Source organism: Sprattus sprattus (genome assembly GCF_963457725.1).
Source record: "Sprattus sprattus genome assembly, chromosome: 18".
Lineage (NCBI taxonomy): Eukaryota > Metazoa > Chordata > Actinopteri > Clupeiformes > Clupeidae > Sprattus > Sprattus sprattus.
In genome coordinates, this window is record NC_137916.1 from 18950718 (window position 1) to 19022806 (window position 72089).

The window sequence follows — 72089 nt, forward strand, 5'->3', positions numbered from 1 at the left end:
TTCTGCGTGGATGCTGCTGAAAGTGTTAGCTGAGTCCACGCCCCCCACACTTCTGCCCTGCCACAACAGCATACACTCAGCACCTCCTCACACTGTTAACCAGCCAACGCACACGTGACACTCCGGAAGGAGCACACCAACCATGGCGCAAAGCAGACACACCCTGAATGTTCTGTGTAAAGTGTGTGTGTGTAAGTGTGTTTAAGGCAAATCAGTCACGCCCTGAAATGCGTACAGTGTCTGTGTGTGAAGTGATGTGAAATTAATATAACTTGTGTTTGTATTGCCATTGTGCAGATGGATCACAGAGTAGCAGTGCTTTTGTGTAGACTTGGGTGTGAAAATATCCCCTCCACGATGACTTGAGCCCCACTGAGGATGAAGACTGGGCCCTTCCAGTGAGCCAGTTAAAAGCTGACGGTTCATTTCATAAACACATAATGGATGTCTCTCCATTGACCCACTGCACTATTTATGAAGCCCAGGCAATCCCCAACTCAATTTTCTCAATGCAGCAAATATGCAAATGAAAGTGTGACAGAAGGTTGTGCGCTTCACTCCCCATGGCTAATCAATTTACAAAGATTTATGGCTCCGGCAAATCGCTGTCATAAAAACGTCCCTTTTCAAGTATCCCACAAATAATTATATCCTTTATAAACAGACCTTTTATATGTCTAATCTCAATGCACACTAATACTTTTGTGTGTGTGTATAAGTTATTGTATGCGTCCACCATTCTGTGCGGTACTTCAGCGCAGTAGCTCCTGTCTGCCAGCAAGTCAGAGTGAAGATGAATGAACATGGATTAAATGTCAGCACCCAGAAGACAGACCCTCGACCAGGGCAGTGGAATGCATCATCACCTGCCGTAATCTCCATGGAGCAGAGTAGAGAGGCCGCTCACCGCCCAGAATAACGCAGAGAGAAATACTCTGAGATGTCTGAGGCACTAATCGTGGTTAGCCTCAGTATCAGTACTCTTTTTTTTTTTAAAGGAGATTTAAATAGCGCTCTTCTCTTGTCTTGGAAGCTGCTGCCCTGTGAGCAAGCCTTTGTTGCAGCATCTGGCTAGTGTATAGTGCTCGAGCCAAAACAGATGTCGGGAGGTTGTTCAGAGATGCACTCATTTTGTCGTTTGTTAACTGATTTTGCTTATGCTGTATTATGTTTGTGCTTCCATGTACAAATGTTAGAGGAAATTCAAAATGATGACGGTCAAACACGCACACACAAACACGTACACATACAAGCATTCAAAATGGCTTATTTTGTTATTTCTGTTATTTCTGTGACAGATGGAAATTCTGCTCTTGATAAAAGATGAACTGACATTCCAGCATTACAATAATTCCCTCCATGCACAGCCAGAAGTGTAGAACAAATCAGAACAAATCTGTTTGTTTGTCTCCTGCTCCATTCAAGGAACATCCCTCTTTCCTTGCTCTTTCTTTTACATGCCCGGAGGTGAGCCGTGTGTCCTCTGGGACGATGACCAATCAAACGAATCTCCCTGGTGGGGAGATGAAACATAAAGGATTTGCTCTAAGGGCTGAAGTCAAGCCTGGCTTCATGTGTCTGCAGGCTAGCGGCTGTCTCAGGAGGCACCACTCTCACTAGACTCACTTCTTGATCCTTCTGAGCTCTTCACTGGCTCAGATCCCTCCCCCACCCACCCCCCCAAACCCCAACTACCCCTGGTGCGATATGACTCCATTCCCTCTTTGGTCGTCATTGGCAGACCCTTGTAGATCATTACAAAGGCTTCACCATGAGGCCCAAGCCCCACTTCATTTGAATTCACATCATGCGCAGCCTATATGTTTAGATAAAGTTTATCTGAATTTAAGTTACCGTGAGGAGGCCTCCAGCTACCCTTCATTTGCACACCCCTAGACGGTGTGCTTAGCTCACTGCAGTAGCTTCGAGCTATTGGTTCCGAATGGGAGCCGACTGCAATATAACATATTTATACTTATTTATTCATCTGGCTGATGCTTTCATCCAAAGCAACTTGCAGTGACTTGACTTGCATAGTAAAACTGTGTCTTTCGTCAGCATGTGTGCTCATTGGGAAGGGAACCTGTGGTGTTGTTGTTGTTAGTTGTTCTTAGTACGCCGGTTTAGCGGTTGAGCTACAGGAACGATGGGACCAATGTGTCCATGTTACGCCTCCATTCCATCAGTTCCAGTTTTCCACTAGCATGTTCACTCCTGTCCTTGGATGAGTGCACAGATGTGTGCTTGGTGTGCTTGTTGCCCATGGTCACATGCGCCATGCATGCGAGAAGATCATCAGCAGGCTTCCGTTGTCAGGAACGACTGCTGCTCTCCCTGCGGAAATAATAACAGTGTCTCTCTCTGTCTCCTCTTCCTCTCTTAAACGCCTGTGAGGGAAAGCCATCCATCATTAAAGTGACGCACAATCTCCAAATATTTTCGCATCTATTCAAACCATATGGTTAATATCTCTAGACAAGCCCTTGTCTGAGGGGTTGCTGCAGTGACAAATTTGCTTTATGCAGATGCAGCTGGCAGCTGTGCAGTGGGACGGAAAAGAGGACACACACACACTCTAACTCTGAGCGGTTTCAGATGCAATTGCTGGCCTGGAGAAGGCAGGCAGGCAGGCCAGTGTTCACCTAGGGGATCGTCAGTGTGTCACACAGCAGAGTGGGGAAGGTGAGGCCAGGCAGAGGATGGATGATTACTGGAGTGCTGAGAGAGAGAGAGAGAGAGAGAAAGAGAGAGATATGTGTGTGTGTGTGTGTGTGTGTGTGTGTGTGTGTGTGTGTGTGTGTGTGTGTGTGTGTGTGTGTGTGTGTGTGTGTGTGTGTGTGTGTGTGTGTGTGTGTGTCCGAGACATTGAATGAATTAAGGGCAGCTCAGCTCTCTGCTGCTTGAAGGGGAAAGTGCAGTAGGAGTGTTGGGCTGCCGTTTCAAAACGTATGGGACCATTTACATTGATATGTTTTTAATGAACACAGAGGAACCATAGGAGAGCCCACGCTTGGCGCACTGTATTAACAGCCTCACTTTCACACATGGCTGTGGCTGCTCATTTACTTGCTACAAATTGGCTGTATCAGTCATATTCCACGCATGCATAAGAGGGCTTTTCAGCTTTAGTTCCTCATTGCACACTGGCATAACATGCACACAAAATACTACTGGGATTCTTTACATGCCATGACAGGCAATATAAAGTGCATGGATTCTATGATAATTATGGTGATTGCTACCATGTACCAGCAGATTAAAGATTCTAAATTAAGGACCCCTTTATAGACACAAGAGTGTTGAGAGTTGCATGGTTTCTTAAAATATTACGATGAACATAAAGGGAATATGATAATGCATAATGTTCAATGTTTGGATGATGTTTTTCCTAATGCAGAGCACTTTGTCTTTTTTTCCCCTGCAAGTAGATAATGAAGAATTTAGAGGAGTTTCCTCCTAGCAAGCATAGAGTGTGACCAGCCAGTGCACTCATCGTCTCAGTATTTCTCTCAATCTCCTCAAATTCTCTCAAAGCAGCCCTCGTTAATGCACAATAGCCAGAAATGGATTAAATTGGTGGGCCTGCGCTAATGGGCATCACAAAGTGGGTAGCATAGTGACACACCACTATCATTTTTATTTTGGAGTAGGAGAGAAAGAGAGGTCTGAAGAGAGCTGAACATAGTGTGCTTTTGTCTCTCAGGGTCAAACTCCATCTGAGATATGGAGCCTCTAAAGTGAAAATACTTGCTGTAAAGACGAGCAGTGGCAGGAAGATGCCTCAGCACTAGTTTTAGATACTGTAGATTGTGAAGGAATGCTTCTCTGAAATGTACCACCTAAGAAATATTTGAGGAATAGTAGTTAATATACTGCAATTGGTCTGGAGTGGACTGACACAACTGAAGAAGACCGGAGAAACTCTTACGTCAGACAGAGAGGAAAAGTCGAGAGAGAAAGAGAGAAAGAGGAATGCGCATGTTTTGTGTTTTCTGGCTCAAAGTTGGTTGTTTCCTAGGCCTGGGAAGGGGGCGCTGGAGAAGGATTGGGGATAGTTGCAGCTTGAGTTCCCATAAGCTTGGTGGAAGGGAAGGGTCCCATGTGTGCTGTTATATATAAACATGTATAAATATTCATCTCCGCTCTGCTCGCCGCGGCGTCAGCCTCTCAAACACTTTCATCTCGGTAACGAGAAAAATGTTCAGAAAATAGTCTTAGCCGCTGTTGGGTGCACGGCGCAGATTGGGTGCTGTGCCTCAGAAATGTGATTCATGTGTGAACACTACCATAAGGTTGCTACCCCCTCCTGCTGGCGTGACTCATATATACATGTTCATCACTGGGGTCTCCAAGGGCATGGTCTTGCCCTAAGGGCTGGAGGATGTGTGTGTGTGTGTGTGTGTGTGTGTGTGTGTGTGTGTGTGTGTTGGCTCGGGGCAAATTGAAACGTGAGAAGATGCTAAGAGAACCTGCACAAAGTTGTGACCATCACTATGGTTCTACTTTATGCGGAAGGAAGTGGTGTAAGGACCTCAGTGTATACAGGTGCCTTGAAAGGTGTGTGTGTGCATGTGTGTAAAAAGGGACTAGGGGTCAGGAAAGGAGACTGAGTTCATGATCATATTCAGATCTGTGTTTTACCCTTTCTCTCTCGCTCGCTCACTTAATCTACTGAGTTTGGTTGTTCTAACTCACCCCCAGAGTTTGTGGAGTATAAATTCAAGGTTATTTGTTCTTTCGTTATGATTTGTGACAAATAAGTGTGTACAGGCTGTTTTGCGCCAGAGGCTGGCGGTTGAATTATAGGTCTACAGTTGCAGTGTTTGTCTAGAGAGCTCTTGCGCTTGATGAAAAGCCTTTTTTCGCCTCCCATCCACATGGTGTGTTCAATTTTCTGTTATTGCGGGGAAATTAAACATGGCTGTCAGTTTGCCTTTCCAATGAGGTCCATCACATATTGAGCGGAGAGAGCTGGAGAGGAGAGATGCATGCAGGGGCACGCCTGTGCAGAAAGACGTATACACACACACACACACACACACACACACAAGCACACACACACACACACACACACACACACACAAGCACACACACACACACGCACCTTCACACACACAAACACATACCTTCACAAACACACACACAAACACACTCAGGCTTTGTCTCTTTGCATAAGCATTTCCTGTCCATTCCTCAGCTCTCTTTACTTCCTGTCTCCATCAGTCAATAAAATGAATCAGCCTTTCTATGGAATAGCCAGAGAAAAACAAGACTTGCTGAAAAAGGGGTTTTGTACTTGAGATACCAGTTATGAAAACACTTACTCACGCACACACACACACACACACACACACACACACACACACACACACACACACACACACACATGCATGCTGCAAACAAGGTATATTGACCCTGCTAGTAATGGCATTGCCACTGTTTGAATTACAACATGCATTGGATAGGCAGTTTGTGTGTATTAACTAAGGGTGCTAGTAGTTGGAATCTTTTGTCCTCAGGCTTCTGCAGTCTTCTTATACTCCATCTGAAGCGTAATCACCTCTGGAATGCCTGCGCCTCATCCCAAAATTTCTGCTGGATTAATGAGGTAATCTCTGATGCAAGTAATTACTTGCGCTGGCAGAGCAAAATGACACAGACATGAATTAGTGGCATGCTTCTTATTAGCTGCATAGGGAAAACATGAATATTGCATTTCCTTACGTACTGTAATGGCAGAGATTTTTTAGCACTCATCACAATTCAAAAGAAAATGTCTTTGACTTTCTGGCATTTATAATTCAAACCACGGTTGGACCATCGTTTCCTCCTCAAGACTCTCTCCCTCCTAAGGCTTCCATTCTCTGCTTTTTATTTAGTTTTTCATCTCATTCATGGCCTCAAAACCTGCTCTTTCCCACACCCCCACACACATGCACTCACACGCTCACTTGATGGAAATCTTTGGTTTCATCTCTATCTGTACCCTTGGGTGGCAAATGTACCATATATTATTATTAATATTATTATTAATGTCACAGAAAGAGCAGGGAATTACCTGGTATTTAATGAAAATAGCCAGCCTTTTCTTCAGGCTAAAATCCCTCAAAATGGGTATCTTTCTTATCAAAATATGAACTTGTCAATAGGATATTGGTGTTGCATTTAAATGCATCTCCAGACGAAAAAGAATGCGAGTACAGCCGTCCACAATATCACTCTATTTTGAAACCCCTCTGAACTGCAAGCAGTGTGCAGAGCCTCTGTGGCCTCGCTGCTGGCTAGGCGGTTGACAGGGACACTCGTGCTCATGCGTCTGTGCCATGCCTGTAGGGGACTTAGATGGTGCACTAATGTTTGTTTTGAAAGCTGTTGTCTATTTCCAGCCCCCAGTTCGCCACCCAATTAGGGCAGAGGCCCTGTTTGTGAATTTGAGTGGGACGCTAATGAGGTCTGCTGATGCGTTCTGGCGCTGCGTCTCTCTCTTGCAGCCCCCCCCCCCCCCCCCAAGTGCAGACTCGAAGAAGTCACACAGGGGCTGATGGGAACGATGATGGGAGCGATAGAATGGTGTGACGAGCGAGTGGAAACGTATTCGTCCCAATGCAAGCATCGACTGCCCATTGTGGTGTGATGTGAATTCTAACGTGCTTCTTTTTCTTGGGCCAGGCTTTTAGTGCCTCAAGTTTTTTTTTTTAAATGAATAGAAAAACTTCCTACAAATCTCCTTTTCTGCAGACAAAGCACAGTGCCCCTGAAGCAGAAATGAGTTTTGGGTTAAGGCTTTGTCACATTCAACAGATTAGGCCAGCCCGTGCTTTTGAATTACTGCGCCTTTGCACGCTTATCTACATCCTTGCTAGCATCTCGTGCAGTGTAGCCCAATTTCGCTGCAAGATTCACAGCTTGGCGTCTGTAAATTGGAAATTGGTGTTTTACCTCAGGTTCAGCCTTGTCGGGAGAGGTAATCAGTGTAGGCAAATAAATAACTCCTTCCTCCTGCTGCTCAGGCGGCGGACTGAGCCATCTTTCACACCCTTAGCACTCACACACACTGTCTCGGACTGAGGCGTGTTATTTCATCTCACAGCATGTCTCCTGTGCCTCTGTACGATCCCTGGGATGATTTCTGTTTGAGGTTCAGCAAATACTGAAATAGAATTGTCCATAAGCTAAAATTATTCTATAATAGTCCTGACATATCTAATTTATGTTGAATTTAAATTTGCTGTATATTGTTATACTTTTTGACATACAGCGGTTCCTTATGCGGCTGTTTTATGCAATTATGTTTTATGCAATATTTTCATGGCCTTTCCTGACAATTAAAGACAACATTTAAATTGCACTGTGATGCCAATGTATAGAGACGTGCCTCGTCACACTTATAACACTTTTCCAAAAATGTGCAGTGTGAGGGCACCTTCTGCTCTGGAAACACCAGCAAAGACTTCATTTGGGCAGCAAATGTGCCTCGTCACCAAACTAATTTCGGTGTCTCCGCCATTCTGTTTGCACTGGGCCAGTCTACATTTCTTAAAACGCTTGATGTGACAAATTGCTGTGAGGAGCTCAAACAGCGGCCCAGTCTCTTGGCGCACAGGCAGTCTGAGGGTGTAATTGGGCTCCGGCGCTTTTCATGAGTCAGCACTTATTTTCTTGCAACTCTTTTTGCTTCCTTACCACCCAACACTGCTACCCACACACATGCATGCAGGCTCGATAACTGGGGTAGGCATGGGCATATTAAATTGAGTGCAGATGTGAATGGGATTTGCTGAAGGAGTAAGTATATGTGGGTTAGGGTCCTATGGGCATTTTAGTCATGCGCAGTGAAAAAGTATGTTGATTTGTCAAATCAAAACAGGACTTTTAAGCTCAACCAATATTCTTCCAGAATAGTATTTTGCTGTTCCAAGGGTAATTAGTTAAAGGCAGGTAGATCAGTTGTAGTATTTATCTTTGAGATACCATGGTCAAACGTACCTGACCCACTGGTTCAACCTATTCATGCAATAAGACAAGCCAAAAGCACAGCAGTCTAAATACTTATTATAACCAAATGTATGATAATATTTAATGAGGAACCCCTTGAAATATTTGAGAACAGTAAATTCATAAAGCATTCTGCATTGATGAGATCTCACACCTTATAGTACATCCATAATCCACCTACATGTTTACTCAAAACAAAACAAAAACATCTTGTGGTACACAAACACACACACACAAAATAGGCTATATTGCATGCTCGCCTTAGTAATAGCACTTAATTCAATCCTATTTCGTCTTAGTGTGCCTGTTTAATGCCGTGATATAAAAATAACCAAATCAATACTTTTGCTGGCACGTCCTTGTTCTCACCAAAGTAAACAGTTAGAGAATAATTGAATGAGTGCCTTGCAGACTGAGACAAATGACTCTCATCTGTGACTGATTGTGCTTGCCAGTGCCTTTTCTCTCGCTCTCACTCTCTTTACCTTTCTCTCTCTCTCTCTCTCCCCCCTGCCCTCCTTCCTATTTCCTTTCCTGTTCAAATGAGTTGTATTGGCAGGACAATAAACAGCACAGTGTTGCCATTTTTGAGACAAGAAACAGAGTTGTAAACCATTTAATTGCACAACATCATTACCACCATTCACTGACGATGCAGTCGTCCCTCCAGTGTACCTTACGAATGCTCCCTCTTTCTCCTCCTGCAAGAGCGCTCAGATTAAACCCTATTTTCCCGTTTCCGTTTAGGTGGTGGGTAGAGGTGGAAAGTAGTTACAGGTAATGCATTATAAATACCACGAGAGCTGTGCAGACTCAGGGGGAATAACTGCATGTTCAACCCAGGCTTCCTGTGCATGCACTGTATATATAGTATACATGGTTTTGTCATTTGGGGGGGTCTCGAATAATTTTGTTCATGATGTACCCAAATGACTTGGCAGGCTGAGTGAATTCTCATCACCAAGGTAAATTAAGTTTTGCTTTTACAATGCACAGCCTTTTTTGCAAGGACGCTGGTTTCCATGCTATTCATGTGTCCTCCATCTCTGTCTCTCTCTCTGTTTACCTTTTTATCACAAGCAGACATTTGCTGTGCTCCTTCTGTTATTGATGGCCTCATCTTTTCCATACACTTTAACTGCATTCAAATACAAGACAGAAACTAGCAGCATTAAACGGCGGGATCCCATCCATAATTTATGACCCCCTGTAATTAGAGTGTAACTTGCCTGTGTGCAAGCACACTGTAAACGCAACCCAAAATAAAACAGAAAAATGGGGACCATCAATAACAGGTTGGTGATTGAGGAGAGTGGTTATACGGCCTGATAGTCTCCACTGAGATTGCTTTAGCTTCTGATGTTGGTGTTTTGTCGTATGCTCCATGCCTCCATATGCTGGCTGTTTTTCATCCCCCTCTGTTCCTTTTCGTCCGAAAGTAAGAATGCGCACCTTTCTACTTTTTGAAAAAAATTCTCAGGTACTTTTTTATGGCACAAGATTCATGGCAAGGTGCTGGGGAGAGGTGGTGTCCACAATGAGAAAGCCCAGGATGGATGCTGCTTTTATTTATTGCAGTTTTGAACAGTTTATTTCACTATATGCGTTATCAGCAGCTGAGAAGAATAGTATATGAGAGGCATAAAGATTATTTGTGTGCTTGTCATGTGTGGCAGCTTCGTGCTTTGGATCAGGAGGGTATGTTTGTGTGTGTGTGTGTGTGTGTGTGTGTGTGTGTGTGTGTGTGTGTGTGTGCGTGCGTGTGTGGGGGTGTTTGTGTGTTTTATTATGTTCGTATGCTGATGTGCGAGTGGAGAACCAGCCAGCTGGGAAGGTAATTAGTCACTGTAATTTCTGCGGGAGAGGAATCGCTCACACCTGGCCCGTGACCATGTGCTCTGGTGTGTTGGCATTTTAATGTGTATGTGTTTGTTCAGATAGCGCAGGCAGGCAGGCTAGTAAATGTTTATTTACACCCCCTGTAGCCCATCACCCTGCCTTCACACACAAACACAGGTCCACACGTTTGATGATATAATTTCAGTTATACACAGAAAAATATGTTAAATTCCTTGTGCCATTGTTGGACTTCCATTAGCAACCAAACCTCTCACTGTCAAGGAGGCCCCTGATACAGTTTTGCTCTATGTATTTATTTCACACCACAAGACAGCTCAGAATGTAGCTGAGCCCTCTCTCTCACAACATCAACTATCACCAATGGAAGTGGCCAAACTCCAGTCAAAAAGGGACTCGATTGCTCTTGGAAACCAAACTTGGTTTGTTTGTTTTTCGTGTCAGATGGCATGGACACTAAAGTGAGTAACATTAACTTTGTAGTAAAATAAAGCTCAACTTTGGCACCAGCAACAGGTCTGATTAGCTAACTGTTAGCTAGCAATGCTAACATGGTTTGCTCGCCAACTCCAGTCACAAGACAATTACCCTACATGCAAAGATATCGTTATGATTGTGGAACAAATATTTAGTTTTGTCCAGTGCACTTGAAGTGGTGTAGTGCTAACATAATATCTGCGGACAAAAGGAAAGCAATCTTGTGCTTTGTCTATTGCAAATTCTGTCAGTGATTAGGTGATGGGTGTTTGATGGTAGATTATAATCACACAGGGTTATGATTACATAGATTGTCCATGGTATAGGCCTACTAAATCACTGTCCAGTGGAACTGTAAGAGATTTCCTTTTTTTTCTCATGAGCGCCCTATTTGTGCCTAATTTGATATGTGCCTGAATGATCATTTATTATATGAAGAATTTATAGAGGCTTTATGCCATCTTCTTTCTTATAGATACATAGGACTTTTATTTTGGTAAGGTAAAAGGTATAGCAAATGTGTTTAATGTGCCATGGGCTGAATGTGAACCTGTCAGTACGCTACGGATCTCGTTAAAGACGGATGCATAAGATTGAGAAATGTTATAGTTTAATGGACCCGTATGAGATCATAGCTCTTACGGTGGTGTTTTGCCAGTTTATTGAATATATTGTTACTACAGGAAGAAAATAAAGAGAGTAATATCACCAGCAGTAAAAGTTTCATTGCCACTACCTACACTGGGATCCATTAAAATGTTTTCCCCAAGAACAGATTGTTCATGTTGTACATATAACTTAAATGCTTAAAATAGGTCCATTATTTTATAGAAAACATAATGTGAAATAATGTTCAGAAAATAATGTGAAATAATTACAAGCACAAGTTTGCACCCCCCCTATGAGGAGAATTTCACTGAATTCCCCCCAAAGTGTAATGGATTATAATCAAGGACCCCATCTTGAATAAGTGCTGTTATTACAGTGTAATTACATCAGTAGTAAATTATACTATGTAGTTGTCGCAAGTCATTACATGTTACTAACCTCAAACCCAATGAACTAAGTTATTAGTTATGTCAAAAGTACATTGTACTTCTTAAATAAATGCATTCATTATATAATACCTGAGGAAACTTAATCTCTCAAGTGTTGCGGTTGATCCTGTCTGTGCCATAGGTCTGGCACACAGAAAAGGTTTCAGAGGGACTTATGGACAGAGAGGGCTGTGCAGCTGGAACTCCAGAAGGCAGATACAAGTGAGGGTAGCTCAGGCATTAGTCAGATTTATAGCCAAACACACACACACACACACACACACACACACACACACACACACACACACACACACACACACACTCACCCCTCTTAACTCTCTCAGAGGCCTGGCAGGCGTATCGCACCTTAATCTAATTTCCACCTTTGACCGCAGTGGCTGGAGCTGAGGCTAGCACTGGGTCTAGGCCAGAGGTCCAAATTCAGATTGAAAAGTGTACACACACACCAAAATGGCAGAGTGTGTGTGTGTGTGTGTGTGTGTGTGTGTGTGTGTGTGTGTGTGTGTGTGTGTGTGTGCACGTGCGTGCGTGTGTGTGTGTGTCTGTGGTGGTGGTGAGACACACGGCATATTTGTGTTCCCCCTGCATCATCTGCCGCCTTGTCAATTCCGTCATCCTCATGGCAATTGATCGGAAACAGGGGAAATGTACATTACTTTGAAGCAACAATAACTCCGCATCCAGTGAGATGATCGGATGGTCCACCAGCTTTGATTTAGATTTATTACTTGCCTTCCAATCCAACGTTGAAGCTGGCATAAAAAATTGTCTTATAACTGAAAAAGTGGTGGGAGATTGCATTTTGGCAGCTTGGCGAAAAGTTGCACTGACTGATTTTTGGCACCTCAATACTTAATGAAGATGTGGAGGAGGATGACCTCAATCTATCACTCATGTTCTCTGCAGTGATACTGTGAGATTCCCATTCTTGTAATCTGGCTTTGAAGGCCGTCTCCACTCCCCCCCCCCCCCCCCCCCCCTTCTCCCCAACAGAAATTCACAAGGTGTGCAAATTCCCAATCAGTCATTTCAGAGTGGATGATTATGTTCATGCACATATATTTGTGTGTATGTGTTTGTGCAAGTGCATGTGTGTGTGTGTGTGTGTGTGCTTGTGCTCTGTCTTTGCACGCTTGTGTGTGTAGGTGTTCATGGAGCGCTTCAGAGCAGTAGAGCAGGAAGTCTTGCTGTGCTTGTGTGTATATGTGAGTGCCTGGGTCTGTGTGTGTGTGTGTGTGTGTGTGTGTGTGTGTGTGTGTGTGTGTGTGTGTGTGTGTGTCCTGCTGTGCGTGCTCTGCATCTGACTCAAGTGGGAGGCTCCCCTGACCCCACCATGCCAGCCCTATTTTCTCCCCTCTTTCCTCCTTCGGGGCCTATAGAAGAGTCTCACACTCTTTCATACCCTGTACTTCCCGTTCTCTCTTGCACTCTCTCTCTTTCTCTCTTTCTCTCTCTCTCTCACTCTCTCTCTCTCTCTCTCTCTCTCTGTTTCTTTCGCTCCCTCCGTTCTTGCCATGGCTGACAGGAGAGATGATAGCTGGCGGTGGTGGAAGTTCTGACCCTCACCAGGGTACCAGCAGAGCTGTCAACACTAGAAAAGCACAGAGATGAACGCGAGGGGAGAGAAAGACAGTATGATTGAAGCGGAGAGTATGAAGAGCTGGAGGTAGAAAGGCCTGGATGAAACACAGGACTGCTGCTGCTGCTGCCGCCTCATCTGTCTGGCAGTTGAAGTTCCAAAAAGGGATTGAGCTGAGCAATGACGACTAAGCCTGGGGCGCATGGACGCTGAGGAGCATGGGTGTCGAGGTGCATGGGTGCTTAGGTACATGGGTGCTGAGTTGCATGGGTGCTGGGGTGAGCCACCTCCTCTGGCTCCTCCCTGGACCCTAGCGACCCTCACCTCCTCACCACCAGGCACCCTTCTCATTATGTCTGATGTACACACACACACACACACACACACACACACACACACACACACACACACACACACACACACACACACACACACACACAAAGAGCTCAACTGGCTCATAAATTCTCTGAGACAAACACACACACAAAAGTACCATGCTCATAAATACACACACATACCATGTATTAATTTGTGCTCATGAGTCCACACACACACAGGCACGAACACACACAAAGACGCAGCTACATCTCTATAAATACACAGACGCACGCATCATCCTTATGTTTACACATCATAAGTACAAATACACACTGGTGACCTGTGCGACATGCTCTGGGTGAGAAATGACAGCAGGCTGATGAGAAATATAATAAAGCGTGACCTTTCATCCCGGAGCCTGCTGCTCTTCCCTGAATCTGGAGATCGCCATAGAAACAGGAGGCCTCTGCAGTCCTCCCACTCTTCAGTTGGATGTTGTGTTGTGTGCGCCTGCCGACCAACATGAGAAGGCCCTTAATGATTCTTAGCAGACTGCAGGGGAATGTCTTTTCCTGTGTGTGTTTGAATCTGTTCGTGTTTGTGAATATGGGATTGCACTGTTAATTTGTGGTATTTTGAAATAACAAGCTCTTGTTTCTTCTGTGAGTGTGTGCATGAGTGTTTGTGTTACTGTTGTGTGTGTTGTCTGTTTGTGCGTGTGCTATCTGTCTGTGTCTGTTGTGCGTTTCTGTGTGGGTCTGCTTGACTGTGTGTGTGTGTGTGTGTGTGTGTGTGTGTGTGTGTGTGTGTGTGAGTGTATGTGTGAGAGGAGTGTGTGCATCTATTCTGTCGGGGTAATTCAGGCCGCAGGCAGCACGTCCCGTTGTGAATAGCAGGAAATGAGAGGAGATGATTGTGACTCGAGGTCTCTTCAGAGGGCTGCTACTACAGCCCCTCTTACTCTCTCTCTCTCCTTTCTCTTTCTCTCTCCTCTCTCTGTCTATCGCTTTTCCTCGCCCGCTCTCTATTCCCTCTCCTCCCTCCCCCACTCTCTCCATCTCCTTTCCTCTTTTCCCTCTCTCACTGCACTCTCTCTCTCTGTCCATCTCCCCCCTCTCATCCTCTTTCGCTCTCCCTCTATCCCCCCCCCCCCCTTGCCTCCCTTGCCTGCAATCATTTCATCAGCCTCTCTTCTCTTCGGCAGCACCCCTTCATGACTACACTTCATCCTGCTTTCATCCGGTGTTCTCTGGAGCCACAGCAGCAACTATATAGGAGATGCTCTCTACCCCTTCCACCTCCCACCGCATCTCTCTGCACTCCCCACCCCACCCCCCGTCCACATTTAAGGCTTCATTTGTACTGCCTTATTGAATGAATTGTCTGTCTGTGTGCGGCTCTCACTGTATTGATTACTCCAGTACAGCTGTGTGCATATTATTCCCTCATCTACAACAGGCTGTTAAATAAAGCTGTCACTCCTTCTATGTCTCAGTAACGCCCCCCCCCACCCCCCCCCCCCCCCCCCCCCCTCCCCCCTCAAATAAAAACTTGTGACAGTTGTGAGAGCACTTCTGGATTGAGGAGTGGAGTGTTTGTCATTGCAGCAGAACAGGCTGCTGCTCCCTTAGTATATCGCTGTCTGTCTCTCACTGTCTTCATCTGCCTCTCTCTCTCTCTCTCTCTCTCTCTCTCTATCCATCCGTCTTCTTCCCACTGTCTCACTTCCACCATCTCTCTCATTCTGACACCCGCACAAAACATAAAGGAACCATTTCAACTTCTCTATGACAAAACAGCAGCCTAACACATACATGTATGCACACATGCAAACAAACACACTCATTCACACACACACACACACACACACACACACACACACACACACACACACACACAACTTTTTTGTACCTGGCTTTGAAATCTTACAACTCCAACATAGCATTTCCTGTGTTGCCCCTGGATGAGCTTAGTAGCTTTGACAAGATTCTTGGTATCTCACTGCATAGAACCCTACATCATAAACACAGCAGCAAGTAAATAATTCATCAGAGGCTCAGCTACCCGCTTGACATTGTCCATTAGGACAGATTTATAACATCCTGTCAATTCTGCAGTGTTGAGCAGTGGATTTCTACCTTAACAAGATTATAATCCCAGCCTATGTGTGTGTGTGAGAGAGAGAGAGAGACTGGAGGGCGGTTGGGATGGTGTGAGAAGTGGACAAGAGGCAGAATTTCTTCACTGTGACCATATTGCTACATTAAAAATTGAAGGGCGAGATGTTAAAATAACAAGGAAAAGATCTGCCCTTGTGGCTGCGTGTCGCCAGTAAGTAGGCCAGGATGTTGAATCTTTCATTTTGTTCCTGGTTGACGTAAAGCCACTGGGGTCGCCTCTGGGCCCGGCAGCGGGAGCCCCCTCTGATCCGGAATATTCCATCCCCAAAGCAATGGTGCTGTCACCAGCTCTTAAAGTACAAAGGAAATGTTTATACATATAGTAAGACCGAATGACCGAACTGAATTATTGATAGGAGTTTTCCTCATATTTACATTTTTAGCCATTTTAATCCTCTTTCAGACTGATTTTACCTTGTGGTAATTTTCCTCATCTAGATGGCCTCTGTCATAGCACAATGTCATTGTGTTGCTCCTGGTATGACATACGCCATACAAATCAAGTTTGATTTGATTTGATTTGATTTGAATGTCGCCCGTCAGTCTGAAAACTGAGGCCAGAAAACTGGCTAATTGCTCCTGTTATGCAAACAACACAGAAATACTCTTTTCCTGTCTATTAGCCTTAACAGTGGATGCTGATTCCAACATAATGTGGACAAGCTTATTCAACTTCCATCACACAACACCACCACTCTCAGTCAGTGGTGAATGGGAGCTTGGCAAGCAGCCTTTTCCATAGCACTCTAAGCACTCATAGAGCAGCCAATCATCTTTTGGAACAGGGTAGTGTAGTCATTGTTTAGACTTAAAGCTGATAGACAGACAGTATGACTGGAGAGGGCCGTATGTGAGCGTAGATCCAGATAGGTGTTTGTGTGTGAAAGTTGAATAGGTGTTTGTATGTGATCAGTAGGGGTTCTAGCTTGTGGCATCCTGGGCCAACTGCTCCTTCAGTGTCCGATGGACCAGAGCCACACCTGTTCAAATCCTTGAAGCCATAATTGATCCCCCTGTTTTAAAGCAAAAGAATGATACTGTTCTTATCAACACCCCAGAGGTGATTCCACAATGCATATGGTTCTCAGATGGAGGGATAGCCATGAAGTAAACAACCCACACTGTCTTGTGCCTTAGATTAGGGTTCCATGAATCACCAATGTATCTGAGTAGCCATCATTAATCTCTGTCTTCCTCACGACCCTGATTTATGCTGACTCATGCTGACTTCACTAGCTACCTGGTGGGGATGCACTGTTACCGATACCAGTATCATGAATCAGCCCGACACTGTGCTCATATAGGCGTACTCATTACAAATTCTCTGGTACCATCCAGTCACGTTATCCAGGAATGGCTGGAGAAGCTGTTGTATTCCATTATCTACAATAGAGAGAATTTTATGTCCATCTTTGAGAATCTCAGCGATTGATTTGGACAAATATGACACTTTGAAAAAAGGCTTTACACCAGGATGACTCACGAATACAGCTTTTAACAACTTTAACTGAGTGCTATCAAACATAAACATTAGCCTAATGACAATGTTAACTAATATAAACTAACATTAGCAAGCAACAAAATTAGCTAGCAAGCTGCAGATACATCGTCATTCAATCATTTCACAAGGTGCTAAATAAAAAAAGTCAAAAGTCAATACAAACCTTTATTTCAAGATTCAACACCATCAACCCAGCATTTGTGTAAGTATGAGTTAGTAATTATAATAGTAGGCTATGCATATTTAAATAATTTGTCATTATTCAACACAGGCCAGTTTGGTAGAGGCATTCGGTGGAGGCTGTTTATTTAGTCAGGCAGTTTTATGTTTATTTGGGTTGGAAATAGCCTACTGTTATACATTTTATTTAATATTTATATTAATATTTTATTTTGTAACAACCTGAGTGCATCTGATGAAAAAGTCCTTGTGTTCGTACTCAGTCTGAAAAAAGTGGTATAAGTGCATCCCTACTGCCTGGTATAAATGTTGTGCCTTTTACACGGCCAGAGTCACTTCCTGAGCTTAGGCATGGGGTTGCTCCCTGTGCAGGCTGCATGCTGAAATAAAGATCCTTTTGTTGGTGTTTCCCTCAGAATCCATCATAACCCACACAGAGACATGATATCATTGCAGTGACATGCAAATGAGCGATAGAAAACCGATTGTGCAAATGTCACCATTCAGATTCTTTTTTGTGCGGGCGCCCCGTGCCACCCCCCAGCAAGATGCTGCCCCGGACGGCTGCTCATGTCGCCCTAGATTCCTAGATCCACCCCTGGTGTTTAAACTCATAAAGGTGTTTGTGTGTGAGTGCACGGCACGCCCTCCATCCTGATGTGGTCTTATTGCTTCTCCTGCAAAGGGTTTGCAGGATGCATGATCTGGTTTGGACATGCCTCCTGCTGCTGCAGGCTTGAGCAGGGAGCCCTCTCACTCAGCCTACCCCCCTCCACTGAGGTTCTGCGTGGGCGCCAACACTGGGCCGAGAGGCACACAAACATGGCTAAATGGGTGAATAATGAGCCATGAAACAACTGGGGAAGTTTGAAGCTTTCTGTCTCTGGCTTCCTTCCCGTTCTCTCTTTCCTCCTGTCTTGTTATGACTTTATCTCAGTATTTTTTTCTTCCTCTCTTTCTCTCATTTATTCTCTCTACCCCTTGCTCCCATACCTTTCTTCCTTAATCAGTCTCTCCCCTCTCATTCTCCTGTGCTCTGAACCCTCATGTCTCTGTGGTGTTTGTTTGCTTTCCTCGAGCGATGCCGTACTCGGCGCTGCCATCGCTCTGTGACGCACGCTTCCGTCTCTCGAAGGAGCCGCAGGGGTGTAATCAGAACCCCCTATCGTCTCAGACAGGATATTAAGATTTTCCAACAGGCTACCAACACCCCCACTCCCACCCAAACCTCGACCGCTTCCCCTCCTGCCACAGCCAACTGTCTTCTCTAATACCCCCCTCTGCCTCCCAGCAGCCACCTCTCCTCCACCGCTCCCATCCACCAGCCCCCTCTTCATGCCCCCTCACTCTCTGCTTCCCCCTACAGCTTTTCTGTTGACATTCTCAGGATTGAAAGGGCAAAAATGGGAGTGGGGAGGGGGACGGGGGGGGGACGGGGGTGTTGTGATATGAGAGAATCTGATCTCCCAATCCAACCCAACCCCCCCCCCCTTCCTGAGGTGTTGGCAATGACCTGCTGTTTGTGGCCATGAGACAAGCGCCGATGACCTTTTTCCCCCTCTGGATCACCTGCTCCTCCTCCTCCTCCTTCTGAGAAGGAGGCCACAAGACCTAGTTGTGCACCGGCACACCACAAGATGATGAAGGTACCTGAAGCAGGGGCAAAATCCCTTTCCAGTTCATGCCTTGGTGGAGATGGAAATACGATCGCCGCAGAGCTAAGTTATTATTGTGTGTGGAGAGCACATATTAGATGACACCCTCACCTGCTCCGCAAAGCCACCCTTCCATACACACATTCTCCATCTTCTGCTTTGCTACACCCCCCGCCCCCCATCTGATTTATTTAACAAACAAAAAGACATACGGAGGACAGTTTGAATTTGCCTTAAGACTTTGAGTACAGTACACCTTGATGGGATGCAGTTTTATATACAGTTTTAGTTAAATTTTTTAAATAGTTTCGTACATTGTGTAAGGCGAGAGTGATGGGGGGGGGGGGGGGGGGGGGGGGGTAATCATCCCTCTAGAGTTTCACCTCTGTGTTTATCTGCTCCTCTCTGTTATTCCTCCTCTCTGTAGTCATTGCTCCTCCCTGCACCCTTTGATTTGGCCACACACAAACCTTCACTTTACAGTCTCTTCTCTAATTATGACCCATTTAAAACTGCCTCTCTCCTCTCTGTCCCTTCTTTTTTGTGAGTCGACGTAAATGTGAGTTGCGCTTGCCCATTTGATGACATTTAGCCACAGCCCCTTTACGGTACTGCTTATTGACATAAGGGCTCAAATCAAACACGTGGTTGAGAGGGCAAACAATGTTGAAATATCAGCTCCTGCATAAGATGTGAGGCAGTTGATCACCGCTTAAATAGCCTAGGTTACACCAGCGAAAAATCACACTTGTTTTTCTTACTGCAGTCGTTCCTTTCACCCTTGATTTTATAGCCGGGCCAAGTTAAACTTTCATTTTATTTTAAGGATTTCACTGTACGATCCTCGATACGGAAGGATTGCAGACTTCTGAATTATGATCGACTAATTTAGAAGAAGTAGTTGTTCAAGATGGCGGACCATTCACACCCTTCCCCATGTTTCCTCACATCGGTCAGCCACATCAGCTTCTTTGCTGTTTTAGGGCCTCCAGCACAGACTTGTAAACACAGGGCATATAATTGCTCCCCCAAGCTTTTGTTTCCTATGTAACTGCTCTAACGATTGCTAACTGCATTTTTTTCTTTTGTGATGTCCCCACACACCCAGGTATGCTCAAGGTCATCAGGAGGCAAACAAAGCAGACGGAGGTAAAATAAAGAGGTTTACACACACTCTCACACACACACCGAGGCAGACACACACGGAGACACAGGTCTGAGAAAAGGTCACCTCAGTTCATTACCGATCTACTATCAGAGCAGAGTGGTGAATGAAAAGAGCTGGGTGCTAGCATATCAAACATTTCTTTTTCACTTAAGGGACGTGCATAGAGGACATGCATGCTGTCACTTTATTTTAACTAGTCAGTTTCCTGCCATGCGCTTAACAAAGTTCTCTAACGTTGTTCTCCACCTTATTGTCAGGCATTGTTATACTCACAGTGAAATGGACAGTGACAGCCAAAGATTACAAATTACTTTTGAATTGGTATGCTGATTTACATGAGGTCTGAAAGCCGGTGTATAGTGACCGACAGTGTGAACTGCCACCTGGAGAAAGCTTGCAGTAAGGAGCAATTCGTGGTGGCACATGCACCCCAGAACCCCCCCTCCCAACCCTTTCACCACCCCCTCTCCTCCCTGCTTTGCCTCTTCTCTGTGCTCCCCAGGAGGACAGGACAGCTGAAGTGGCAGAAGCCCCCCGCCCCCGCCTCCAAACCCACGGCTGTCAGGGACCTACTCCGTAATTTCCTTTAGCGGTTGTTTGGCTGCGGCTCGGCCCCTCTCTGTCCCTGGTGGCCGCCCCTCAGACGTGAGTGGACTGAGCAGTGAGGTGCGGTCTGAGCAGTAGCAGCAGCACTAGCGGTTGCAGTACCGTTAGCGACAGCAGCAGAGTCGGCGACCCAGCACTTGCGCTGGGTCCCAAGTGGGTCTCCAGGCTTTCAGCGGGGATGAATGGTTGTGAGTTTAGCGCAGCCGGTGGCCTGGTGACAAGACCAGGGGGGGTGGGGGTGGGGGCATCTGCAGTGGCTCACGGGAGGAGGAGCAGCAACAGCCCCACACCGCACCAACAGAAGCAGAAGCGGGCGGCAGCAGTGGCAGAAGTGCCTGCTGCTCCCTTCTGGCTCAGCCCTCGTCCCCGTGATGAATGTAAAATTGATAAGGGCTCATTGCTATGCGCAGGTGGCCCGCAGAAGCCACTGACTGACCAGCTCGGCAGCCCCTGACGCTCCTGTTTATGGGGAAATTAATTTACAAAGAGGGGGAAAGGTGCACTGGTCGCGGCCTAGACCCATTTAGCATATTAATGGATACGGTGATGCTGGCTGTGCTGTTTAAGGGCACCGGAGGTGGCTTTAATTACCTTTGCTCTGTAGGGGAGTGCGCCAGCCAGAGAGAGCAGGGCATTGTGTTATGTTTAGAGGAAATAGAATAAAACTTCATTTCCCAGGTCACCCCTGCAATGGCAGATGCTTTTGCATACATCAGATCCAGCAGCTTGGGGCCTCTCTCCCCGCCTTTGAGAACTGCCCTAATTTTCATCCGAGCGGACGTGCACAGACATGGCTGTCTCCTCTTCTCCACTTCTGAAGGGAGAGTCCAGTGTTTCCTCATTTGTAAGCTCATGTCTATGAATCAGTGATGGAAGACGCATAAACATGTGGGAAGAAAACGCTTGGCTGCATTGGTTTGGACGCAGCAACTGCATATTTGAAAGCTTGAGCATAGACTTTGGAGTTATTTTAAGGGATTCCATACTCGGTTTGGGGTGGGGTGGTGGTGGGGGGCTGAATTAAACATTAGTTATTTGTGTGAGAAATGTTCATTCACTGACCCGAAACATCAACTTCATACAGGGATGTTGTGCAGCAGCAAGTGTGCAGCTGTGTGTGTGTGAGATGGTGTGTATGTAAATGTGTGTGACTGTATGTGTGTAAGTGTGAGTGTGCTCATTGTGTGTCCTGTATGTGCGGGTGAGTGTGATTGTGTGCACGCATGCATGTGGGTGTGTGTGTGTGTGTGTGTGTGCATGTTGGCTGTGTGAGGGTATTTTTGAGTGCCCACTTGAATAAGTCAGGCGGCAGTCTCCTCAGAGGCTTAGCCCTTCAGTCTCACTGCAATTAGTTCTGTTTTTCACTCTCTCCCTCTCTCATTCCCTCTGTTCTGCTCTCAAACCCTTCCCCCTCTCTTCCCCTTTTCCACCATCCGTCTCCCTTAATATTTTCCCTCGCTCTCTCCCTCTCCCACTCCAGTCTACTCCCTCCTTCCCCTGCTCCCCCCCCTGTCTCCCATATTCTTATTAGACCAAGCCCTCTCCTGCTCCGTTGCCTACAGCTATCAGATGCAGCCAGTTGGCTTCTTTTTCCATTTTTCTTCTCAGGAAAGCTCTGTGTTGGTCATGGAAGTAGGGAGGGTGATGGAGATAGACATAGAGAGCGAGAGAGGGAGAAACAGAGAAAGAGAGAGAGAGACAAAGAGAGGGAGACAGAGAGAGAGAGAGAGAGAGAGCGAGAGAGAGAGAGAGATTCTCACGCAGTCCACACAGCCAAATGACAAACAAATCAATCTCGCACAGACGTGACTTCAGGAAGCATGCCTGAGCTTTGGACCGCTGTAGCTGAAGTGTAGCAGAGTGTAGCTCAGAATCAATAGTGCGCTGTTGTTCCTGCTTTGTTGTTGTTTAATGTTAGTCTGACTGAAGCCAGTTATGAGGCTGTCTCGCTAAACAGTTTGTGCAGGACAGCGTTGCACCTCCTCTTCCACCCACGTTGGACCACCCACCCACCTGCCCACCCGCTCACTCCCACGCCCTGTTTACTTACCCAGATGGAGCTTTAGAGAACCTCCATGTGTGGAGGCAGCGCGTCCGTTAGGCTGTGAGGCTCAAGCTGCTCCACGATAGGAGGATGGGAGAGAGGGAAGAGAAAAAGAAGAGGAAAAAGGAGATGAGAGAGGATGGATAGTTGGAGGGAAGGATAGTAGGGAGAGGAGAAGTGGGGTCCAGTTGTTGATATTAAGGAAGATTATTGAATGGTGACCCAATATCTGTCACGCTATGCATCTGGATCTCTGGGTACTTATCCCCAGTCCACAAGGCCATGGGCCCTGGTCCTGAGAAAACCTCAGGGACCCCTACAAACTGGAAATGGGGGTGTGTAGATGCAAATATTTTGGGCTGGGGGTACCCAAAAGCCTGGTCCAAGATGCTACAGGCCCATACGGGAATCCATCCCTGGGTTCCATCTTTGAGGTGTTACTATTCGGCCTATGCCTGTCCAGGCTTCTCAAGCCACTTACATATTTCGTTTCTGTCCCTTCCATCTCCTTGTGGAGCTCTTCCGTGTTGCAAACTCTCTGTTATGTAAAGTTAACGTCCCGATGCATTTCTCCCACTGACCAGTTCGTTAATTACTGGGTCGCCAGGGGAGACGTGGGGGCCTCTGCGGCCGGAGGGTTTATGGCCCGGATGAAAAGCGCCGTGTTGGAGCATCAAGGTTATAAAAGTAAATGACCCGTGGCTTTGGACCAGAGGGGGTATCCGTTTTACTGTCCTTCACAAATCAGAGGCTAATGAGATTAGGTCTGGGAGTGCTGAATCAATGGGAGTTAAAAAACACAATTAAGGAGCCAATTACACTGCAGCATTTCCGCTGAGATAAAATTATAAAACTTCCTCAGCTCCCCTCCATGGCCTCTCTCCCCCCGTACACCTTTATCTCTGCTTGTCTGGAGAGAAAGGGAGGAAGAAAGTGAGAGAAAGAAAGGAAAGAACTCGCTCCCTGAAGGTAAGTGGTGGGGACATACTGTATTTGAGTACACAGCACAGTGTGACACAAAATAGTTTTTAACTAACTCACTCAAAGCCAAAAGCAATGAGCCAGTGCATTAAGGTGGAAAAAAAGGAGTGCACTGTGGAGGTAAGCAGATGAGAAGATATGATAAGGAGATACCATAAAAGACGAACGAGTGCAGGGGTCTCTCAATGCAAGTTTGGAGCAGATTGCCCACACAGGAGGGTGGCAGAGAAGGGCATATTACAGTAATAGATGGAGGATGAGATGAGCACGGGAGGGCCAGCGGATGTTTTAATTGGCCGGGTATAAACCAGCTGTCAGGCTCGGCGATGGGGCTGTAAGTTTTAATTAAACAGGCAGTGCATGCTGGGACAGTAGCAGACAGGGATGGGGAGGGAAGGGGAGAGGGCACAAACCATCTTAGTTTGTTAAGTTATTTATTTATTAGTTAGTTAGTTAGTTTGTTTGTTTTTGAAAATGTGGATGGAGGTTTTATTTCTCCCGACGGCTCATTGATGAATCTGGCCCTGTGGAATGCGGTCATTGGAAGATGCAGGGTGGGTGACTGCTTCGCCCTGCTCCCCCCTCTTCCTCATCTCACTACAGCAGTGCGCTGTCACCTCTGCAACTCAATCAGCATGTGTGCACATAGACCTGCATCTTCACAGATGAGGCAGCTGGCAGAGGGAACAGGAGAATGAAGGAGAGAAGGGATGAAGGAGTGTGTGAGGGAGAGAAAGAGTGAACGAAGTTTGGACAGAGAAGCAATGCCAGAAAGAATGTGAGAATGAGTGAGGGTGAGAAGAAAGTGAACGAATGAGAGAATGAGTGAGGGTGAGAAGAAAGTGAACGAATGAGAGAATGAATGAGAGTGAGAAGAAAGTGAACGAATGAGAGAATGAATGAGAGTGAAGAGGGAGTGAGATTGTGAACGAATGTGAGAATGAGTGAGGGTGAGAAGAAAGTGAACGAATGAGAGAATGACTGAGGGTGAGAAGAAAGTGAACGAATGAGAGAATGAATGAGAGTGAAGAGGGAGTGAGATTGTGAACGAATGTGAGAATGAGTGAGGGTGAGAAGAAAGTGAACGATTGAGAGAATGAGTGAGGGTGAGAAGAAAGTGAACGAATGAAAGAATGACTGAGGGTGAGAAGAAAGTGAACGAATGAGAGAATGAATGAGAGTGAGAAGAAAGTGAACGAATGAGAGAATGACTGAGGGTGAGAAGAAAGTGAACGAATGAGAGAATGAATGAGAGTGAAGAGGGAGTGAGATTGTGAACGAATGTGAGAATGAGTGAGGGTGAGAAGAAAGTGAACGATTGAGAGAATGAGTGAGGGTGAGAAGAAAGTGAACGAATGAAAGAATGACTGAGGGTGAGAAGAAAGTGAACGAATGAGAGAATGAATGAGAGTGAGAAGAAAGTGAACGAATGCGAGAATGACTGAGGGTGAGAAGAAAGTGAACGAATGAGAGTGAAGAGGGAGTGAGATTGTGAACGAATGTGAGAATGAGTGAGGAAGAGAGGGAGTGCAGGAGTGAGTGCGAGGAATGGATGTGTAAAAGAATGTGTGATGAGGAAAATGAACAAGGGAGAGGAAGGTGGAAGGGGGTGAAGGAGAGAGGGCAAGGGAGAGAGTGACTGAGTACTGTGGGTGGTGAAAGAGAGAGTGAGTCAGTGAGAGAAGTGAAAGTGAGTGATAGAATGGAAGAAGGAGTGTGTAAGAGAGTGAGCGAGGAAGGAAGTGAGTGAACGAGAGAGGGTAAGTGAGTGAGTGATGGAGAGAGTGAAAGAGAGCTGGGCCTGTGAGAACGGCTCTGCTCGTGTCCTTCCAGCCCCCCCTTCTCTATCTTTCCCTCTCCCTCTCTTTGTCTCTTTCTCTCTCTCCCTCTCTCTCTTTTCTCTCTCTCTCTATCGCTTTCTCCTAGGTGACTGCTCCCCTGTCTCTCTTTCTCTCTCTCTCTCTCCCTCTCTCTCTATTTCTCTCCTAGGTGACTGCTCATCTCTCTCTCTCTCTCTCCCTCTCTCTTGCACTCCCTCTCTCTATTTCTCTCTTTCTCTCTCTCCTAGGTGACTGCTCTGCATGAGCACCGCCGCTGATTGACAGAGTTCTGCCAAAGCATTACTTTGGATGTGGAGATAAGTGCGCTGATTGGTAACGCAGTGGTGCTGAGAGCGCGGGATAAGCGGGGACTTATCACACCTGCCATCCATGGAACAATCACGCTCACTGGGACCATGAGACGCATGTGCTATCAGCGTCTGTCAGACGTGCTGTAAAGTTAGTGTGTATGAGTTTGTTTGTGTGTGTTGTTCAGATGCATTCTGCCACGTCGCTTCATTTAGAAACACCTATATACATTTTCCGCCTGCTGCAATCTCCATCTCATTTCGCACAGAATTATTTCCTCCATCGAATCAAACTCGTCATGTTATCACGCTCGGCGTGGTGAACTAATGGGTCTTTTCCTAATCGTGTTTTTGGGAGCAACAGCATGTAATATGACAGTGATGTTTTATTAAAATGGAAAACACAGAATAAAACGAGTAAATCTAGTGCAAGTCACTAGTCTGGGAAGTCCCGCCCCACTTCTTCCGGCCAAATTGATTTTGCCTCAGAACTGGGTCTGGCCAAGTATGGATACCCGTTCATTTCAAGAGTTCCACAATCCTTGGAGCCAATCACAAACTGGCTTTTGGCTACCTGGCGCGCCATTGGCGGATTTAAACTTACCACGGCTACGTTACAAATTCTACTGCACGGAGAGTTTTTAAACATTGGACATGGTGGCCGCCGAAGCACCGCAAAACTTCGATAAGGCAAGTTTTCTTTGAAAACAGAACAGAAACTTGCCCTGGAACAATTCATACAGAAAAAATATGTGTTTGCTTTATTACCGATCGTTGTATCGTTGTATAGTATCGTTGGTCTGATTGGTTAAAGGCGTGTCCAATTACGTGAGTGAAGTGGATCGCTGATGATAGTTGGCCAGACTAACTGAGCAAATGCAATGCAGTGAAGGGGCAGGGAATTCCCAGACAAGCAAGTCACAGTTTCTGCAAGTCAAATGTGTAGATGAAGGATGTTGTAAAAAATGAAAAAACTAAAGGTGTAGTATTCTACTATTGTAAACGATAGGATGAACAGTCTAAAGGTGAAGTATTCTACTATTGTAAACGATAGGATGAACAGACTAAAGGTGTAGTATTCTTCTATTGTAAACGATAGGATGAATAGACTAAAGGTGTAGTATTCTACTATTGTAAACAATAGGATGAACAGATTAAAGGGTTAAAATTCTACTATTGTAAATGATAGGATGAACAGACTAAAGGTGTAAAATTCTACTATTGTAAACGATAGGATGAACAGACTAAAGGTGTAGTATTCTACTATTGTAAACGATAGGATGAACAGTATGTTTGATGTTCATGTTTTTCATTTTATTTTCCATTAACATTCATTATGTTTGATCAAAGCGGGTGATTTACATCATACTGTGATACAATCTTCAGGTAATAAGATTCCAGTGTGTGGAAACATTAGTGTCAGTCTCACATAGAGTGAAAGACAGTGCTGTCCTTTTCTCTTCAGAGGAAGTTTTAGATGGAACACCCTTGGGGGGCCTGAGAAATGTGATTTTGTGTGTCAGCGCTGAGAGTGTCGGATGAGGTGACATTCTCAACTAATAGCTAACCAGAAAATGCATTTAACAGGACTAAATGGATTTACTCAATAAACACATATTAACACTTTACTTCAATCCTGCATCATGAGACTAAGATAGCCATGCCATAATCATGTCATGGCAGATATCATATGCTGTAATAAGTTACTGTTCAGTGAAGTATAACAGTATGATATTATGTTTTGATTACCAATACTGCTAAAATGACACTGTCAGCCCATGTTAACTAATGACAGCATCTTCAATAACATGCTTCCCACTTACATTGGTTTTCGTATCTGTATCCATACTATGACATTGGCTGCGTCAAATATTTAATATTTTCTCTTACTGTTAATCTTTACAAATAAATAAAGAAAAAACTTTTTTCACAAAAAGTCAAATTGTTTATTTTTGTTTCTAATAAGGTTTCATCCATCTGTGGCCGAGCATGCAACGCATGTTGCCTGCTGAGGCGTTTTGCTGCAGAAATGGAAACAGATTGCCGCTCGCCAAAACGCAAACAACAACAACAGCAGCTGCAGCAAATGCCTGGGGCCTCATTTCCCCGTGCGAATGTTAATGCCTGTACATCCTTTCCATTTGTCTGTCCGCACATGTTTCATCGCTCTCCATCCTACTCTACCCCCTCCCGCTCCATCCATTCATCCTTCCCTCTATCTGTAGACCTCCCCTCATCAAGCCAGCCTTCTCCTCCTCCTCCTCCTCCTCCACCTTTTCCTCTCCTGACAGATCACCTTTGAAAGTCCTGATGTCTGACTGGGCTCAGGTTCAGGCGGGTGTCAGGGTGCCCACCCCTGAGTGGCAGGAACTGCTGAATAAGGGTGGATGTCACCTTCCTCTAAGCTGTTGTGGTGGCAAAATCAGTTTTAAAAGCTTACTGTATAGAGGTGATATCCACAGAGGAAAGATGGACTACTGCCTTTGAGGGCGAAGTAAGATAAGCACGGAAATCTTGCGGGAAGAGACAGAAAGTATAATGACAGACACTTTCAAATGTTAAAGTTCAATATTTATTTTTTCTTTTCCACAGATAAAAAGAACTTACTCATGCTTACTCATCACAGAAAAAAATGAAAAGCTCAGTCTGTTTCTCTTTCCCAACCCTGCTGTCAGAGCCATGTTGTTTTTAATACCCTTCCCCAATCCTTGAATGTGGATGATAGCACTCTATGCAGATCGAAATGCTTAAAAAAAAGTCCAAAGCTCAGGTACAGGTATGTTTGGCCCCTCCTCGCAGGTGTGTGTTAATGATATGTTCACATGAATCTCTTTGTGTGTAACTGTATATATTTGCATGTGTGTATATGTGCAGAAACTCTGTGTGTGTGTGTGTGTGTGTGTGTGTGTGTGTGTGTGTGTGTGTGTGTGTGTTGAATGACACTGCATGTGCGTGTGTGAGTATATGCGTGCGTGCACACAGTCACTGGAACGACCAAACTCAGTCGTCAGAGGTCTTGATGACCTGGAACAGGGTGACGTTGTACATAACCTGGTGTCCATTGTTCCAGGTGTAGAGCACCCTGTCGCGGGGGTTGTAGTCCATCATGGAGATGTGCGAGTACTGGTTGTGGAAGGGGATGTCCGTGTACTCGTACGTGGACGTGTTGGTGTAGTAGGCGAAGTAGATCTTGGCGCCGGCCAGGTGCGAGTTGGTGACGTAGAGCGTTCCGCAGATCATGAAGGCCTCCCCGGCGCTGCGCTTGGGGAAGCCCGTGTCCCACGTCTGCAGCACCTCCAGGCTCTGGGGGTCCATGCGGCTGATGACGATGTTGCCCGCGTTGGGGATGGTCGTGTAGACGGCCCACAGCCCGTTCTCGTCCGCCATCAGGTCGATGTCCGACCAGCCGCCCCACGAGTAAGGGAAGGTGTTGTTGTAGCCGGCGCCGCTCAGGCTGCGCTGGACCAGCACGCTGCGGGAGCGGAAGTGGTACTTGATGATGATGTTGCTCTGGTACTTGTTGTAGAAGAGCGAGCCGTTGTACACCACGTGGCCCGTGCCAGCCCACGGGTGCGGCAGCAGGTGCTGCACGAAGTTCAGGCCGATCTTGAAGTCCGCCATGGTGCGGAACTCCAGCACGCGCCGCCCCTTGAAGTAGCCGTCCATCGACCAGACCTGCAGGGAGGAAGGGAGAGAGAGAGAGGGAGAGAGAGAGGGAGAGGGATAGAGAGAGAGACTTCACTTTTGTTGGCACATTTTTCTGTTACAGCAGTCATACAAAGGTCATGGAGATCCTGTATGAATAGGTAGATGAAAGAAGTAAAAGAAACAACAGAGACAGAGAACGCTTTGAGAAGCGACTAGAGATGGAAAGGGTGAGGGTGCAAGAAACAAGACAAGACGAGACCAAGAGCACCAAAAACGTCACGCTGCGACTCGACAGTGCGAGAGTGACAGCAGGCTCTTTCTTCCCCTGTCACCTGTGGCGATATGCACTTGCAGAGAGGCAGCCAAAGCCTCAGTTTGCTTGCTCTACACAGCATGTCAGCGCCACTGTGTGCACACAAATGTATATGTACATGTGTGTGTATGGATGTGCTACTGTGTGTCTTTGTGTCCCTCTCTCTTCTTCCGTATGTGGTTGTGTGGTTGTGTGTGTGTGTGTGTGTGTGTGTGTGTGTGTGTGTGTGTATGTGTGTTTATGTGTTTATGTGTGTGTGCGTGTTTGTGTTAGCACAGGCATTGATCTCCTCTCTGCGTGGAGGTGAAGACGTTAGCTGGTGCTCGGTGCTGGGCTCCTGTGTGTGCTCCCTGCCCTTTTCAGTTCTCATCTACAGAAAATCAATCCTGTTAGCAGCTCTCTGCCTCCTCCCTCTTCCTCTCTCACTCCATCGCTCTCTGTTTCTCTCCCCTCTCTCTCTCTCTCTCCCTCTCTCTTCCCATCTCTCTTTTTACTTGCCCCCCCCCCCCCCCAGTGTTGCCTGCTTCACTGCACCCTGATATTGACAGAGTTGCCTTTCCACCGACCTCGATCTCCATCAAGCCATAACTTCTGCTATTAATTGATTTAATAAGCCACAGTTAGTGGTGCTCTGCCTCCTTCTCCCCCAATGTAGAATGCAGGCACTGGATGAATAAATCCCTCTCAACCCCCCAACTCCTCCTCTGCCTTCCCTTCTACACAGTCAGTCTGTCTCTCTCTCGCTCTCTCTCTCTCTCTCTCTTTCTCTCTCGCTTTCTGTCTCTCACTTACATTCTCCAGTCTCTCTCTTTCCTTCTTTCTGTCCTTCTGTATCCTTTTAGCTTTATATCTCCCTTGCCTTCTCCACAGTCTTTTGTACAACTCTTTTGTTCTCTCTCGATCGCTCTGTCGTTCTTTTTTCACTCTATGTTACCTTTTCCACTATACCTGTGTTTTACTCTTTCTTTTCTCTCCTTCACCTTCTGTATAATCTCTCTCTCATTGTGTGTCTCTGGCTTCTGCTTTATCTTTCCCTCTCCGTAAACTGTCTCACTCTCTTTCTCTCTGTGACTTCCTCCTTTCTTTTCTCTCTGCCTTACATCTGTTTCTTCAATTCCCCCCTCTTTCTCTCTGTGTATGTCTCTTTGCCCTTATGTCTCCACTATTTCTCTGCCTTTCTCTCCCGGTCTCTGTCTCTGTCTATCTCTCTCTCATTCCCTTTCTTTGGTTGTCTTGTTATGGAAGGGAGCAGGCAGGTTATTTTTAGCCTCTTCCACGGGGAGCGTGCTGCTGGGTGTGAGCCTGGCTGCCTGGCTGGGTGAAGGGGGGGAAACACAGGTGAATTATGGAAGAGAAGGATTATGGGGCATTAAGAGTGCCTCTTGCTCTTCCTGCTCAAATGAGTCCCTGGAGCAGCAGGAGAGGAATGCTTACACACAAACACTCACACCACTGTGGCTGCTATCGCCATGGGGCCACTAATATTGTATTACTCCTGGCCAAATGTGATCAGAATGATTGATATGAGCGTTCATTGCTTAATGGCTATTAGTGTGATCGGTCATTGATAGGATAGCTGGTGTGGTCAGAGTGAGTGAAGATGTGACAGTGGCAGACTTGAGGACTTGCTTTTGGAGGTTGACCTTTGCCGCCGGTTTATAGAGCGACAGGAGGCTTAATCCTCTTCTGTCCTCCCCTCCTCCTCCTCCTTTTATCTCCCAGTCCTTTACTCACCTCTGCTCCCCTCTCCAGTTCTACATCCCCTCTTCCTCCCTCCTCTCCAGCTCCCCCTTTTCTTTAAATATCATCTACACTCTACTTCACATGTAATCTATTCTACCTTTTCTTGCTTTCTTTTTTTTTCTCGGACCTCCACACCTCTGCTTTCCTTTTTTCCTCCACTCACCTCTCCTTTCATCTTTTCCTCTCTCTTCTTCTCCTTTCCTCCCCTCTGTCAAAATGTCATGCACACTCCTCTATTCCACCTTTCCCTCTGTTCCCCTCTGTTCCCCTCTCCTTGTTTTTGCATTGTATCGTTCTCACCTCCCCTTTCATCTTCTGACTTATCCTCTACACTCCTATCCCCTACTTCTTCCTGCTTTCTCCTCTCCTAAACCCTCCTCGCCTGGCCTCTCTCCTCTTCTTTCCTCTCCTCTTCTGACCTCTGTTCTTCTCTTTTCTCCCCTTTTTTCACCCCTCCTCACTTCTGGCCACCTGTCAAACTCAGGGGATGCTTGCTCATATCATCTCTCTGCTGTGTCTGTCATTGAGGATAATTAAGGGGAAACTTAAGGCTGAGCAAGCTGTTAATATCCACGGACGCGACGGACATTGAGATTAATAAGAGGCTGGCGATGCCGTGACAGGAGCACCAGGGTAAGCCGGCTATCCATCAGTGACTCAGCCCTACCACACACCAGCGTCACCCGCCAGCCTGCCAGTGCAGCAGCTCCAATTAGTCATGGGTGCGTTATCTGGCACGGCTGCAACCATACCTCCACTCGGAGGGAGGGTGCTGCATGTTATTTTAACGGTGACTATGAGCTGCACAGTGAGCAAACCTCGCTTCCACAATGCCAAGACTTGTGCTAACTACAGACCCTATTCCACTTATGTTAACTACAGACCCTATTCCACCTGTGTTAACTACAGACCCTATTCCACCTGTGCTAACTACTGACCCTATTACACTTTTGCTAACTACAGACACTATTACACTTGTGCTAACTACAGACCCTATTCCACTTATGTTAACTACAGACCCTATTCCACCTGTGCTAACTACTGACCTTATTACACTCTTGCTAACTACAGACACTATTCCACTTGTGCTTACTACAGACAGTATTACACTCTTGCTAACTACAGACACTATTCCACTTGTGCTTACTACAGACCGTATTACACTTGTGCTAACTACAGACCCTATTCCCCTTGTGCTAACTACATACCCTATTACACTTGGGTTTTAGTCTCTTTGCTAGCACGCCCACCACTTCTCTCCCAACTTTCAGGTTTTAGTCCACTGTGTTCTCACAGCACAGGCTACATTCACACAAGACACACACACACACGACAGCGTGGGGAAAAGGGGGCCTCACCCGGTTGTCTGAGCTGGGGATCATGGTGTCAGTCATCCAGGAGCCAAACCTTGAGCCTGACGCGCGGACGGTGATGGGGTTGCTCACTCCTGTTAGCTTACCACAGCCTGCAGACAAACACAATGGTAACAGTAACAGTGGTTGGAATGGAGTACCTAACCCTTTTTGTAAGGTAAGAATGCCTTTATTGTATGAGAATGACATTCATTGCAATATATCAGTTAATATATAAATTTGTTTAATTGGGCACACTTGTTGGTGATACAACTGGAGTTTACTGTTAAAGCAGAATATAGAATATTAAAATGAATAACGCAGGGAAAGTAAGATAGCATATTAAAAGGGCTCTTAACAATAAGAGAAGCACTAGACACTAATTAAATGGACGTGAAGGAGCTGCAGTGTCCCCTTCTTGCAGTTATGCAGTTATTAAAGCGTAACTTTATGTGTGGGTTTCCACACAAGCAGGTCCTAAAATATTCAACAGCCAAAAGCCACATTTAGTTCCACTGCAAATTCGGTTTTTCTGTTAAATCATCACTTTGGCTTTCCCTATTCTATGAGGATTTTTTTTGTTAAATCCTCAACTTATCAGCCACTGATATGTGAGATACTGCACCCAGTTTTTCAGGGACTTATAGGTTTTCCTTATCAGCTATAGCATAATCTCAGCTTGTGGGATATGTCTGAGATGGGGGAAACAAATAGCAATTTTTCAAATTCAAATTGCCTTAATGAGATACTCTCTCTACTATAGTTAAACTAAATGTATGCTTTGAAGCGGGAACTAAAATGACCCACATCGCTACAATGCTCCCCCACATACAGTAAGGGGCCATTAAAGCATAAACTGTATGCTAATGAATGATATTACAGAATGAAGAAACATATTACACCAGTATGGGTAAATGTATGTTTTCCTGTGCAATATAAATGGAATTGACCTGATTTGTCTTGTGCAATATTTCATACTGAAAAATGGAGTTGTCTATAACTAAATGGTCTAATACCACATAAGAGCTTGAAGCCAATTGAAGCAATGGACCTCCCCGTGTGTGAGTGTGGTTTTTTCTGGTTCGCCTCAAATGCATTCGCCATCAATGTCAGATTCACACAAATGATTCTGTCATGGCTTGTCAACCTCAGGCTGGAAAAGAGTGAGAGTAGCTACAAATCCAAACTACCTGAGGTCACTTTCATGTCTCTTTCATTTTGTTAATGGTCTGCTCAGTGAGTGGCCTCGCTTTGGCATTTTACGACACCAATAAAGCAACTCCCAGATCCATTCCGTACTGGTCCACTCCACCTCAAACAGGCCACCATCCCTCCATTTATACTATTTCCATTTCCATTTATTCATCAAGCAGACGCTTTTATCCAAAGTGACTTACAGTACAGTACTGATACACATTTGCATCAGTATGTGAGTGACTGTGATGAGAGTGAGAACCATGGACTTTATTGTTGGTAGCACATTCCTTTACCAGTTGAGCTACAGGACCACTCTCTCTCTCCCTTCCTCTCTATCTTCCTACCTTCCTTCCTCCACTCACTCCTCCCTCCCTGTTTCTCCCCCTCCCTCCTTACCCAAATTGCATGGTTTCCAGCAAGACCTCTAGCAGTTGATCTACAGGAGTACCCCCCCTCTCTGTCTTTCCCTCTGTCATTCCATTCGTCCCTCTCCCTCGTTCTCCTCCTCCCTCCATCCCTGCCTCCTCCATGTCCTCACCCAGCTTCTGCATGCAGGAGTGCAGCCTGGTCTCGAGCAGGAGAACCCTCTGGCGGAGTTCCTCGTAGTCATAGGCGCCCATCTCCTCCTGAATGGCCATGAGCACCAGGGACAGGTTGCGCACCTCATCCCTCAGCCGCAGGATCATCCCTGCGTCCGCCTTGTACTGCTCCAGCACTGGCAGCAGGGGGAGCAGCTGAGTCATCTTGTCCTTAAGCTCCTGCAGGTGGATAGAGAGAGGGATGGAGATATATATATATATATATATATATATATATATATATAGAGAGAGAGAGAGAGAGAGAGAGAGCAGGATGGAGATGGAGAGAGAGAGAGAGAGAGAGAGAGAGAGAGAGAAATGGATGGTCTTTCATAAATTGCAGATTCCTCTCACAACAGTTGAGATATGTAAAGGGTTGACGTCTCCCCTGTCTCCCACTGTCCCCCATTGTCTCCCACTGTCTCCTCACACTGTCACACACACTCAGGAGCTCAGTGGAGCCATCAATCCCACATCCGCCCGGCCCCACCATTTAAAACACTCCTCATCTGAAAATGAAAAAACAATAAAAAAAAACAGAAAAAAGAAAAAAAAAATGCGCCTTGTTTTCACCGTCATGAAGTCTTCCATATGTGTCTTTTCAGCTCGGCTCTGCTTCACAGCACAGGCAGCCTGCACAGGTGGAGCCAGCCGTGCCCGTCTGAAGAAGCGCTCGCATGATAGTGAGCGTCAGCTCCTCTGACAGCCGTCAGCGCCAGTGTGGAGAGTGAGCGCGGGGAGAGTGAAAGATTGATCCCCTCCGCTCGGCAGGAGCCATCAATTAAAGGACAGCAGTCAGTCAGAGGCTGAGCTCATCCGCGGCAAAGGTGTACCAATAAAGCCTGCCATCAGCAGCAGGTGTATCCATAAAGTATTCACGCCGCGGGAGGGGTCCGTTTCCTCCCATGTTAAGGTTTTATCGTAAATCTGGTGATGGAGCAGCTCTCTGGGCCCACGGCGCCACATCATAAATCTCATTTCGCCCCCGTTTCGCGCCGTGAAAATTTGGTCTCGTTAATCTCACTGCTTTGCCACCGGCGACTTTGAGGCCTCCGCATTCATCAGTCGTCCTGCTGAAATAAAGTCTGCTGCTTTAAGCTCGCTAGAAAGACTAGCTCTGCACTTCAGACTCTCTCAGACTCCGTGGCTGGAGTGACACTAGGCTTTTAAAAGTGTTTCTGTGTGGATGAATAAGATACTAAGATAGTATTTAGCAGACACTTTTATCCAAAGCGGCATCATAGGCATCATGCGGTGGCCGGGGAAAAAAGCTGGGCCAACCAATTAGAGAGTGGCTACGCTAGCCACTGTACCACCAACACCCCATAGAAATCCTAATGTTGGAATAATTCTCTCAAATCCTATTTTTATGTACCCCATGTTGACTTAAATTCAATTGGTAATACCCCTGAATATGTCCTTGAATAAATCTATGCAAACGGATATAACATACCAGCTGATACACTGAAAGCATTACCACCAGCTTTGATGTTAAGCAGGGCATAAATGTTAATGTTGGTGGCAGTGGAGCATAAAAAATACAAAATACAGACACACATACACACACAGCTGCAGACACACACACGCACACACACACACACACACACACACACACACACACACACACACACACACACACACACACACACACACACACACACACACACACACACACACACACACACACACACAAACACACACACACACAAACACACACACACACAAACACACACACACACACACACACACACACACACACACACACACAAACACACACACACACACACACACACACACACACACACACACAGACACACAGACACACAGACACACACACACACACACACACACACACACAGACACACACACACACACACACAGCTGCACACACTCACTCTGGGAGACACAAACACAGAAAAATGCAACTCTTGCTCCAGGTCTCTAGGTTAAATAATTTAGGTGCCTCTGAATGATCTCAATGGCCCTGCCCGGGCATGACTCCATGAAGTTAAAATGTTTGTGTGCATCTTGGCAGTGTGTGTTTATCTAAGGGCCAAGTGTAAGAAACCATTTGTGAAACTGGGTGTAAGAAAAAAGTGGCATACTTTTTGCGCAGTACCTCAGCCACTCTAGCCAAACAATTTTTTGTTGGGATGGACAGAGCCAAACTATGGTTACACTACACCACTGCAGAGAGAGAGAGAGAGAGAGAGAGAGAGAGAGAGAGAGAGAGAGAGAGAGAGAGAGAGAGAGAAAGCTTGCCAACAGTGGGGTTAGGTGTCTTCCAAACTACCTGAAAGCTCTTGGGGTTCAGGCTGCGGGGGTTGTCCGAGGCTGTCTTCAGTTTGCCGTCCACTGTCTTCATGAGGTTCTCCGTGTCCCTGACGTACTGCAGGTCTCTGTAGGTCCTCAGGTCTAACACCTCCATGGACTGGGTGATGTTCTGGACCTGCAAGGCAGACACAGCAGTTTTAAACCCACCAGAGTTTGAAATCACAGAGTCATTTTTAGAGGATAATACTTTCAGCCTTAAGGGTTTGTGCACAAATCCAACATGACAACCAGGATGTAATGTGCTTCAAATCTGCAGCAGTGAGTGTTGCGGCTTGAATTGAAGTGCAGGGTTTAGTTAGAGATAAATCCTATGAATCCTATTCTGCCAGGAAAATCTTCAAATGAATGAGACGAACTCAAGCAAGCTCCACTTTCACTTACAAAGTTTCACTTTCCTTGCCTATCTTCGGTGTTGGGTACTGTAACCCCCACAGTCTGGAAGAGACACTGCCTTCAAGCTCCAAGGGCCTTTTTTTTTGGCTCTGGTAAATGGAGGCTGTTCCAGCCCCATCCTGGAAGAATGTACTTGTTGGAAGTATGCCCCATCAAGAACCCTTCGACTGGACCATCTCCTGTCCGTCACAGCCGCTGGTCCCCCACCTCCCTTGCATTGCAACACAACCTCGCCTACTCACACCCACACACCGCCTGTTAGCCGCACTCACCGCCTCACACACACGAACGCTCAAACAGACACCCACTACGCTCACTCATTACGAGGCGCACAGAACAGATGCGTGCTGTCACGTTGCTCGTTGCTCATTCTCATTTGGCCGCCCTCCTAGATGGCTGCTTTAACCAGCATGTTTTTTTGAAACGCGGTCAGAACAGTTTGTCGCTCAAAATCCCCCAGTGAATTCTCGCTCGCTTCCTGAAATGCTATTTCGAAGAGGTCTGGGACTAGCATGGCCTAATGCTTTTTCAGGCCAAAGTGGGCGCAAAGGTTGTTAGCATGGTGGCCATGCATGTCATGTCATGTCTGCCATGTTGTGCCAGGTCTGTCAGTAAAGCAGGCAGGATCATGTCAGGCGGTCCGGCTTGGCTCAGTTGGGCTCAGCTCAGGCAGAACGGGCTGGGAATGGTGTTATATCTGAGCGCGAGTGAGGAGAGAGACTGCTATATTCTGCACACACCTCCCGAACCATCACAGAGAGAGGGAGAGAGAGAGAGAGAGAGTGACCCCAAGTGTCCTCATTAGTCTGTGGTTTATTAGACAAGAGTGGTGGTGCCTCACAGCTGGTGATGAGCATGAACACACACACACACAGACGTACACACTCAGGTGCTCACATACACACACAGGAACGCTGTGAAAGAGCACAGAGTGTCAGCGACTACGTATGTGGATGTAAGTGTGTGTGTGTGCATGGGACTGAAATAACTGTTGTGAGGATATTGGGTGTCTATGACAGTGTGAGGTGGATGTGTGGGTGTGCATTCATGCATGTGTGTGTGTGTGTGTGTGTGTGTGTGCGACGGGGTGGCGTGTTTGTGGATATGTGTGTCTGTGTGGATGTGTGTGTGTGTGTGGGTGTGTGTGTGCGCACATGGCTTTTAAGACAGAGATAAGAGAGGACAGGTAGGTATAGCTGGGTGCGAGTGTGAATGAGATCTGTGGGTTCAGGTGTCTCATCGATCTGCTCAGACCCCAGCGCTCATTCAGCATCTAAATTTCCCTCTGGCAGCACCATGTCAGTCCTCCTTTCTTCCGGCACCTCTCTCTCTCTCTCTCTCTCTCTCTGTCTTTTCACCCCTTTCTCTCTTCTTTATGACCCCCCCCCATCTCTCTCTGTCTTTTTTACCCCTCTTTCTCTCTTTTTATGAACCCTTTCTCTCTCTCCATTCTTTCATTTCTATCTCTCTTGCTTGCATTTGCTTCCTCCTTATCTTATTTTCTATACATCTATATCTATCCCTGTATGCATCTCTTTCTCTTTTCACTCTCTTGTCGTTTCACCCCTTATCTCTCCTTTATGAACCATTTCTCTTTCCATTCATTCATTCATTCATTCATTCACTTGTTTTCCCTCTCTACCATGTCCTTCCTACTCTTTTCGTCATCTCTCTCACTCTCTCTTTTTCATCCTTTCTTTCTCCTCTTTGCCATCCTTTATTTCTCAGTGCATTCCTTTTTATCTCACTCATCATCTTTCTTCCTCATCTTCCTCCTCAGCCTCTATTTCTCTTTCTTTCTGCTGGGTTGTCCACCCTGTTTTCTCTCTCCCTATCCCTCCTTCCGTTTAAACAGCCCACAAATCGGTCACGTTTAGAGGTTAGTTGCGTCTAGATGAGTCTCTGTATTTTATATGCTTGTAAATGTCGTCTGAGAGGAAAGCAGAGAGGACAAAAGGTGAGAGGAGAGAGGAGAGGAGTGGAGGGGAGAGGAGAGAAGATAGGTCAGAAGACTAGAGGAGTGGAAAACCAGCCAAGAGAAGAGCGGTGAGTAGATGAGAGAGGAGAAGAGAGGAGAGGAGAGGAGGAGAGCCAAGAGAGGGCCCATACTCACCAGGGAGCTCCTCCATTCACGCCGATGCTTCCTACTTAAATGCAGATCGATTGAACTGCAGATCAGCGGAGTCAACAAGCCCCCTCTTTTGCCTTTAGTTTCGCCTCTCTCTCTACCCACTCCTTAGCCTTTTCCTACATCACTGTGTCTGTGTGCGTCTCCATGTGAGGGTGTGTGTGAGTGAATGTGTGTGTGTGAGTGTGTGTAAGGCATAAAGACAACTGTAGATAGCTTTTGCATATTCTATACCTCAGAGACTCCAAAAACACTGCTCCTGCTTTGGTGTTTTAGCTGTGCCTTTTTGTTGTGCATTTTCTACTGAAGTCGTGTGTCAGTGTGTTGCTAAGTTAGCAGCCTCAGAATAGATTTACGCTGTTAGGAAAGGCATTTTGTTGGAGAGAGAGGGAGTGTGCGTGTGTGTGTGTGTCAGTGTGTGTGTGTGAGAGAGAGAGTGTATTTCAGGGTCAGAAGTATGTGTGTGTGTGTGTGTGTGTGTGTGTGTGTGTGTGTGTTTGAGTGCCTTTGCCTTCTTGTTTGTTTGTGCATTTTTGCAGCAGCACTAGATTGCTGCTCTTAGTGAGTATATGTGTGTTCAGACCTCTGTGTTGTTCACATTTTGTAAATATATCTTTGTGTGTGTGTGTGTGTGTGTGTGTGTGTGTGTGTGTGTGTGTGTGTGTGTGTGAGTGAGTGTATATATGTGTGTGTGTGTGTGTGTGTGTGTGTGTGTGTGTGTGAGTGAGTGTATATGTGTGTGTGTGTGTGTGTGTGTGTGTGTGTGTGATGGGGTGGGGTGGGGTTGTACAGTACAGCAGTAGTTTGTGTGTTTGTGGGCAGAGCAGTAGTCAGTACGGTGTGCTCTATTTACTGATTTGAAGAATATTTTTAACTTTTCTCTCCCATTTTTTGCCAGGCTCTCTTTTTCACAGTCCCTAGCTTAATGGGTGCAATTGGAAAAACACTAGCAGGCTAAGGCTTAGCAAATCCAATTTCATGGCTTTATTTAGGGCACGGCACTCTCTTAAAAAGATGTCTGATGCGCACACTTTCACCAACTTTGCCATAAGTATAATGGAGTACAAACACACTCAAATACACTCTCTCTCCATGTCCCCCTATCACACACACACACACACACACACACTCCGGCTCGGCCAACTGGTGACTGATGGAGGCGCCGTGAGGGTGGGAAATAATGCGTACGGTGCTTCATTCATTGCATCCATCACCACGCCCATGCGTGACATCCACTGGGACATAGATGAATGGATAGACAGAGAGACATACTGTGGAAATAGACAGAGACAGAGGGTGTCACACCAAGAAGTAGCAGGGGCGACGAGAGACAGAGACAGTGAGGAGAGATAGGAAGGGTGTGAGAGGATAGAGAGAGGGAGACAGACAGTCTGACATAAATGGACAAAATGGACAGACAGAAAGAGGGACAGGCAGATTAAGAAAGAGGATAGAGAGAAGTGGAAAGAAAGAATGCCATAGAGAGAAAGTCAAAGCGAGAGAGAGAGATAGAGATAGAGGGGCAGGGAGAGGCAGAAAGTAAGGTAAGGTAAAATAAGGAAAGACAGAAAGAGAAAAAAGGAAAGAGAGAAAGTGAAAGACAGGTAGAGATCCTACTACAGAGTGAATAGGACAATAAGAGAGACAGGGAGATGGTGAGAGCATGGACAGTTGAAGACACAGAATGAATAGAAGGGTAAAGATGAAGCAAAGTACAGAGAGACAAAGACAGAGAAGAGGACAAATGGTGCATAGTGCTCCTGAGGGTGTAGGAGGTGGCTGTCTGGCTCCTACCTTCTCCATGAGGGTGTGGGAGGTGGCGGGGGGAGGTTGGGGGAGGTGGCTGTCTGTCCTACCTTCTCCATGAGCTGCCGGAGCTGTCTGCTGCGGGGGTCTCTGCTGCACATGTTCTGGGCCGGCGCCACCACTGTGCACAGGCACTTCCCGTCCGGGTCCTGGTCCGAGCTGTAGATCTGCCAGCCCTCCTCCGGGCTGGGGTACAGGGCCTGTAAGACAGAGAGAGAGAGAGAGAGAGAGAGAGAGAGAGAGAGAGAGAGAGAGAGAGAGATGAGTGAGGGGGGTGAGAGGAAGAACAAAGGATGAGAAACTCAAACAAACAAGTGGAGACTGAGCAAAAAGAACTGAGGGGTCTGGGCTTGGGAACAGAACCTGTAGGAGAGAGAGAGAGAAAGAGACAGAGAAAGAGAGAGAAAAGAGAGTAAAAGCCAGGGCTGCGGGAGAGAGCTAAGCCACTGTGCGGTGTCTCTAGTCCTTGCCCCCCTCCTGCTCCCTCCTCCACCATTAGTTGCAGACAGAGAGAGGTTTAACACCCCTTTATTAGACCGCTGTCTAACCTTCTTACATGATTACACCAATAAAGAGAGAGCGAGAGGGAAGAAGAAGAAGAAGAAGAAGAAGTAGAAGAAGAATGAGAGATGAGGAGAGCATAAACAAAACCATGAAGAGGCAGGGTGGGTAGAGATGGAGGTCTGGGATCTGGAGCAGTAGAAACTGCACAGGGATACAAGGCGCTAGAGGCGGAACGAACAATTCGAAGGAGAACAAGTGAGAATGACGTAGGAGAGATGCAAGAAGGAGACATAAAAAAAAAGACCTTAAAGAAAAAGAGACAGAGAGTTATGCCTAATGGTTACAGAGACTGAGTCAAAAATCAGTAGAAACGAAGTCAAGAGAAAGTATGAACGAGATGTGAACATGGATGAAGGGGAGCATTGAGACAGGGAGATGAGAAAGACATTAAAAATAAAGGGATGGAGCGAGGGAGAGGAGAGAGAGAAAGAGAGACAGAGAGAGAAGGAAGGGAATGAGGGTCCCTACGGAAAGACGGAGTGTGAAATCAGCCTGGATGTGTGGAGGAAATGGAGCTGTTTGGAATCGATAAAGCAACTCTCTACCAGAGGCTGGGAATGGATGGCTGGTCTCCTTATTAATCCAATTACACATGGTGCTCATAGATACACCACACCACACCACACACAGTCACCAATGGACATTCACACACACACACACACACACACACACACACAAACACACACACACACACACACACACACATACACACACACACTTATGCATGACCACACACATGCACACACACACATTCACACAGACACGCCTAACATGCATATGCAGACACACACACATTTACACAAACCTGCATTTATGCATACACATGATTGAATGCCTTGCCGAAAAGTGCAAATAAAACTACAATAGAGACAAACCACTGACTCAATGACACCTGAGATATATTGCAGGCATGGGGAGAAAAGGGTGAAAATAAAATCTGTCCTTCCTTTCCCTCTGCTCTCACACCACCCCACACCACTACCTCGCCTCCCCTCCCCCTCCCTGCACCTCCTTCCTCGCTACAAGGATCAGATTAAAATGTCTTGGGGGACAGGAAGACTATGTGATTGGAGTGTAAAGCAGGAGCCACCCCTGTGAGCTGGCGTGCTCACTGTCAGATCTTGTCACTCTTGCTCTTTTCAGCCCCCCCCTCTCTCTCTCTCTCTCTCTCCATCCCTCCCCTTTACCTTGCCATCTCTCTCTCATTTTCCCTCCCTCTGACTCTGTCTCTCAGTCTCAGGCTCTCCACCTTTCATTGCCTCTTTCTCAAGCTCAAGTGAATTACACTGAATTATAATCCATTTTTCGTCCACAAACGTCTTTCCCACAGAACCGGATCAAGACAAATAGGCATTAGCAGAAATCCATACCGGGGATGCTGAGCACATACGTATATATATATACGCGTCTCATTACATTAGTGTGATTAGTGTGGAAGTAGACTTGGATTTCAATACATGTCTGTGCACAACCATGGGGGTAGGAACCAATAGCTTGTGTAGTGTAGTGTATCTGAAACAATCAAAAACAATCCATCCATTTGCAAAGGTGAAGCAAAACAAAATCAAACAGAAAACAGCAACGATGAGCAGTGCTTTTGTCAAGCTCTGGGTAGGCTTTGGTAGTAAAGCCAGACATGTTTCTCTTGGCTAGTGACCCTATCGACATTAACATTTAAAGGAGCTGTCTTCAGACGTGTCCTCTCATCATGACGTACCACCCTGTGAGAGTGGTGACACAGTCTTCCTCCATGTTTCTCTGAAGGCTGCAGCCATCAGTCAGCGGCTGCCTCACACCCATCCCCTCCATTCCACTCCGTTGTCCTCTTTTCTCTTCTCCATTCCCTTACTATTCTCCATTCTCTAATTTCTCTGCTCTGCTCTCGTCTTCTGTTCTCCCATCCTTTTCTCTGGTTCCCTTTGTTCTTCTCTTTTCTCCTCTGTTATCCCTCTCTCACCTTTCCATCCCCTCTCCTCTACTTGTTTTGTCCTCCTCTTCCATCCTCTTCTCTTCTCTCCTCCCTTCTCCTCTCTCAACACGTTATTTACCTCTTTCTCCCTTTCCTCGTCTCTGTATTATACTCCTCTCCTCTCTCTGGCTCTCTCCTCCTCTGCTGAATGCAGTGCTGGGTTTGGGTGGCATCAGGTGGTGAGATTGATGGCAGTCACAGCCCATTTACTGCCTTTGTGCTTCCGACTCTTCTCTCCATCTTTTGGTCTGTCAGAAGCCCTTTAATCTCGAGACTTAACAACTTGTACGGTTGTTGTCTGTGTATCCTATTCTATAACGTCAGCTACATCGAACAGAGAGCAAAATAAAAGCCACTGCGTGTCTATAGATGAAAAGGGTGCTTGGATCCTATAGGAGAGGTGCCATAAGCCTTGTCATTGCTCAGACACCGGGGAGAGAGGAGAGGAGCAGAGAGAAGAGGAGATTATTTTTTTTGTTCAGTTCAGGTTGTGCCTGGGGGTGCATTTTACCTCACCCCCACCCCCACCTACCTCACTGGTCTATATTCAGAGACACAGCCAGTCTGCCTGAAAACAGGGCATTTTTTTCTCTTTTCTTCATGGCCACCTCATGGCTTCCAGCCCAAACAATGCTCCCCATGGGGCTATATAGTTTCATTTCTCCTGGTCTGCTGGAGCTCTTCCCATCTTCCCCCTCTTCGAAAGCCCCTATTAGAGCCCTCCACGCATTCCAGACTGTCCAAGATCAAGCTACCATGGCCTTGAACCTGCATGCAGCAATAATCCAAAGAACAGTGCCGCTGCTGCTGGGACTCTTCTACTCACTGCTTTACATCCTGTTGGACTCGCCCGGCGCTGCGCAGCAAGTCCTCAGCTAATTAGCGCAGGGCTCCAGTCGAGTAGTAACAAATGACTTGGCTCAGGTGCTGCTGTGTCAAGTGCCTGCTGTTGGGCCCAGAGCCAGTGGGACACGTGTTTCTCCAGGTCTGTGACTGACCGTCAGTGTGCTCTGCAAAAAATCAAACCGTTCAGTGTAGGCCAGAGAGTCACAGTCTCACCCTGTAGGATGGAACAGAGCTGTGTAAACCCACTGCCTTAAAGGTCAAGTCCACGATTGTAATCCAGTACCCTTTATCTCAAATACAGCAAAATTGTTCCTTGCGTTCCTCAAGCTGTCTGTTCTGTGTGTGCCTTTAAAAAAAGAAACCCTCATGTATTCATAAAAAGTCCTCTGTGAATGTGAAAAAACATAGACCGAGCCACAAACAATTCCAACCTATCAACAATTTGCTTCAGGAACGTGGAAGGGAGGGGTGTAATTTGATTGGCTGTAGTGGCAATTGCCAAATATCAACAACATTTCACCAGATTCAGAGACTGATTCTGTAATGCACATGTCCATGAAGAGTGAACTAGTGTACAGTGTGCTTTGGCAAACCACTGTCATAATACACACACACACATACACACACACAAACACACACACACACAAATGCACGCTGTGTTCTGTTCATTAATGTTTCATAAATGTTGAGTTTTTAATTTAAGTTCTTATTAAATTCACCCCCCGCCTCATTACCACCCACCTATTCATTCTGCTGTAATTTCCCCCCGTCTGCAACTAATGGTGGAGGAGAGAGCAGGAGGGGGACAAGGACGAGGGGAGGGGGCACAGTGGCTTAGCTCTCTCCCGCAGCCCTGACTCTCTGCCTCCCCATCTCCCTCTCGCTCTCTATCTCTCCTTTCCCCTCTCTCATTCTGTGCCTTGCACACTCTCTCCCTCCCTTCCCCCTTCCTTTATTCTCTCTATCATTCCAGATAAAGTGGGAGCTCCCTGCCTTCGTTTCTGCATGTGTAACAGTCTTTGATCCACACACATCATTGCCGACGTGGCACATTACAGAATGGCGGTTTTATTTGCGTCTCTTTGACCGGGGATGAAATAAGCACTTGAGGGGAAAGAAAAAGGAAAAAAAAAGAAACGGAAAAGAGGGGCCGTTTAATTCATAATGCTTCCGCTATCATCTCTCTGCGAGCCTCACTGACTGCCAGGGCACCATTCATTAGCACATTACTGACAGCGAGCAGGGAAGATCAAACAGCCCCAGAGCCTCGTGTAAACACCGCCTGGTATCCTTTAACTGTTGCGTGGGCTTGTCAAGGTGAAGACCAGACTTAAAGGTATTTGCCTGGGCAAAGACGGAGAGAGAGGAGGAGGAGAGAGAGGAGGAGGAGGAGGAGGAGGAGGAGAGAGATAGAGAGAGAGAGGAGGAGGAGAGAGAGGAGGAGGAGGAGAGAGATAGAGAGAGAGAGAGGACGAGGAGAGAGAGGAGGAGGAGGAGGAGAGAGATAGAGAGAGAGAGGAGGAGGAGAAAGATAGAGAGAGAAGCAGCGGTAGAGGCCTTGTTGGTTGAGAGAGGAGAAGCAGATTTCAGCAGGTTTCTTAAAGGTTGTAGCCAAGACTACTCCGTGGAGAAGAGAGTGGAAATGGAGAGGAGAGAGGTTGAGAGAACAAACAGCAGGTTGTTGGGCTGGTTGTTTGGCAGTGCCCTGGGCTAATGCCTGGGAATGGCCCTTGAGCGTTTCCTGAAGTTCACTGGTGCAGCCTAATCACCAATGCTGGAGTTTTGAGACCAGGTTCGCTCTGAAAGCTGCGTTGTTAAAGCCAGCCTGCCAGGAAACCTATGAAGTGATGCCACCAATGGATGACACAGTGGTGGAGGAGGAGGAGGTGGAGGTGGACGGAGGGGCTAGAGAATCGATGAGTCTCAGTCACTCAAACAGCGATGGCTGGGCTCTGAGAGGCCAGAGAGCCACAGGAGGAATCCCTTTTCCTGCCCTTCCCACCGCAGGCCACCAAAGCCCTCTCAAATATCCCCTCATCCTCGAACTGACAGAGCGAGTGACAGAAGAGAAAAGAGAGATGAAGCGAGAGAGGCTGGATAGAGTGAAAGGGGAGGCCGGTTGATTACTGACTGATAAGAAAATGCAGTGAGAGCGAACAAGGGATGGAAACAATATGTCTGTGTGTGTGGGTGTGCATGTTTGTGTGTGTGTGTGTGTGTTTGTGTGTCATGTGTGTGTGTGTCTGTGTGTGTCTGTGTGTGTGTGTCTGTGTGTCTGTGTGTCTGTGTGTGTGTGTGTGTGTGTGTGTGTGTGTGTGTGTGTGTGTGTGTGTGTGTGTGTGTGTGTGTGTGTGTGAGAGCGTGTCTGCCTCTGAGAGAGTGACTGTGATTGACAGCAGCTGAAAGCCAAAGACGGATGGCGGGGTGAGATGGCCGAGATCTGATTCCACCAACAGACAGCCGCCACCGCCATCTTGCTCAGCCATCTCTCACTATAACAGCAGGAACGCCCCTCCCCTCAGTCCAGCAGCCTCCACCCCCCACCACCCATGACCTTTCCCAACAACTGCACCCCACCTCACTCCCCGCGTAGCTTTGAGCCACCTCCCTCAGTGCCCTCTACCACTCGCCCCGTGGCTCTTCCGGCACCCCCGGATTTCCTCCCCTCACGTCGCTGCACTCCAGAAAAAAAACTGGCAGCTTATGGAGATTATCCAGCTGAGTAGCAGTCAGCAAGTCGATGGAGCACGCTCAATGGTATTGAGAGCTTGCCACCAGGGTGACCTCCGGTTTTGAGCCTTCTCAGCCCCAGAAATCCCCTCTTTCCCACACACACACACACGTGGGGAAGTGGAGAAGGCACAGATCAAGGTTTTCTGTCAGGATTTTACCTTTAATACTACTTTTATGGTGAAGAGGAGCATTAGGAAGTTGGAGGAGGAGATAAGTAATATGGAAAAGGAATTGGGAAAGAATAACATAGTGGTTGTCAATAAGTTTGAATGATAATAAATAAAATAAAATACATTTTGCAGGAGCAGGTAAATGGGGCTTTGATCAGGGCCAGTATTTCTCCCATAAATGACATGGATGCTCCTTACATCCGTATTAATCTGGAGCGAAAAGCTGTGCAGCAGAAGCATGAGTGCTATCCATGTCGGGATGGTGGGACGATGACCTATGACCCAGGGCAAATGAGAGTGATGGATCTTTATGCTCACCGGTATGGGACTCCAGACTGGGATCATGCATGTTTAATCCAGTTACTAAAAGGATTCCCAGGCTGGAGCTGGACCATAGGAGGGCCCTGGACAGAAACATTTGCCTGCCAGAGCTTTCTGAGTCTTGCAGCTCGTTCACCGAGAATCGATGGCCTCCTGGAGAATTATATCAGGAGTTTTGGGGCCTTTTGGGCAAGTACTATTATGGAATAGCTGGAAGAGTGTTTTTGGTGGGACGAATAGCCGATCAGCTGCCAGTGAGCTGTGTTTGTCTGCTGCCTACAAGAGATTGTCAAAGGTTTTACCAATGGCCTTAAGGGATATTTAAATATCTTAATTAAGAGGGAGTAGACATATTATGGTCTAGGTCAGACTATAATGGATAATTAGATTTTAATGAGAGACATTATTGATGTGTCATTTGGGAATAATTTTAGGGCATCTGGGCTTTTTATCTACTGATCAAGAAAAAGCATTTGACAGAGTAGGTCAGGGTTACCTTGCTCTGCAAGCTTTTGATGTTGGAGGTAATTTGTGTCGTATGTAAAGCTGTTGTATGCAAGGGTAGAGGTGGGGGGGGGGGGGGGGGGGGGGTAGGGACTTTATCCGGTTTCAGTAAAAAGGGGGATTCTGCAGGGGTGTCCTCTTTCACGGCCTGCAGGGAGGCCCTAGAGATCCAGTCACCGCTGAGTGAGGAGAGGAGCCATCACGGTCCTCAAGTACTGGCCTCAGCCACTGTTGAGCAAGATGAGGAGGAGCGTGGAGATAAAATAATCTCCTTTGCAACTTCAGCATAGCCTTTTCAGGACCTTAATAACAGGGCGTTCTAAAGGTTAATCATCAATCTGTGCTGAAAGGGGTTACAGAGTAAAGGTGGTCACAAAAGCCAGATTTCAGTCTTTTTATGAGCCTCCAACTGAGAGCCGCATGGCCGATTTATAATGGAGGCTCGTTCACGGGGCTACAGCTACAAACAGACACTTAGCACACCTGAATCCAGCTGTTTGGAAGGATTTCTGTGGAATTGAGGTCATTCTTGTGGGATTGGAGACAGAGTGGATCATTTGTTCGTTTATTGTGAGAGATTGGAGGGTGTTTTTTTTTCAGCTCTTGAAAGGCTGGTTGGGAAAATTAGGAGAGGTATGTTCTTATCACCATTTTGTTGGTGGCCTAGGGTTAGAACAGAAAGGCGCAGAAAAAGAGGGAAGTATGATTGATGAGCATATTTTATTGGGTACACTACAATGGCTATTTGGAAGACCAGAAAGAACAAGCTATTGGAGAGTGGTCCATCTGATGGAGGGTTTTAGGAGCATGGTGGCAAATGGAATCCAAATTGAATAGGCTTACTACACATTGGTTAATTAAAAGATGTGTTTTCTCGCTGTTTGCTGGGCTGTGGGTTGTTGTGTCAGGTTGGAGAAGACGGACAAGTAGCGTTTAACATATGAAGCAGAATGCCTGTCTTTTTGCTTCCTTTTAATCTGAGGATGAAATAAATGTCGATGTAACAGAATGTCTGCATCCGATGTTCTCATGCATCATGCGTTTTAAGTGGGCAGTGATGTAACGCTTTGAATACTCGTTCAATAAACAAGTGTCCACCTTTCTCTCTCTCTCTCTCTTTCTCTATCTATCGGTCTCTCTCTGTCAGGCAATCTCCAATAGACGCGATTAACCAAATGGCTGGTGGGATTAACCAATTAGAGCACTGTGCTGGGCCACCGTCTGCGGGCCAGAAGGCTTGGCTCCTCGGCAGGGCGTTTCATTAGGGGGCCGACCCCGGGAGCGGGGAGCCGTAAAGCCCGGACTAAACGGAGTCATAAATCTTGGCAGGGCTTCATTTACGAGCGTGACGAGAAGGCTATTACAACTTTCATAAGCTGTGAGCCGGAGGCCGGTGCATCCCCACTCTGTACAGGAGATCACGCCTCTAGACGGGGCAGGGAGGAGAGGAGAGGCCGGAGAAGGGGGATAGAAAGGGTTAGAGAGATTAAGAGGGTGAGAGAGAGATAGAGAGAGAGAGAGAGAGAGGAAGAAGGAGACTGGTAAAACCCCATTCAGTACAAGAGACCCTGGGGTGGACATGCTGTAGAGCTTCAACCTTTAGACTGGACAGGGAGGTGAAAGGATAGAGAGAGAGAGAGAAAGAAAGAGAGAAAGAGAAAGAAAGGAGAAGAGGAAACAAGGGAATGGATGGAGAGATAAAAGAGGACAGGACACAAGGGGAAGGGAGGAAATGAGGGGATGAATAAATGGAGAGATGGCAAGAGAGAGAAAAGGGGGAGAGGGAGTGATGGTGTTTCTCAGAATCAGAGTGGAGTCATCCTTCAGCATAGGAGAAAGCCAGCCGTCATTGGCTTGATACAGTGCTGACTGGCTAGCTGCCTGCTCTCCTGGTCTCCCTCTCTCTCTCTCTCTCTCTCTCCTTTCTCTCTCCCTTCATATCCCCTTAGTTCTTTCTCTCTTTCCCTTTCCCTCTCTCCCTCTCTCTTGGCACCCTGTTGTCCATCATGGTCCAGGCCTCGTCAGGCGTTGATTGCACTGCGGTGGCCTGGAGCGAAACACTAACATCTGTCTCTGCTCTCCATCCACACATGAAGCTCCGCCGCTCATGTGGCCCAAGGATCTAGTCCTGCTCTACTCCGCACCTCTCTGCTCACACGGCCGTGATTACCCTCTCCCGCTAACACACACACACACACACAAACACACACAAACACACACACACACGTGATTACCCTCTCCTCTCTCTCCCGCTAGCATACACACACACACACACACACACACACACACATACATGTGATTACCCTCTCCTCTCTCCCTCTCCCGCTAGCATACACACACAAACACACAAAGACACACACACACACACACACACACACACACAGACAAATGCACCACTCCAAAAAACACACGCTGGCAGAGAAGACATCTTTCTCACACATTCACAAACACACACACATACTCAAAGATAAACATGCACCATTCTGAAATACACATGCTGGCACAGATTATCTCTTTCTGTCACACAGACACACACGCACACGCACACACACACGCACACGCACACTCACACACCACCCTGGACAGACACATGCCAGCACAGATGATTTCACAAAGACACGCACACCTACTGTTTTGTTTTTGTCTGAAATCCTAAGCAGGCTTCCGCCTTGACGGCGAGGAACTGATCCGAAATAAATCTGTGCGGTGTGAGTCACAGGCCTGTCTGGCACAGCCTTGGGTCCTCTGTGACAAACGAGTCAAATAACCGCCACTGCCAGCCCATTAAACGAGTCAGAACCCTTAGCCCTGCAACACGGGCCTAGTCTCTACCTTATGATTACCCCTCTCCCTCTCCCAGGCCTCGTGACTTTTACTGATGACCTCTCCATGCGTGTTGTCATCTAATAACGCACAGCCCCATTCTCAAGCTCCCAGGAGTGCAACAAGGCAACAGACGATTGGCTAGGTTCTGTTAACCGTTAGCCCAAGTCTGGATCGTTGAGCATCACTGTGACAGTGTAGCATTGTTAACAGTGGGTTGGGAGAGTGTAGCATAGTCATCAATGTATTCATGAGAGGTGCTGGGTGATTTTCAGTTGCACTGGCCAGGCTGGTTGATATCGGCAGATGGCTGATATAAAACACATTTCTCATAGAGTCGGTGAATTGTTGTGGAGAACAGAGCTCTGAGTGCAATCAGTGTCCTTCATTTCATTTGGTTGAAATGTGCACCAGGTATCGGATGCCAGTTGGACGTGTGCTGCGCGCCTCCCTCGAGTTTGGCATCAAGTGAAGCCATCATAGCATCAAATAGCCAATCATAATCGTGGTTTATTGAATGGCCCTGGACTTAGCTCCAAAAAGCTGAGATGGAAAAACAAAAACATCACGATGACAAAATAGGCTCCTCTAACTTCAGCTATCGGAATACGCCACTCCAAACATCAATTCCACTCCTGAAAATGCATCCAACCTGACAACAAACCCCAGACGTTTACTTGAAAGTGCTGCCTACCCAAGTGCCTCCTCTCCCTTTCTGGCTTTCATCCCTGGCTGCGCCGCTGTGCTTTTTAAGGACACATTTGCACAAGTGCACAGATCGCTCGTGAAACCCTCACTAGCGGACAGAGCACTGACAGCATGCTGACCCCAATCCCCAATGCCCCCCCCCCCCCCCCCCCCCACACACACACACACATGGTCCAAGAGTCTTCCCCAGCCCTGTCTCCATCTATCCCCCCGGCTTCCTCAACTTCGGCGTCGGATCCCTTCCTGCCTGCTCTTTTGATGGTGAGCGGTATTGTCTGCGGACTCGTGCCTCATTGCTTTGCTATTATTACCCGACATCAGAGGCAGCATGGCACACAGTGGGTGTGTGTGTGTGTTCGTGTCTCTGTGTGTATGTGTGTGTGTGTGTATATGTGTATGTTTCTGTGTGTGTGTGTGTGTGTGTGTGTGTGTGGTATCCCTCCTGAGCCTGAGCCTTTCTCTCTCTCTTTCACGAGCGTCTGTGTCCTCCCTATTCACACACAACAAACAAACAAAGAGGCAACTGCCTTTCAACAAGAGGATTGGATAAAAGAGAATTTCAACATGACATGAAACGCAAAAGAGACGGATTCATGTCTCCACAAGACCTTGATGCAGGCCTTTTCAGCCAACTGTTTTTTTAATGGATTCTGGGCAGATTTAGTCACTGAAAGCTGTTCTTCTTTCATTTCTATGGTGTTGACCGGTGCCTGATCCTGTTCTTATCTCATTTCTATAGTGTTGACCGGTGCCTGATCCTGTTCTTATCTCATTTCTATAGTGTTGACCGGTGCCTGATCCTGTTCTTATCTCATTTCTATGGTGTTGGCCATTGTGTTATCAAGGATCAGATCGTGACTGGTCTTCTAGATGGTCCGGCTGGTGGGGATGGAGATGATAGCACTGGATTCAGCATTTAAGGAAGCATGAGAGGTATCTCCTGGGTTTGGTCACTGATGCACAGGTGCTGTATGCGTGCGATATCACAACAACAAACCCCAAACACACATGGATACATACATACACACACACACTCACACACACACACTCACACTCTCACACACACACACACACACACACACACACACACACACACACACACACACAATGCACACACACACACACACACACACACACACACACACACACACACACACACACACACACACACACACACACACACACACACACACACACACACACACACACACACACACACACACACACACACACATACACACACACACACACAAACTCCAGCTCAGATCTCTGGTGTGTGTTGCTGTGCCCCTCCACTTGAGACACTCTCAGTCTCCTCCAATCACTCCCCTCTGCAATGCACCGTAATCAATACAGCAACAGCCCACTTTGCCTTTGCCCTGCTTGATTGCATTAGTATAAATGCAATTAAGACCTTTATTCCATCTTGTATTGCCAGTGTGATTTCTTGTACGGGCATAAAAAAAGACAGTGTTCGTTAATGCGGTCAGCTTCATCTCTCTCACTTTTCATCTGCCTTCATAATACGGATGCTGTGGGCCATGAAAAGCAGGAGCACAGAAATGAATATCCACTGTTAGAGGAAGTCTCTGACCAGGCTACACACACACACACACACACACACACACACACACACACACACACACACACACACACACACACACACACACACACACACACATACACACCGGACACACACACAAACCACAAACACACAAACACACACACACACACACAGTTACTCTCTCTCTCTCACACAAACACAAACACACACACACACACACACACACACACACACACACACACACACACACACACACACACACACACACACACACACACACACACACACACACACACACACACACACACACACACACACATCCCTGTATTATACTACCATTGCTCAGTGCTGGTGCATCAACCACTCATACCCATCCCACTCAATACTAAGCAATACTACCTCACCCCATGTTAAATCAATGTTTACTCACATGAGAAGTCAATAAGCCTAGCCTACTCCTAGCCATACGATGGCTCGAGCCAGTTTATGCAGACCAGCTCACAGGATAAATCATAATCCCATCAGACTGCTGCCAGAGTTAAATGTCATGGATGTCACAGATCATACGGTCACGAATTGTGACATTAACCACGATTAGCATGTATGAGTAACTATATGGAGTGTGTGTGTATGTGTGTTGGGGGTGTGTGTGTGTGTGTGTGTGTGAGTGTGTGTGTGTGTGTGTGTGTGTGTGTGTGTGTGTGTGTGTGTGTGTGTGTGTGTTGGATGTGTGTGTGTGTGTGTGTGTGTGAGTGTGTGTGTGTGTGTGTGTGTGTGTGTGTGTGTGTGTGTGTGTGTGTAGGAGTAGATTATATCTGTCAGTGAACCAAAAGTTCTCACAGATTGTAGTCACGGGCACAGCAGCTCATTGGAGCCCGTTGCTATGAGCAGTCGCTGGTCTGATTTCGGTTGGGTGCTAAATTGCTGGACCGATGGGCTCAGTAGGGACTAATAGGGCCAGATGGCCATCATCCTCCAACCACAGACATGCTGAACTCCATCCTCCGTCCAGATGGACGCCTGTCCCACTGCTACCACAACCGTCTTCAAAGAGCTGGGCATTTTATAGAGGGGCAGCTGCTTGGAAAATATACCCAAAGATAGAACCAAAAGCTATCACTCACTATTAATGATCCAGCAAAAGCTAAAGGCAACACCTCACAGTCTCTCTCTCTCTCTCTCTCTTTCTCTGTTAGTCACTCCATATCTTTTATATATCTCTCTTCTCTCCTCTCCCTCACTCTATGTCATCACTCTCTCTTGCAAACACACACACACACACACACACACACACACACACACACACACACACACACACACACACACACACACACACACACACACACACACACACACACACACACACACACACACAAACACACACACACACACACACACACCAAGCTTCAGAATGTTGGGATTGCTGCCTGCCATGCACTTAAGACCCTTTTAAGAAAATAACCACTAGCCCTTATGTTTTGCCTAGTTTTTTTTTCTCCAGGAAACTACAGTATGGCCTATTTTTGGCATCCTCATGTGCACTGTACAGTGGGAGGAAACACAGCCTTAACCTCTCAGTGGTCACCTCTTTCTGAGAGTCCCATCCAGATAGTTGCTTGTTTCTGTATGGATATAGGCCAGTCTGTCTCATTACGGGCAACTTCCCATGCCAGCCCCAGACTGAGCTCCATTCAGAGGATCAGGCAATGCCTTTTCATCCTGCTCGGAAGAAGCTGCGTAGGGCTCCTTTGGGACTTCAGTCAGAAAATCCCTCATAGCGCACACCCCCCCACCCCAATATTTGAACCCCCTCTCCTTCTGTGAAGATCAGGGCAGAAACATCCCCTCACAGAGAGATTCCTCAGCAGTTACACAGAGAGAGAAGGGACTTTGGATTTGCCCTTCTCTCTCTCTCCCCCCCCCCCCCCCCCCAAACCATACACCCCACCCTCTATGCCATGCCCCTCCATCTGAGCCATACACACTTCCAAAGGCACTCCAAGTGCTTTCAATCACAGTGTAACCTGCTCGCCTCCCTCTGTTCTCGGAAAGTGACCAGTCCTGCCCTCACTTTTTGACCATTTGCCTCTGTCAGAGGCTGCTCTTGCCTGCACTATAGCCCAACCAGCTCCTATATTCAGAGCACAACGCCAGTTTGACCAAAGACAGCAAAGAACCGAGGTATGCCAGTTTGACCAAAGACAGAAGAGAACCAAGATATGCCAGTTTGACTAAAGACGGAAGAGAAGAGAGATATGCCAGTTTTACCACAGACATAACAGAAGAGAGATATACCAAATTTGCCCAAACAGAAGAGAAAAGGCTGATATGCCAGTTTTACCAAAGACATAAGAGAGGAGAGACATGCCAATTTTCCACAGATATTAGAGAAAAGAGCAACATGCCTGTTTTGCCACAGATTGAAAAGGAGACAGAAATATGCCAAGTGAGCGCACAAGGCAGAGAAGGAGAGACTGATTAGAGGAGGAAGGTTACGCACGCTGACGATCCTCTCGGAGGTGCCCCCTCTGGAGATTGTGGTTCCGTTGAGCCCCACGAGCGAGGGCAGTGTCTGGGACATCCAGTTGGTGACCATGGCCATGGTGCTGAGCACCGCGCCGATCTTCAGCAGAGGTACGCTCATCACGCCTGTCGCTACTGCTACCGCCGGCAATGCCGGGCCTCCTCCCTCACTCCTCGCTCACCTCCTCACCGCCAGCTTCCTCCGCTCACCTCCTCACACACACACACACACACACACACGCTTGCACGCCGGGATGCCACTCACACACGGGACGCACTTGCGGAGGACCCACGAGACGCCGCTCCCTTGCCTCACTGCCCTCTGAGAGACAGAGTGTGTGTGTGTGTGAGAGAGGGAGCGAGAGAGAGAGAGAAAGAGATAGAAAAAGACGAGACTGAGAGCGAGAGTGAGAGAGCCACAGCGTGCTTTAGTGGGGAGCCAGGGAAGCTTGATGCTGGAAGCCAGTGCAGAGACAGGGAGCACCAATCCAGCGGCACCGCACGCCACACATCTGTGGAGGGAGAGAGACTGCGAGTGCTCCAGTCGCTGCTCTTCTCCCTCTCTCTCTCGCACTCGCTCTCTTTCTCTCGCTCCTCACTTCTCCCCCCTCCCTCCTCTGTCACCCTCTCTCTGAAGATGCAGAGCTGCGCATTGGCTCTCCTGCTCCCTGTTCCCTCCCTCTCTGTCTCTTTTTTTCTCCCTCTGACTCTTTCTGAATTCTCCCATCTCTCACTCCCTTTCTCTCTGTCTCCCTCTCTCTCTCTCTCTCTCTCTCTCTGTTTCTCTCTCTCTGGCTATGCTCCCCATGCATATCCATTTCCCGTCTCCCTTTTTCCTCTGTGCCTTTCAGCCTCCCTTTGAAATGCAGACAGAGAGGCACAGAGTGAGCTGCACAACAACAAACCTCTTAGATCTTTTTTTCTTCCCCTTGTCTATGCAGGAGCAAAAAACAATCAGCGATAGGAAGCATCCTTGTGTCAGTAATACAGTCTCCTCTAGCTTGGCATCGGTCTCATGTGCACGTGTGTGAGAGAGAGTGGAGGCGAGAGAGAGAGAGAGAGAGAGAAGGATGAGAAAGCTGATAGAGTACTAATGAGAGAGAAGGTGGGTGCCACGTTTTGGTCCAGAGCCTCTGTCGGCAGCGCATCAATCATCGCCCCTTCTGACACCTCCTTAATCACCCTGTAATACACGTTTGGGATGCTCAGCAGCAACACACAACCCCCCTACCGGTCTTACCCCACCGGAATAAAGGAGACTGCCCGAAGTCAGTCAAGAAGCTGCTCATGCAGGGCTTCACCTGACTCAAATTAGCTAAGGAGACAGGCAGGAGGCCAGGCAATTAAACACATACGTTAGGGGGGCACACTAGGACTGACTTCACCACAGAGGCCAGCTAAAGAAGTGGAGCTTGTGCTATACATCTCGCAGAAACAGATATAGATGGCATTTGGCGCAAGGTCTTAAATTAGGTGAGTCACTAATGGTACTTTGAGAGCAGGTAGGTATTTTTACCTTATTAAGCCAAAGTATTGAGCCAGAGTAGGTAGGCTATACAAGCTCTCAGCACCAGCATGTTGGCAAGGCAAGGCAAGGCAAGCAACCACATCGGCAGAGAAAAAAGCTGTCTCTTCTTAAACCAATTTTCCAGTAACGTCAACATTATGCTGGGTAGGCATCTTGAGAAATATTAAGTTTGTAATTTCATGTGGGCCGATAAATCTTAGCGGATGTGGCAGCCGCTTGAGCCTTTCTAAAACTAAGCCCAACCTCTTACCACCTGCTTTCCCGCTTCACCCTGCACTGGCAGTGGCACTGCTTGGAGCAATGCTGCCCCCGTATGGTGAAGAATGGGTACTGGGCTGGCGCTTCTGCAGTAAGTCGGCAAAGCCTGACCGCTCTCGTGATTCTGACGGGATTCCAGATCATGCAGTAGACTAGAGCAGTGTGAAATTCACCTGTTCTCAGATCTGTCACCGTGAGTGCCTGGTTCACAGAGTCACTGGACATGGACGAGTCTTTTTTTTTAAGTGAAGTCACTGCTCTTCTATTTGGTCTGTTGATTTCATGGAAGAAGCTATTTATAAGTGTCTTACACTATATATACCCAGCTCTACAGACAACCACAACACGACTGTGACAAGACTGTTACTATGAATCGTTTCTTTTCAAACGCCTTTAATGTACACGAGGAATGCACTGTAGGCTGTAGGCTAAATGCCGAAGAACAAGCTCAGGTAGTCTTGAACAAATTCAATTCGGTTTCGATAATCGATCAACTTCGAACTAGCTAGTAGGCTAATGAAATGCTGTGCCATATCAATTAGACAGTTTAGTTAAAAGGGAATGCTAAAGACTCTCAACAGAAAACAATTTCGTTCAAAGGTAGTTACGTAGTTACATCTAGTGAATAACATTAAGTTGCCTGATGTAATCCACCTGAACCAGGCTAAACCGAGCTAGCAGGACATTACGCTGTTCGCCAATTAGAAGTTCAGTGCTACAACAGCTTTTGCCTCAGTCTCTTCTCTTCTTGAGACGCCGCCAGGTTGTCAGATGATCTCCTCAGCCTTATTATTTTTATTGTGATTTTGTTCTGTTTTGTGGCAGAACATGTTGCCTTAATACTAACTGTTGCTGTACATCTTCTGAACACTGTGATATGACAACGCATTACATTGTATTCTGCAATACCGTTTGTGGTCACAAGGTGGCAGTAGTACTCCAGCAATCTTCATCCAGTAAATCTCGATTCCCTTAATATAAAAACCATCAGCATCCTCCTTAGAGCTTTCCCATCATACTTAACATGCCAGGCATAGTCTGCCTGTCTCTCTGTGTCTGCCTGTCTCTCTGTGCACAGAGAAGAAAGCTTATGAGAGTTTAACAATAATTCGACACACACACACACACACACACACACACACCAACTGTAAAACCAGAGAAGATGCCAGTGATTTTCAGAGGATGGAGTGTGTTGCCAGTGTTAAATGGTAGCTGTTTGGCACTGATGAGGAGATATGGCATCGCCTTTCTCCAGCCACCCCAGATCACTGCGGGTTGTTCACGCTGCTATTTCTGTCTGGGGCCTTTACATTCTCACTAATGACCTCACGCATGTGTTCATCCATGCCACCACTAGCCCCGTAAAGCAACCCTGAGCACTCATGCACACAAATAAACACACACACACAACACAACACATATACACACAAACCCTACTCACTCTAAGACAGACACACATACATACATGCACACATGTCGCAAACATTCACATGGACAAACACACATGCAGCGGCATACACACACACTCACACACAAATGGGAATTACACATTACACACATGCACACAAACAGAACAAACACCCTCTCTCACAGACACACAAACAGAACACAAACCACACAGTAATTATGCGAGGAATGAGGGAAAACAAAGTCTGGTGCGTGTTTATGTTGATTCGCAGTCATTCGCATTTGCATAACCCTCTTTCATGAAATAAATATTTACTTGAATCACAAACAATAATTCATCCTTAATGGGCACTGTCGTCATTAATTCTGATGTTGAGCCCATCAGCAAGTACATGATATATTCTATTGTGCTCAATGTCTGCAGCACATATCTTTAGAAAAGACTCACACACACCCTCCTGCATAGGCTGCCGTACCAGTATATGCCCATTGGTGGCAGCAAAGATTATAGTAAAACCTTTGTCGAGGTCTAGGCTTCAGCCATACAACACAGGCTCACTTGCATTCATTCTTCAGTGTAAGCTGCCTGAAATATAATGGCAGTGTGACATTTCATATTAATCATCAGAGCCATTCTTCTGAGAGTCAAAAGCGTGCAATCAGCAGTCAATCAAGGACCTCGGCCCAGTTTTCAGTGGAATAAAGCTCCTTAGGGACATGTCATCCTTTTTATTTCCGCGAACACAGTCCAGGGAGCCGGTCATTATTTATTAATCTGAAGACTGCCACAGATGTCCCCTTGCTTTCTTCAAAGAATCAAAATCAATGTGCTTGATGCGCGTGCCCCTCGTTTCCATGGCGACGGCAGAGTACGGTGGCTACTATGAGAGCCCGGTAGCAGCGGACCACGAGACGGGGAATGAATTGGCATCGAGAATTAGACGCTCCTCTGGCCGTCACAGTATCGTCAGCTGCAGGTGTAGGCAGGCTACGAGCGGAGCCACGCAGACCGACACACTGAGCTCGCCGGGAGGCCACAGCTGCTGCCTGCACGCCACTTAAGCCTCACACTGAAAACTCCTTAACTCCAGCATTTACCCTGATGAATTATGCAGTTGCCCGTAGTGCCAAGTGGTTAGTCTACATATCATGAACTCTCAATTTATAGGACCCAGCTTATGGAGAGGTGCACTGAAATCGCTGAACTGGGGTCTGTGGCTCACATTTCCTTTCACCGCAGGTTTCTGCAAAGCAGCACAGAAAATCTTCATTTATGTGCGACAAACAGAGGTGCAGCCACAGACAGAGTGAATTCACAGGCCTGTCTGTAGGTGCGACACGAAGACAGAAACAAACCGCAGCCCTGCCTCAGCTAGTTACAATGGAACGGTTACATTTTTTTTAATCAACAGTGGGACATGAAGCAGACAGACACCCATTTATCTGCCTCATCTCTGATCCACTCTTCTCTCATTGTCTCTGTCTGACTCTGGGAAAAAATGAATATAATCACACAATTTGTCATTGAGGAGAGCAATTTGATTGCCTGCTATTGTGCTGAGAAGGCATAACTGGCAGACTCTGTGTCTGTCTATTTTGAGGGTTGAGCAGAAATATTTACCGGCAATAAAAGCCTTGGAGAGACAGCTGCATAGAGCAGGAAAAATAGACTGGAAAACCACAAACCAGAGTCAGGAGGATGCTGCTCCCTTCAAGCAGAGTGAGAGAAATCGGCATGAGCCACACATAGCCAGTCCATCCTTCTCTATGGTGATGGCTGATCCCTTACGCAGTCTCCGTGCCCTGATGACCTAATTACAACCAAACAACAACCAAAAAAACTCTCTAATTTGATGAGTCACGCTTTCAGGAAACTGAGCAAGACATGCTGACCTTTGGGCGTTCATGCTTAATCAAACATCCCGCTCTCTGCAGAAAAAAACCTGCGTAAATGGTCTGATTACTGACAGCAAATTGGAAGTCCTGAGCTTGGCGGAGAGGCAGCAGAGGCTAAAAGAGAGCCTGTTAATTGAGGTTGCCCCCATGCAAACGCTGGCCCCGTGAATGTGGGCGGCCTTTGTCACTCTCCTGGGGAAGTAATTGGTAAAGCAGTTCACGGCCAATTGAGAGGCTCGTCTTCTTCGAGTGGTGGCAGCTTAAATCTTCATCAAATGAAGTTATTCTTTGTTTCTTATGCACCGGTGGCTTGGTCTGTTGGATGTTTAGGATGAGCTCCTAACCACTATCCAGAATGCACTGGCCTCAATTCTGTCTTACCAGCAACTTTTCGAGATAGCAGGAACATTTGTTATTGTTACAGTTGTTTGTAAAATGTCATGAGTGCCATGGCAACTCAGATGTTTTCATCTTGTCAGTAGCACCTGTGAATGTCTTTGGTCCATAAGCTCCCTTGGAGGGGTTAGATCCTCAGAGACGAAAAGACAGAGAAGTAAAAATGGAGAAGGTGGATGAAAGGAAGAGCAGAAATGGATAGCAGTTGCCGTTGCCGACCTCTGAGGTGATGAGTGACTGTGTAAACATGGTGTGGTTGTGCTGGAGAGATTGATGAGAGTGGAGTGTCAGGGAGCAAATGGCCCACTTGGCTTCTCTCTGTCCACTCTCCCATTCATTTGACTGCTCTGTGTATCCTCTTCCCTCATCTGCTTGACCGATGGAAATCCATTCTGAGTCACCAGCACACACACACACACACATACACACACAGACACAGAGACACAATCACACACACACACACACACACACACACACACACACACACACACACACACACACACACACACGCAGACACACTCACACACACACACACACACACACACACACACACACACACACACAAACAAACACAGACACAGAGACACAATCACACACACACACACACATTCACACACACACACACATTCACACACACACACACACACACACACACGGACACATGCATACTCACATACAGACACGTACCCACATAGAGACACAGAGATAGACACACACACACACACACACACACAACAAATACAAAAGCCAATATAAGGGATGAGATGAAAGCAGCCTATTGTCCCTGCACCCTCATCTCAGCTCATAGTCACAGCCAAGGCTCCATGATTCCCTTTCTGCGGGTTATTAATGTGCACAGAAGCTGTAAAATTTAATGAGGGCCTGCTATAATTACCCACACTGTTTGGAATGTATAAATCACAGCGAACACTGAGACGGGGTAAATCACCAAGAGTGAGGATCGGGGTGGAGGGGCTGTAGTTATTGTGCTGAGCTATCGCTGGGATGCCACCCTGACTCTTTAGCCACCATCAACTGTTACAGTCATCCCTCTTGGGTTTCTGTGTTTATAAGGATTGGGTACTAATTGTTGTGATTCCTTTCACTGTCGTGGACATCCATCGTTGCCATTCAGGACACAAAAACCCTGTCCTCTATAGGTGTCCCACCCCAACCACACACCCACCCACAAGCTCACCAACATGCCAGCGTGTGTATCGTCTGTATTCTTTTTTTGGATGTTCAGTTACAGCCTTGGATGTGGCTGTGGTGGGCTTTTGGGTGGGTGTGTGGTGACCTCTGCCCAGGGTTCCTTCCTCCCAGCTGTGAGAGGAGGCTGCTCACTGGGGCACATGATGTGATGACATCTGAGGATGTCTGAAGGCAGACGCTCATGACTGTCTGCCCAGGCTGAATCACACGTAAACAGCCTGCCCAAGCTTGTGCTTTTCTTTTTTCTGTTCTCCCACATCCAAAAGCCACAATGAATGCAGGACGTCAGGATGTTCTCTGTGAAGTTCTCAGAGTGGAATCTACCGCCATTGACACCCTAGTAACAGTCCTTAACTAATTGGCTTTTTGAACACTTTTGCGTCATTTTCTTAGCTGTTAAGCCACATTCTACTGCTTTACTAATCCCTGGCCTGTCGTCCAAATATTATTCAGTGATGGAGACAGCAACCCCTGGTGTGCTCAAAATGGCTAAATGATCTTTATGAACTGCCAGTTTTTCTGCAGTCTGCTGTGCAATTGAGTACCAGCCCGCAGTGGTAGCTAATGTGTCTCTACCATGCCAGCAATGTTGTTAGTACCCGAATGAGTTATGTCATTCTTCCTGGAAACACAGATGCTTTTAAAGTATAAATGGTTCAGTTCCGCCAGTGGTCAAGCACAGCTATGTTTGCCAATGGAAGTGTATTTCAGTTAACGATGGTCCCCCCCAACATAACCCCTAGGCGTATTTAATCAGGGTTGGTACCTGATCTAATTACCCCTGCCCCCCTCCCCGACACCCACCCACAAGACTCAACCCCTTCCTCGTTCCCCAACTAACATGAAATCCTTCCTGTTTGGAGCTGGTTATTGTGTGGTTGTGTGTGTCCACTAATCTGTTCAGTGATTACACCATTAAATGAGAAAAAAGGCGAGAAACGCACACACACAGGGAAAAATGTGTTTTTGAGAGGCTTAAACGAGAGGATTGGTGTTTAGCCGAGGGCCGTGATGAACTGTCCCCGGAGCACTCATGTTCTGGTTTTGGGTTCCAACAACCGACATACAGGCTCCCCCCCTTCCTTATTGTTTTTTTTTCATGTCTTGTTGTTGTGCTATAATGTATGAGTAAGACTAAGCACTCTTTGCCTCTTGTGTATACATTTCCACACTTTAATGCACTTTAATTTCCTCGTGTTTATCAGGGTGTGCATTTCTTGTTGCATAGTTAATGACCTTATTACGGCGCTGCCTCCGAACTTAAAGATAATGCACCCTATATTATACCATTATTATTCACAACGCGCTCCTCAGAAATGGGAGGCGATTCTTCCCTTAAGGCAGAGCTTTTCGTTTGTATTAGTTAACTTAAGCATTCACTCTATTTCTCCTCATTAAGATACGCTCCACGCTGCTGCAGCTTTCTTTCTCGCCCCTCCTGGGTCACATTAGCGCATTAAGTAGGCCGTGAACCACGCTGCTTTAACGAGCCTACATCTGGATCACAAGACATGACCTTGGTCAAGAAACATAATAATAATAATAATAATAATAATAATAATAACACCGCAGGTGTTAACAGCAGTTACCTGGTAACAGCAAAGGTACCTGGAGGACTACACATGATTGCTCCCTGATTTCTAATAAGGAAGAAGTTGTGTTAATTGTCGTACATAAAAAAACTTGTTGTTTCCCCATCTGCCTCACAAGTATAGTGTGTACAGAGTGCAGCCGAAGTGGTGGACGTCTCCGTTGGTTTAATGCTCACCATTCAGGTTTAATAAAGCCCTTGTTCAGGCCTGTCTTGGTCAGATCAACACAAATATATCAGCTCAGCCGCGGCCATCGATCCAGAGCTAGCCGACCAGAAAAATGGATCTGACAAGTGCGAGTCTGTCCGCCCTTTTCGCTGAGAGCAGCACACCTCCTTCTGTGCGCCTCCTCCTCCAGCATCAGCCTTCACTCCTCTGCTCCTCCCTCCACATCGGCTGGATCAGCATGTGTGTGTGTGTGTGTGTATATGTGGTGTGTTCTCTGTCTCCTCTCCTGAGCTGAGTGGCAGGACCTGTCCAACCCTCCTGCATGTTTATCCTCCCCTCTTGTTTCAACCCCTCCAGGTTAGATCAGAGTGCTGACACAGTCTATCTGAGCACCAACCCACCCCAAGGCTCCAGGGCTCTGTTTGGGAGGAGAACTTTAAGGCCAGTCTCCTCTACCACCCACCCACTCCCCAACCCACACCCTTTAGACCTCTAGGTCTCCCCCCTAGCCCCCCCAACCCCCCAATTTCCTCAATCCAATTGGGTCGTTGTCACTGAGTCTCTCCAGCGCTCACCGTATTGTTTGACATTTCCGCCTCAAATCCTCTTAATTCAATGTGGCCTCTCCGGTCTTCTCTTCCCAGCTACTTAGTGGTGCATCTCTGAGATGTGAGGCGGAGGCAGAGGCAGGGTGCTCACACAAAGGGCTGTAATCACACTGAAAGCACAGAATTGGTGCAAAGCCTCCCCCACGCCTTTACAGTGAAATGTCAGCTTGCATCACTGTCTCCTTGTCACTCATCTCATTTTTTGTACATTGCTCTCTCTCTCTTTCTTTCTCTAGCTCCCTTTTGTCTCTCCATTTTCTTCCACTGTTTCTGCCCTCTTTACTCACTGTCTGCACATATAAATATATATACATATGTATATTTTTCTCCCCTATATGTCTGCTCTTTTTGCTCTCTCTGTCATTGTCTCTCTCTCTTTTAACTTCTCTCTCTCTCTCTCTCTCTCTCTCTCTGACCACAGTTTCACATGGCATTGTGTAGTCATTGTCGTGTCTGTATCGATTTGGTGATATCAACCTAATTAAACCCAATCTGCATGGGGTGTCAGAGCCATTCAGGGGGGTGGAATCCAAGAGATCTCTATGATAATCACCCAAGGCACACTCTCTCAGTCTTTCTCATGTGTCTGTCTTTGTCTGTGTCTTTCTTTCTTTCTTTCTTTCTTTGTCTCTCTGTATATCTCGCGTTTTAGCTAGCTTTCTTTCTCTCTGTATATGTTTGCCTCTTCCTTTCTCTCTCTTTTCCTGTCGACCCCTGTCTCTCTTCCTCTTTATTGTCTGACCACCTCAGGGCAGGGTTTCAGCCCAGCAGCACATTTTCACACGTTCACAGAGCCTGGCAGAAATCACTGCTGTCTTCCTCCAGGCCATACCGAAGTGGTACATCTCTAAGCTTGTAGAGTGTCTTGGGGGGGTTGGAGAGGGAGTATAGAGGTGAGGGGTAGAGTATTGGAGGTGGGGGCTGAGACAGAAAGAAAATGAAAAATGAAGCGGTAAATCATACAACTGTGCTCCAGCATGCCCCCCCCCCCCCAATAAACACACATTCTCCCCTTGATACGGTCTCGCACTCACACATGCATGTCCACGACTCCTGATTACTTGGAGACCAGTGAAGCACAAGTCCACTAGTCTGCTGCAGCACCAGGAGGAAAGCTCCTCTTAAGGAACAATGGAGCAACCCTCAGTGGCCACCTCCTCCTCAGCGGGAGCATCTGTTACCTGTAAGTGGGTTGTGATTGTGAAAGGGAGAGTGAGGTTCGGAAAGGGAGACAGACACCGTATCTGAAAATTGCCTAGAGCTGCTTTGCCAGGTCTGCCCTGAAGTGAGTGATTTGTGCGGGGCCGTATAAGCAGACCCGCCCCCCCGACTCTGTCTGTACCTGGGATAGCTGGTGTAATCAAAGACCGGCCCAGAGGAGTGGAATCAGAGAGGGGAGCTGGAGCTAAGGCCGAGTACGGCAGCCTGTTATAATCAGGAGCAGGAGGGGAGGGCACAGCCCCATGCCTTAAAGGTTAAGGTTAATTGTGTAGTTTTTACTGTCAAAGAGTAACTCTACCTTTACAATTATGCTGGAACTCCAAAAGTATGGCTTCAAGATAATATACTGTGTTCTTGTGCAGGCTTGTGAAATTCCATGTATCTTGTGTCTCTGTTAATATAATTGTAGCCGTTTCAGGCACTGAAAAAAACTGTGAAAACACATAGAGCAAAATATTTTGACTAGACTACATCATTAAATCTCAAATCATTTGTCTCTTAACAGAAGAAACTCCATATTGCTACAGCCCCCATTACAATTCAACAATGTTCTAATTTTCTTTTTCTTCCTCCCTCTTTCTTTCCATCCATCATTTTCCTTTCTTCTCCCTCTGCTTCAGACAGTGAGAGGCTCTTGCTTTTCCCCTTCCTTCTCTTAATCCCTTACATGCAACTTCACAGAGCTATCTCTTTGCCCGCACGGGAGCTCTGTCACTCTCCTCACTCCAGCCAGGGGAAATGTCCTCAGGAAACGGTGAGAGATAGAGAGAGAGAGAGGGTGAGAGAGAAGGTGAGAGAGAGAGAGGGGGGGGCAGAGCTAAGATATTAGGGCCTTATACATGTGCCACTGAGATCAGATCAGTTTATCGTATCGTATTCGCGTGTAGGTGTGAAGATTTTCAAGGGAAACGGCTCTTGTCGTTACCTGTATACATGTGCAAAATGTAAAGCGGTTACATTGCCTCGGGCATGCGCAAAGACCACGGAGATGTGCTCCCACCTGGTTTGTTTACTAACAACATCAACGTGGATCCGCATCGGGCACAGGCAGTGTAGTGGCTTAAAGTTCCCTTCTTTCTATCAGCATATAGTGCTTAATATTTTCTTTGAATAACCACTCTCGGATGGAAAGAAAACGAGTCTACGCGTGGATGTGTTTCAACAACGGTAGAAAACTGTGTTTGCTCCGTCTTTTACTGGACTCATAATTATATGACAGTGGTATTAGTTACAGTTGAGACACCCGAAATAACTTGCATGCGCAGCAATCCTGAGACGTGATTTTTAGTTTGCACATGAATACTAACGTCTTCTTTGATCCCAGGAAATTTGAGCACATAACCCATCTCCCTTACGGAGATATTGGCGAAAGTTAACCTACTTCATTGCAAACGTCTAGTTTTTCAAACGTGTCTAGTTTTTGTGCAGTAGTGAATAGAGTCTCAGTCTACTACACCATACATAGCATGTCATGTTTGTAGAAAATGATTAAGGTGCAACAAATGCCAATAAGCATATTTCAATTAAATGATTCACATTGCAAGCAAAATGGTGCGGCTGGAGCACAGGGAGGGACAACGGTGACGCAGTTTGGATGTAGCGACAAACATTTATGTGCTGTAACAAACAGTGTTAACCAGTATGTGAGTAACGTGGCTTTTATTAAAACAAAGCGTGTGTAATGTGTAGCTATTTCATTCCGTTTATTAACCTTTCCGGTGTTGTACCCGATTCAGCACCCCCGTCAGAATATGCACCCCCTTGACGCACCACTCGCTTGCCTAAACAAACGCAGGGGAAAATACTATACTACGATTTCATTATTTGTGAAAGAGATCGAAGAGAAGAACACAAGTGATTACAGTCTTTAGAACTGTTCTAAAGAGTACAAACAACCGATGTTTTTCTATGCAACCCTTGACGCACCACTCGCTTGATCGGAAAGGAAAGCAGTTCGCCTAAATAAACGCATGGAAAAATACTATACTACGATTTCATTATTTGTGAAAGAGATGGAAGAGAAGAACACAAGTGATTACAGTCTTTAGAACTGTTCTAAGAGTACAAACAACCGATGTTTTTCTTTCAAAAACCTCGGATAATAGCGAACGCAAAAGAACACCTTTTTGTTCTGTGGAAATATATAGCCTACCCAAGCCATGACTTCAAAATGAATTAATGTAATTTTTAATTAGCAAGTTGAATGTATTTGACACGGTGTTTCACAAGACTAAATAACGAAATGCAGTGTAGGATCTAACAGGAAGTGCAAATAAGCAGAAAGTGCAGAATATGTGCATATGAATGGCAGTGGTATATACTAGGATAGTATAAGATACAGTATGATACTGTACTCTGCTTACTCATACTAGTCCCATGTCTGTACTCTGAAAAGCATTTGATGATCGGATCAACAGAATTCTTTTAAAGGGGGGGGGGGGTGCATATCACGACAGGCCAATTTCATACCATGCAGAATAAGCACCCCCTGTTCAATTCTGCTAGGAAGGTGGCACATGCATGAAACTCACTCTGCCTACTCATACTAGTCCCATGTCTGTACTCTGAAAAGCATTTGATGTTGGGGTCAACAGGATTCTTTTAAAGGGGGGGGGGGTGCATATCACGACAGGCCTATTTTCACACCGGTCAGAATAAGCACCCCCCTTAAAATAATTCTGTTGACTCCAACATCAAATGCTTTTCAGAGTACAGCCAAGGGACTAGTATGAGTAAGCAGAGTGAGTTTCATGCATGTGACACCTTCCTAGTAGAATTGAACAGGGGGTGCTTATTCTGACTGGTGTGAAAATAGGCCTGTCGTGATATGCACCCCCTCCTTTAAAATAATTCTGTTGATCCGATCATCAAATGCTTTTCAGAGTACATACATGGGACTAGTATGAGTAAGCACAGTGAGTTTCATGCATGTGACACCTTCCTAGTAGAATTGAACAGGGGGTGCTTATTCTGACTGGTGTGAAAATAGGCCTGTCGTGATATGCACCCCCTCCTTTAAAATAATTCTGTTGATCCGATCATCAAATGCTTTTCAGAGTACATACATGGGACTAGTATGAGTAAGCACAGTGAGTTTCATGCATGTGACACCTTCCTAGTAGAATTGAACAGGGGGTGCTTATTCTGACTGGTGTGAAAATAGGCCTGTCGTGATATGCACCCCCTCCTTTAAAATAATTCTGTTGATCCGATCATCAAATGCTTTTCAGAGTACATACATGGGACTAGTATGAGTAAGCACAGTGAGTTTCATGCATGTGACACCTTCCTAGTAGAATTGAACAGGGGGGTGCTTATTCTGACTGGTGTGAAAATAGGCCTGTCGTGATATGCACCCCCCCTTTAAAAGAATTCTGTTGATCCGATCATCAAATGCTTTTCAGAGTACAGACATGGGACTAGTATGAGTAAGCACAGTGAGTTTCATGCATGTGACACCTTCCTAGTAGAATTGAAGAGGGGGGTGCTTATTCTGACTGGTGTGAAAATAGGCCTGTCGTGATATGCACCCCCCCCTTTAAAAGAATTCTGTTGATCCAATCATCAAATGCTTTTCAGAGTACAGACATGGGACTAGTATGAGTAAGCACAGTGAGTTTCATGCATGTGACACCTTCCTAGTAGAATTGAACAGGGGGGTGCTTATTCTGACTGGTGTGAAAATAGGCCTGTCGTGATATGCACCCCCTCCTTTAAAATAATTCTGTTGATCCGATCATCAAATGCTTTTCAGAGTACATACATGGGACTAGTATGAGTAAGCACAGTGAGTTTCATGCATGTGACACCTTCCTAGTAGAATTGAACAGGGGGGTGCTTATTCTGACTGGTGTGAAAATAGGCCTGTCGTGATATGCACCCCCCCTTTAAAAGAATTCTGTTGATCCGATCATCAAATGCTTTTCAGAGTACAGACATGGGACTAGTATGAGTAAGCACAGTGAGTTTCATGCATGTGACACCTTCCTAGTAGAATTGAAGAGGGGGGTGCTTATTCTGACTGGTGTGAAAATAGGCCTGTCGTGATATGCACCCCCCCCTTTAAAAGAATTCTGTTGATCCAATCATCAAATGCTTTTCAGAGTACAGACATGGGACTAGTATGAGTAAGCACAGTGAGTTTCATGCATGTGACACCTTCCTAGTAGAATTGAACAGGGGGGTGCTTATTCTGACTGGTGTGAAAATAGGCCTGTCGTGATATGCACCCCCCCCCCCTTTAAAAGAATTCTGTTGATCCGATCATCAAATGCTTTTCAGAGTACAGACATGGGACTAGTATGAGTAAACAGAGTACTGTATCATACTGTATCTTATACTATCTCATTATGTATATACCACTGCCATTCATATGCACATATTCTGCACTTTCTGCTTATTTGCACTTCCTGTTAGATACTAAACTGCATTTCGTTATTTAGTCTTGTGAAACACCGTGTCAAATTCATTCAACTTGCTCATTCAAAATTACATTAATTCATTTTGTAGTCATGGCTGGGGTAGGCTATATATTTCCACAGAACAAAAAGGTGTTCTTTTGCGTTCGCTATTATCCGAGGCTTTTGGAAGAAAAACATCGGTTGTTTGTACTCTTTAGAACAGTTCTAAAGACTGTAATCACTTGTGTTCTTCTCTTCCATCTCTTTCACAAATAATGAAATCGTAGTAGGCTATAGTATTTTTCCATGCGTTTATTTAGGCGAACTGCTTTCCTTTCCGATCAAGCGAGTGGTGCGTCAAGGGGGTGCATAGAAAAACATCGGTTGTTTGTACTCTTTAGAACAGTTCTAAAGACTGTAATCACTTGTGTTCTTCTCTTCCATCTCTTTCACAAATAATGAAATCGTAGTATAGTATTTTTCCCTGCGTTTGTTTAGGCGAACTGCGAGTGGTGCGTCAAGGGGGTGCATATTCTGACGGGGGTGCTGAATCGGGTACAACACCGGCTGTCTGTATTACTAGCCAGCAGCAGACGTAACGGAAAGGGAGCATTTTACTCCCCGGCAATCTCTCTACAAACTTCCATACAGACGCGGGATCAGCAGAGGAAAATCTACTTTCCTTTTGGGAGAAACCAGGCCAGTCGTTCCCACGACTACAGCACCTTGCAAAACGAATTATATGCGTTCCAGCAACAGGTGCTGCGAGTGAGCGCTCCTTCAGTGCAGCAGGGCGCGTTATAGAAGCCAGGCGAGAGCGCCTGAATCCTGACACTGTAGATGCTATTTTATTCCTGCATAGTGCTAAGACAAATTCTAAATAGAACGAAGGTTAGGCATATCAGCAGAGGTATATTTTGGTTACATTAGGATGGCTACGTTTATAGCTTGCGTTTTGGGCGCACCACAATGCCAAGAAGTTTGTCGCGACTGTAATGGCATATTTCATTGTGGGGGTGATTGATAGTTTAAGGCTTACGAGACACGGTGTTTTCTGATGTTTTAATGAGTCCTCTCTGTCTCTTTCACACACACACACACACACACACACTAACGGAAGCAAAAAAGGTTTAAATTAAGTGACATCCCTCAAATGTCGCGTCTCCCGCAAACCTGCAAGCTATGAGTCAGCTGTCAGTATTGGAAGAAGCCTTAACGTCGAAGATGAAACTTCCTGGGTTATTTTGTTTCGTTAGGCTATTAGTTATATTTTAAAACAGCCAGTCATTGTAGCCTACCACTCATGGAATAAGGAATTTCAAAGAGATGATGGAGTGAACTTTCTAGCCTCCTGTCACCGTCTCCCCCCAGTCACGCACGGCCTCCCCCATGACACATCGGCCTGATTTGACACGCCCTTTTGTAAGACGAATTAACGTGGTAAACCACCTCTCTCGAA

The 72089-nt window shown here is 46.5% G+C and overlaps 1 protein-coding gene across 2 annotated transcripts; it reads right to left on the reverse strand.

Moving 5' to 3' along the window:
• Nucleotides 1-28727: 28727 nt before the first annotated feature.
• Nucleotides 28728-56065, reverse strand: olfm2a (olfactomedin 2a; the record flags this gene model as incomplete). Of its 2 annotated transcripts, none has more annotated exons than XM_080855812.1 (6): nucleotides 28728-29402; nucleotides 32790-32896; nucleotides 34519-34738; nucleotides 36852-37007; nucleotides 41270-41419; nucleotides 55928-56065. In XM_080855812.1, 6 exons carry the CDS (start codon nucleotides 56063-56065, stop codon nucleotides 28728-28730), a joined length of 1446 nt encoding a protein of 481 aa, XP_080711938.1. The 2 variants fall into 2 exon arrangements, with proteins under 2 accessions (XP_080711938.1, XP_080711937.1); XM_080855811.1 differs by having other exon boundaries at nucleotides 55922-56065.
• Nucleotides 56066-72089: the final 16024 nt, after the last annotated feature.